This window comes from Tympanuchus pallidicinctus, unplaced genomic scaffold, assembly GCF_026119805.1.
Source record: "Tympanuchus pallidicinctus isolate F22 unplaced genomic scaffold, pur_lepc_1.0 scaffold2, whole genome shotgun sequence".
NCBI classification, from domain to species: Eukaryota; Metazoa; Chordata; class Aves; order Galliformes; family Phasianidae; genus Tympanuchus; species Tympanuchus pallidicinctus.
In genome coordinates this window covers 43,638,956-43,706,613 of record NW_026294721.1, presented here as the reverse complement: position 1 = coordinate 43,706,613, position 67,658 = coordinate 43,638,956, and the positions used below count along the sequence as shown (strand labels likewise).

The window sequence follows — 67,658 nt, the reverse complement described above, 5'->3', positions numbered from 1 at the left end:
TGGCAGGGGGGTGAAATTCGATGATCATTGTGGTCCTTTTCAACCCAGGCCTTTCTATGATGAAAAGCTACTTTGTGGCATGCTTGTATGGCTTAGCTATTGTCTTTGCCCCTTGCATCCTGCACCTTCACCAATAAAATCCACTCTGCAGGAAGGTAATTTTCACTTGTGCCACAACTAGCAATGTGAGGCCACTCTGCAGTGAAAAGTGGAATGCTTTCCTCCATGAATTTCCACAATACCTACAGAAAGCAGTTGTTGACAGGTAACAGACCACAGTATTGCAGGAGTTTTATAACCCACAAATATGTTTAGTACCTATGAGCTGCATGAACTTTCCTGCTAAAGAGTCACTTACATATAATGGGCCCTAAAACAGCAAGTTTCATATTAATTCCATTCTTCCCCTCTCAGATTGTTGACAGTATTACTGCTATGTTACTACCACTCACCTGCAAAGGCCAGCAATTACTTTTCCTAAGGACTAACTTGCCACAAGACTGGAGAATGCAGTCATTTGGATAACAAGATCCTATCTGCCTCCTTCATGGGCAGGTTCAATTTTCTTTTTTTTTCCTGTTATACATTAAAATTTGTAACCCTGTGCAAGCACAAGAACTTTACTATACTATTTTTCTGCTATAAAAACAACAGTGAATTAGAACTGTCAGATATCAAGAAATTATAGTATTGACATTTGCTACTGAAGGTAGTGAGGAGAAAACCGTAGATACATGATACTGAGGTAGATCTAACTGCAGCTGCTATCAGAAGCAGGAAGACATCACAGCTTAAGGTGAGGCAGAAATTATTAGAAACAGATTGAAAATGAGTGCTCTACAGCCTACGGACCACTGGAGGTCACTTCAAAAGAGAGGTCTGTAGAAGTTACTTATGAGAAGCAAGCTTTTGTCAAAAGATTTAAATTATTTTTACACAGGTATTTACAAGACGATTGTTTTTTGTGTACTTGATAAATTGCCAGAGGTTGAAAAGCACTCTGATTCCTTATCAAGAACATCCACGAACAGAAAGTAGAAACGAATCCATCTAACCTGATGTGCTAGGTGAGCACCTACAGCAGCCACTGCTGAGTAATAGGGGAAAGTCTGGTCACAGTTCATTCCTGCCACACACAAACCCGAGACCATTGCTGTGCTGAAGCCGCTGAGCCACTGTTTTGTATCTTCCTTGAATTTCAATGCTGTGGACTTAACACCAATAATGATGTCGTCCCTCTTATCCTAGAATGAAAGGGTCAATTAATAGAACATCTATAATCTAACTGTCACTTCATAAGAAAAGTAAAATGGGGAGCCTTTGTAAAGCCTCCAACTGTTGTTAATAGGAACCCTATTTAAGTGAATTTGTAGGTCCCCAAATTAAAATTCCAATTAAAAGGTAGGTCCTTAGAGCTGGGGTAGCAGCCAATAGCTAATACCAGCTGCACATTTATTTACGCAGTACAGACATGGGGGCATGAAAATCACTTTACACTTCCCACTTTTCATCTGCTATGTAAAACATTAGCAAAAAGCAATAAAAGGTCCAAGGGCTGGGCTTCCTTTGGTGGTCATCTGAGGGTGAAGAATCGCAGCAGGTTAGTATAACGACTTGAAACCAAGGCTGTATATTAAGCAAACAAACACACACACAGCTGTAAAGTTTATCACTGCTGCTCTACCTGGTGAGCATATATGGTGTCGTAGACCAGGGTCCACATGACTCCAGCAAAGTATAAGGGCAGGCACACAGACCAGTCGCAGGACCCCTGGATGGCAGACCAGCCAAGGAGGGCTCCCCAGTTAAACGTAAGTCCTAAAGAGAACCAAAGGAAAAAAAGTTAAAAAGGTGCCAGGAGCAGTCTGAATTACATATATACAATTCACTATCATTTGCTCAAGCATATGGTGTGTCTGCAGCTTTTTCTACAATACTGGTATCTCTATTTTCTAGCTCATAGCTTCAGTCAGGTTAAGTAATAGACATAATTTGAAATTAAATACTACGGAGATATAAGGAGAAATATGCACAGCTACATACTCTCCCCCCGTTTAAATTTGATTTTGTTATCCGAAGGAAGCATTTGCTCAAAATTATTCCACTGCACTGACATCAATGCACTTCAGTGTCTGTAAAATTGACTACAAAAGAGTTCACAGCAGCCAAGCATGGCACTTCCAGGCTGAAAAAGGCAATTCTGGCTGATAAAGCTGAGGGCAGCTGGAGTGAAGAGGCCAAGGTACACGGAGATGTGTTAGTGGCACACTCTGAAATGGAAGCGTCATCATCTTCAGTACAGGACTTGATGTAGAGGCTGAAGACTGAACAAATGTATTTTTAAGAAAGGTTTAAAGACAACCCTTAAAGTAGAGCTGTTTCTCAAGTGCAAAACATTCATTCTCTCTCTCAACACTACAACAGACAGGACTGTTCATGAATAAAAAAATGAGACAGAACACAGCTCCTGTATGTGTTATAAATTGCTTAAGAAGCTTCTGGAACAGCAGAATGTTGTCTGCAAGGTAATCTGATTTTAACACATAGTTGCATAAAACCAGATTGCTGAAGCTCAATTACTAACTAATTGGGGGAACTCCCCAAAAGCTAGATCAGAAGGAGGGAACTGAAACCGTTTCCAACTCACCCAGAACTAACTGGGGCCAATATGTTATTCTCTTCATCAGAGGGTAGGTGACCACAAGAGACAAGGAGGCTGCTCCCAGGATGATACTGTAAAAAGTACAAAGCAACTTTATTGCTTGCTGGTCTAAAGATCCCAAGACATTGCACGTGCTGAACTACTGAACTACAAGTACTGAACTACTTCCATGACTTCAACCCCTCTGACCCCAGCACATTTGCTGTTCACAATTTGCATCCTTAACAAGGACAAAGAAGGAAACTAAGCAACAGAAGATAACTTGTCTGCCACCTGTAGTAATTCAGACACAGGAGCACACAGAGAGCCAGGCTGAGCTGTCCACCAAGGAAAACAAAGGACTGAAAAGTGGAGATTTCTCCAGTTGACAGGGGTCTTCCTGCTGTCCTTGCAACCTAAACATGGAAAGAATCACGTTAATACACAACTCAACATATTCTGAAGCCAACTTCCTTCAGCATACTAAATAGGTATCATGTGTTTTGCACATGCCTTAACAATGTGAACTTAAATATGCCCCCTTAATTTGTTTTTCCTCTATTCCTAAATAACTTCTGCTAAAACTTCAAATACTGTTTTTGCAGTTTAAATACATGCTTTACACTGCTGTGACCAACACTATTGCACATCAAAACTAGGACATGACATGATCCATTTAAAGAAAAAAATAAAATACACATCTATCAAAAAATCACTAATATCAAAACCAAATCTCAAACCATGACTAGCAGCACAAACCAATCCTGCTACTGACTCAGCCTGCAGCACGTTTGTTCTGCAGGCTGCCTTTTGAAGTATATAAGAAAGACCTGCTATGGGAACATTTGAGCCTTTACATTTAACCACATCAAATTAATGCATAAATATACGAATTACGATATCAAGTCCAGCATACTGATTGCACACCCTGGGAAATCTTCTTGGCATATGGAGCTGTTAATAATCTCTGAACCCTAAACCAGCCAAAGATGCCCCAAAACCTTTATTGAGTCATTACTTCCCCAGTAGGATAGATAGAACAGTGCTGGAAGGAAAACCTCACAGTGGCCAATATTCAAAATCCCAGGGCAAACCTAGGATCAGAGAAGAAAATAAACCAATAGTGAGGTTTTACCAGGATACTCCCTTCCACCATGCATGTACATGTCAGCACCTGGCACTGCCTTTTGTTAATTTCTCTCTAGTGAACAAAAGGGAGGAAGAAACATATCATAGCAGAGAGGATAAGTTCATACTTGGGCATGATTCTCTCAGCAGTCATTCTCTAGAGGAAATTAACGATAATCAAATAAATACTTATATATTTTTAAAAGGATGGAATCATACAATCAGAGGTTTGTCGAATGGTTGGGTTGGAAGGAACCTTAAAGCCCACCCAATGCAAACTCCTGCTGTGGGCTGCTTGTTCTCCACCAGCTCAGGCTGCCAAGGGCCCCATCCAACCAGGCCTCGAGCACCTGCAAGGATGCAGCATCCACAGCCTCTCTGGGCAGCAGTGCCAGGGCCTCACCACCCTCTGAGTAGATTGCTGCAGTCCTATGCAGTAGCATTATACAAAACAAAATTATTTCCAGGACCCTAGGAAGAAACACAGACAAATGAATTGCATGCATGCTGGAAAAAGGGACGGGGGAGGAAAATCTCCACCTGTTTGTCATAGTCACGGTCCCACAGGTCATTGATGGTGCAGCCAGCCCCACGCATGAGGACCGCCCCGGCGCCAAACAGGGACAGCATGTGCCAGTCAGGTAGGCAGCCCGGCTCTGCCGCCAGCCCGATGCTCCAGGTGCACGGCAGGTACAGCAGCCACGTCCCTGCGGGCAGAACGAAGTCAGAACGGGCAAGGAGAGAAAGAGAGCATCACCGAGCAGGCTCACGCCTCAGCACGTCTCAGCGCCCTGGCAACAGCGTTTCCCGCCACCGCCGGGGATGCCACGCGAGTGGCCATGGTTACCGCATCCTTAGCATACCGCGCCCCCCGCGTCGCTACGCCCGCCGTGTTGCCATGGTGACGGCGCCCCCGCCCTCCATTGGCCACCGCGTCGCTGTGGCTACCACATGACGCAAGCCCCGCCTAGCGCACGTACCGGCGGGCTGATGCAGGCGCATCAAGTGTAGATAGGGCCGCAGCGGACGCGGTGCGGCCCGCACCAGCTCGGCCGCCGAGAAACTGAGGGTCCGCGGAGGATCCGGGGGGGCGGCCGGGCAGCGGAGCGGCAGGGCGGCGGTGGCGGCCAGGGTAGGACGCGCGGCGTGGAAGCGGTAGGAAGCCCGGCTGAATCTCGCCAATAGCGCCGCCATCTTTCCGTCGCCAGACGCGCTTCCGCGTCTTCCGGCGGGGCGATGTGGCACGGCACGCCGCATGCGCGGTGCCGTCTGTCCGCCGCGGGGCCGCCACAGTAGGGGTGGCGTATGGACGGTTGGCAGGTGTTACCGGCTTTTGGCAACTGTTACTGGCTCTTTTCGGTGACAGGAGTGACACCGAAAGCTGGCAATCAATAGGAGACGGCCAGCAGCCCTTGACTGTGTGGGGGCCTTCCCTGACACTGGCTCTGAGCAGCAGTTGCTCCGCCTGAAGGAGCCAAGTGACAACACGTTGTAGTCTCTCGACTACTATAGTGCAGCATCTCACTACAAGCCCGTCTGCTTTGGCTACAGAATTTGCCCGAAGTGTTTAATGCATGCAATTTCCTTCAGGTTACTAGCATGCAAAGACATAGGTACCCACGCAGCAGTGTATGTCTCGTTTTCCAGACCATAAACACGAAACATTCACAGTTTTGCAAAAGGCTTCCAGATCTGCAGCCTCATCTCCTTGGTTCTGTTACTTAATTGCAAATAAAGCATAAACTGGGGACGTGAGCTTTGGATAGAGCTGTAAAAGTTAATCTGGTGAGTGTGATGTGGGCAATAAAAACTTTCCTGAGCTACCATTGAGGGGTTCTTAGAAAACAGTTTCCCTATCATACTTCCTTCAGCGCTGTGAGCTGTTGCACGGATAAAAACCAAGAGAAACAGTTTTAGTTCCACAAATTGCTGACTGCCAGGAGGAAGTAGAAAACCATTGTAATAACGAAGTGACTTTCACATGTTTCCAGTCACCATTCTGATAAGTGGCACTCCACAGCTGTAAATCAATGTGCAAGGGATACCCCTGCTCTGGCTGAGTAAAACTCAGAAATTTTTATTTCTTTTTTTCCATTTTAGTCATGTTTCATGACAAGAACAGTCACCCCAGGCTTAATTCAGATCTAGGAAACCTCCAGGAAAGCTTCACTGCTGTTTATCTATGCTGGAGGAAACCATCCTGCATCCTGACCTGTACTGTCAGACACAGCTCACTGTCTTGTTAAGTTTTATTCCATTTGCTGTTACAATGACAGGGTTTCTGGTCATATCCTCTGAAATAAGCAATGAGCAAACTCCAGGGCTTCTGCAGGCTACATTTAAGAAGTTTGGGAAAACAAGCTAGAAAAGTTTTTTTTATCAGTGGATTTCTATTCCTTGTAAAGTACCCTAGCCCTTCATAAGCAATATCTAGGGAATGAAAGATTTCAGATGTTAAATAAATCATCTAATGTCTTTAACGTCCCACTGCCATCTTCCTCTCACAATTGCCAAATTGTTCCCCAATCTCAGAAGATTCCCCTTTCCCTGTTTTCATGTGACTGATATTACTCCACCTTCCATAAACTGATCTACAGTAAACCAAGTGTGAGCAATGCCATTTCCTGTGTCAGAAATGAAAACGAATGTAGGAATGCAGGTTGTGGTCAGAGATCAAGGTGTGGCATAATGTGCAGATGTGAGTCTCCAGCACAATGGTGGAGGCTGCAGAGCCAGCGCTGCTGCCTGCAGGTAATAACCACCCCCAACTGGGCAGAGTTTCTAGGAAAATTGCCAAAAGTTAATATAAATCACTTTTTTAAAGTCCAATATCGAAGTCACAAGCATCGAAACAAATCTGTTTAGAAAGGTTTAAAACTACCAGTCAACCTTCAGCTTTTATGTCTAAATTTTAGCTTATATTGTTATATTATTGTAATAACAATAATACACTAACAACTTTATATTGACAACTTTGCGCTTCCTATCTGTGTTTTGGATATGTATCACCTCCTGGTGTATAAGCCTTCACACAAGGCACATACGCTGCATGGGCAAACACTCCTTTCACACTCTGCATTAAAATATAAATTTTATTGTGCCTTTTTGATCACAGTTCCAAAGAACATCAACTTGCTTGCTGCTGTAAAGCCTTCATGCGAACTACAAGCCACTCCTCTGCCTTGAAACCACACTAAGCCAGTAGCATCATTTTAAAGCTCAAAGAAGGGAAGTACGATGCATGTTAGTTTTCTCCCTGCTGTGTTCTGAACATTGTAAGGCGCTGCTGGTGGTGTGAGTTGCATACTTCCAAGAGAACCAGCTGCACTGGTGGGAACTCACCTTATACAGGTGGAAAAAGCTGCTGTGAGGCAATTTTGTCCCAAATGGGCTGCTTCCCCAGAAGGAATGCAAGCCCCTCAAGTATTGCTCTTAGGATGCCGAAGCCTTTCTGGTGACCTGGCTTTCTCTAGCCTGTGACCACAATCTCCCTACTTGGCAAAAACAAGTGGCACCGCATGGTGAGCCCTGTTACTGTGCGTGCTCAAATGCAAGCAATAGCCTTAGCGTTCCTGATCACGTAGAAACCGTAAGAGAAGGCTGGCAGGCCGAGCACACTGCCAGGGGCAAGGGCCATCTCGTGCAGTGCGGGGAGTGTCTCATCGTCCACCATCCGCAGTAGGCGGCCATTCAGCTGCACCTCTCTGCCAAGGCATGATGGGATACTGCAGGCATCATCTCTGGCTCTGGGTGTGAGCAAGGGCACCCAGAGCAGCACGACAAACAGCCCCCAAATGAGCAAGGTTTCTGAGTCTGCCTACACGCTGCTCAGTCCTTGCTCCAAAAGGAAGAGGTATGGGCTCACCTGGACAGGATGCTGTCCTTGCCGTGAGGCAGCAGCAGGTACTGATCCACGCTCTTACTCCACAACTGCTTAGGCAGTTGCAAGCGCTGGGTCACGTTATAGAGGTTCAAGGCAAACAGTGTTACATCCCCTTCTCGGTATCTGGGGCTGTGTGAGAGAGATAATGAGTTTGGTAGAAACAACAGACACCCACACACTTCCTCTTTCCTCTGGCTGTAGTGTTGCCACCATGTGGGCAATTGCTGCTTACTGCTGGGGGTTGGTGCAGTGCAGGTAGACCCGCAGGCGCCGTGCATCCGCTTGCTCCACGCTGGCCTCCAGTACCCGGGTGCCCACCAGTTTCTTATATAGCAGTGACAGCCAATAGTCCTGGGGGAATGGGATTCATCTCCACCAAGCACTCATTTTTTTGAAGCAACTCCACTTTCTGTCCCCATAGCTTTTCATGTCACCTAGATTTTGGCAATGCTATGCTCCTTCTGCAGGGCACTGTGGAGCTGGCAGGGAACCCATAGGGGACGCACTACTCTCCATGCAGGAAAACCCCATGCCCGATTTATGGGCACGACATCAGGGTGAAATACCCAGGGATTTTGGCAGCCTGGTGACATGGTGTTTCCCAGCAGGTCATCTACGCACCGGCAAGGGCTTGAAGCTGCTGTCCACCAGGTGATAGCTGCCAGCACCAAAGAAGACCTGCCTCATCACCACGTCAATGCCACGTTGAGCTGCCAGCCCCAGCTTGTCCAGCCACCTGCCGGGAACCGGCCACAGGTCACACTGGGGCTCAGCATGAGAGCAGCTCCTGTGCTCCCAGTGCCACTCACATGAAGCCGGCCACATATGTGTTGGATAGCTGGGGGGCTCCCCCGCCATACGCTGAGCTGGTCTCACCCAGCCATACCTTCTTACCGGGAACTGTTGCTTCCACAATCTATGTGGAGAGGGAAAGGAAATAGGAGATAGGTCAAGCTTTGTCTGCTGAAGTTACTGCAACCACCTATGCCCATTGCACTTATTATTACTTTTGCTAAAATTAAGGATTTTTACACTGTCAGCAGCAGCTGAGTTTGAAGGATGCTTATTAATTGTTGCACAGCAGAGCAGTCTCTGTGCAAAGCCACATGGGGAGGATTAAAGAAGAGCAGGCACCTCCAGGACATTGCGTACGGCTGTGGCAAAGGAATCCAGCACATCAGGGCTCAGGAAATCCTCCCTTGTTGCACTTCGGCCATTCACGTAGTAGCTGGAAATGGAAAAAAAAAAACAAACAACAACAGCTGAAATGAAGGAAAAATATCAACATTGGTACCTGCTCTCACTCAAGCTCAGTCTAAATGTCCCTGCACCAGCTGGGAAGCTGCTGAGCATTTGTTCTAATGGACAGAGCCACTGCTTGTCTTTGCAACCATGCTGCATCCATCTGGTTTGTGCTGAGCCACATCCCTTCCCAGTCACATATCTTCCTGTGGCTGGAGGACTTGGTGCAAGCCCCAGTTGTGGGTGGAGATGTTCTGCAGGTGGACCAAGGATACTGTTGTTCCCCACCAAAGTATAGCATATGCCAAAAAGCTGCGCAGCTCTCCGTGCAAGAGGGAGAGATACAATGCAGCTCCTGCATTGCAAGTGAGAGCTGCTGTGCTCTCACTTCTCTGCACATCACTTCTCTTTTTATTGATAAAACATGTTTTGTAATCAAAATGACCTTGCACGCACCGCATTCCCTGCTGCTATGTCTATGCAACTCCTGGAATAGATTTTGGGTCTTCTTTGAATACTCTGCTATTTAGAGCAAAGCACAATACAGAGGCATTTGGGACCTGCCAACAGAGTTGTTTCACCTCTTCCTTTCCACTAGCATATGTGAATTGACATTTCTTAAAAAAGAAATAAGAGCCAATAAGCAGAGCAGCGATAGCAGCTGAGGGTACTCACTGGTGCCAGGTGACAGAGTCAATCGCCTTCCCTCCGGATTTCAGGAAGCTGCAGTCAAACAAGGGTTATAGCAGGTACTGGTGACATGCTGCAGCATCCACCCTACGTCCCTGCATGCCGTGGTTCCCAGATCACATCATTGCTACCCTCCCAATGGTGTCACACGGGCCCTGGACACCCTGTCTACCTTCTGAGCAGGTGCTGGGTGTGCTTGCGGGGCTGCCCCACGTCGGGGCCATACAGCTCAGCGTGTCGGTACAGGGGGTGCTGGCTCAGGAGCTGCCGCAGGTGGATGAAATCGCGTCCCAACTGGAAGCCATCGATGTAGATGCCTGACTTCTTCCTGAAGCTGTTGGGCTCTGGGGAAGAGGTGCCCATCAGTACCGCTCTGTGCACAGGGCTCATCCCCAGCCAAAGTGGGAATGCTTACCATTGCCCAGCTCCCAGGAGATGTTGTAGCTGCGCTGTGCGCAGTAGCCCAGCAGCTGCTTGGCGTTGGAGCTGTCCCACTGCAGGCCGGCCCTGCGCAGCAGTGCGTTCAGTCCAAACACCAGGCGGAAGCCTGAGCAGCTGGCAAATGTGTGGAGGATGTCCAGTGTGTTTCCTGCATGGAGCAGAAGATGGCTTCATCCTGATGTCTCAGCATGGAGCTGGGAACTGCGGACTGCAACCTGCTGGTTATAAACCCTACTGGGAAAATCCATCAAAAACTTACTTGTAATGGTGGTGTTTTTGTGCTTTTTCCAGGAATGTTCAGCGAGGAGCAGTTTCTCCTGGAGGGGCCACTGAGTGAGCAACAGCTCTGGAACCATAGCAGAGCTGGGCCATGATCTGCACACATCTGCAGGGCAGAAGAAGGGTGGGAGAAACCAAGCTGCCATCACCATATCAGGCAACACACAAAGGGTCATACTCATCACAAAGAAATGGGAGAGGTGTGTGTGGGGCTGAGCACTAGACATCCATTTCTGCGCAGCACAGGATCAAATCCCTCTTACCACTCTCGGCCTGAAGTTCTGATAGGACTTTCTCTTCCCAAGTTGAATCTTGTTTGGGATTGAAGATCAGGAAATCTGTACTAGTGCCTCCAAACCTCAGGAAGCCTGGGGAGAGCCCACTGGCCAGAGTGTGCAGCTTGGGGTGTCTGTGGAAGGTAAATTAAATGTCAGGGTAATCTGCCACATGGAAACAAAGCATCAGCAGCATTCAGAGACACCTTGCAGCAGAGGATCTGAGCCACCCAAGTGTGGGCTTCAAGCTGGCTTTACACCATTTCTCCCTTTTTCCATGGACAACCACCAAACGGATAGATTTTGTACCAAAACCAGAGCGTGTGTGGAACGAGTGTTCAAAGTAAAGCAGATGCAGTTCCAGTGCTATCTGGGATGGCAGCAGCCCTATCTCACTCTGTGGGGACACCCAGCAGATACGAGGCCACCAAGCACTTCCTGATGTCATCACAGCAGCCAGAGCTGCCTGCCTTCAGATAAAGCTGATGCTGCCTTACAGTTTCAGAGCAATGGGGCAGGGCTAGAATTTGGGATTGGGTGGGTGAAAAGGAAAGAAATTAAATGACTTTGGGAAAAACAAACAAACAAACCCACAAAAAGCTGAATCTAAAAGAGAAGAAAACAAAGAAATAGAGCTGAAAGAAGAGTCCAGGAGCCCATCGCCTGGAAGCCCTGAGCTGGGATTTGCTCACAATCAGAAAAGGCTTTGATTTTAGCAGCTACTTGTTCACCTCCACGCACATCAGAACTTCTCTGGCTCACAGCATCCAGAGTCTCACTAAGCATCCACAGAGCAGCACCAAGGCTCAGCCTGCTTCTGTCCCAGCCAGAAGCATCATCCACTGCCAGCATCACACACCAGGCATCCTCTCACCCGCTCACCCAGGAGTGGAGCAGCTGCAGGGCTCACCTGAGCAGGGCAACAAAGCGCGGGTCACGGGCCAAGCTGGCGTCCAGTGTAAGAGAGAGGAAGGCTGGGCTTACCGCCCCAATGGGTTCCCGCAGCCTCAGCTGCAGCTCTGCCGTCTGCCTCGGCGGCACAGCCAGCAGCAGCAGCAGCAGCAGCAGCACCAGCATCCTTCCTTCTTCTTCTCATTTTCCTCCTCCTCCGGGCCGCTCCGCCGCCCCAGCACCACCCCTGGAGGGCGGGCAGCCCCAGCACCGCCCCGCAGCCACCCGCTCCCAGTTTTCCTGATATGAAATCACCCTCCGCCAGAGCGAGACCAACCAGATCGCATCAGCGCTGCCGTTCGTAAACACACCCACGGTTCTGCCGGAGCGGAAGCATCAGCGACACTCCTCTTGGCATCACGATCAGCAGGATGCTTCCAATTTTGGGCTATGGCACGCATCTACCCTTTGCGGGGTGAGTTGCAGTAAGTCCTGCATCCATCCGTGGGTTTCGCAGCAGCCACCCAGCCCTGCGACTGGGATGTAGATCCGGTGATCCATGCTACATTTGGGATGCAATCCACAGAGAGCGGATCGTGGCAACGATGGGTCCGGTGCTTGCTGGCCCTTGGGGAGCCTGCTGCCCCTTGCAGCTGCAAAGTAACACTACAGGTGTTACACAACAATTAGCATTACTTGTTAGGGTGTTGTCCACATGGCATTAAGCACGTTTTAAAATCCTGCACAGAAAGGGAGATGAATACAGAAGTATTTGTCACTCATCGAAGTACAAGCAAAGTGCTTTACTGGGAGCTCCAGAGTGAGGGTGTAGGGGCCAGGACATGCCTAAAAATCCTTTCTTAGTGCTAATGCTCCATCCACACTGGCCCTGTCTCACTGTCACTATCCCTGCTGCGCTGGAGCCAGTGGTGCCAATGGCAGGCACACAGCAGGAGTTCATAGCAGTAACAGTGCTTTCTGGGAATGTGTGCAGCCCAACCATGGAAGTGCTGAGCTATCACCAACAGCAGCACTCCAGCTCTTCCTGAGCAAGAACCAGTTGACTTTTATGTGGGCAAAGGAAATGCAGAAGGGTAGAATAAACAGTACAAAAGGCAAATGTCTTTTGTGGCATCACCGCATTTGTGCAGATCAACATTACTGGCGGTGTCAGATTAGTCTTTCTATGTAAGAAACCTCACTGAAACAAAACTCAGTTGCAAAAGTAGACTATGTACTGAAAATTAGGTCTCTTAAATAATTAAAACCACAGGCTGTGCTTCTCAAAGGCCTCCCACATCATCCTCATGTCTCCTCATACTGTGTACCACAAATCTTTGATTTCAGAAGCCAGATAATTTATCTATAAACCTAAACAAAACCTTCACGTGCTTTGTATTCATTGCAACCTGCACCCCATGCCAGGCCCATGGAAGCGATGAATGAAGCTTTCGGTCACAGGATGAAACAAGAGCTGACACTGAGTCAGCTCTCACTGCAGCACCTTTCCAGAACAGAGACCACAGCAGTGAACCTGGCTGCAAGCCTCCTGCCAGCCCCTTCTGGACACAGCTTTCTGCAAGCCACACACAGAATGTGTGTGTCACACATCACATGAGGTGAGAGAGGGTTGCAAGGCTTGGCCAGCAGGTTAGCTACCTTCTGTAAGGATTTATTGTATTATTTGTAGAGGATTAATTCAGAAACGTTGGCGTGTTTTTATGCTTGTTTCCAAAATCCCTCAGTATGAGGTTCTAAGTAAGACCATTTCAAGTGGGAGTAACAGCTGAGCAAAGCAATAAGCCTTTAAAGCAACTGGCTAGGTGTTGGAAATAACTTACAGTTGAAGTTCTTGGCCTGGTTTAATATTCCAAGTATTCGATTCCATTTATCAAAATCCCAAAGCCACTAGGAAAGTAGGAGAATTAAACTTTTTAGGCATTTTTTCATCAAAAGAAGGCTAACAGATTATTTACTTGTTACTCAAGGTTTCTCTAATGAAACAAGCAAACCAGCAGTAAAATACTACTCATCATTTATTCACCACCACCTTTTGAAGCAGTGTTCTATAATGCAGACCCAACTATATTTGTTAACTCTTCATGTGAAGTGCTTTAACGTTATCATGTTTTACATAGCAGTTTGAAAAAGGAGCTCAACTGTGTCATGACTGAATATTTAAGACATTTTAAAGCTGCTTTTATGAAGCATAACTTCTTGCTAGAACTGCTCTCTTTTATATAGCTTTCAATACCCTTACTACTACAACTATCATTTGCCTTTGTAATCTCGGAAGTTGATATGGCTTCTGATATTGCCTTAATATTCAAAACCTTTCAATAAAATTTAAACCCTATTTGAAAGTCTTTTACAGAATCATCCTTAACAGTTCTCTCCCCAGGCATTAACAGAGACAGAATAGTCATTTGGTGTTCAAATCTGTTAAAAATAGTACTTAGAAGAGGCAGTATCTACAATTCCTTATGCAACTCTGGAATTTCTTCATTAGACCTACAACTCTATTTCTCATTCCATTAGCTTTCCCCAGCAGACAGGAACTCCTATCAGCAGAAGTTTCAAAGTAGTTTGCTCACACATGGGTGTCCTAAAGGATGCTTATGATGCTACCACGTCACTTTTTACTGTGCTTTTTAAGCCAGCTATGAGCCATAGTTCTATGTACATAAGTACACACCACCACCTAAGTCCAGCCCCCAAAGCATTCCTAGAGCTACGTATAAAGATGGGAGCTATTTAATAGCACATCTTTTGATTCTGGTCTGTGCAGAAGAGATTCATTATCAAAATTTTCAAATAAAGAAAAGTTTCCAAGAAATACTTTCAATTCAAAATTCACACAAATATGATGTATATAAAAGATAATAAATATTTATTATATTTACAGCATGTATACATAGGACAAAGTTAAAACCTAAGACATGCCCAAATACTTCAATTCATTATTATTTTTTTCATGACTGAGCCGGTCAGTAGGTTTATGGGATATCCGTAGGCACCTTTAGGAGTTCCTCTACTTCTTCTTGTAAAGCTTCAGCTTTTTCAGTCAGCAGCATCTGTAATAGCAATCAAACAATTAGAAAATTAAGACAATCATTTGCGATACTGTTAGGATTAAACATTAGTGTTCCTTTCCAGGTTTGTATCTGGTCTTGAAAAATGAATTGAAACAATGCTCACAGGACTGCAGCACTCCAAGATCTAATATCTTCTTATGTATTATGCCAAGACCTTGTACTGTTCACTGTTCCAGATAAGCTACCAGAACATTTCTGGTCTTTGTTTCTCTAATGAAGAGAACTCTTTACGACCCCCCCCACAGAAAAAGAATTGGTTTAAGTAGTTTCTATTTGCCAATCATTTAAGTGCATCATGGGCTGTAGTCGCTGAATTCACCCCCACTGTAATCATCTTAGATAAATAATGTGGTTAAGAAAATGAACTCACTAGATTAATACTGATTACTGTTGCCACTGCAAATATTCACAAATGCCTTTATTTCTAAACTGAATCTTCCACTTTCTTTTAATGTTATTCAAATATTCATTTTTGAAACTTTGAATTCCTCAAGTAGTTTCTTTTAACATACTTGCTTACCTTTGCAGATGAAACCATTTGTTTGGCTTGACGTCGTGACAAATGCTCGATCGTCTTCACCAGAGTTTCTGGGTTTGCATTAGCTAAGTGTGCTAAAGTTTTGTACCCTGCATTATAGAGCTGTTTAGCTCGTGCCTGTAAGACAGAAGTTGTGTCAGGTTATTTTAAGAGGCAATAAGAATCCTCAATCCACCTCAGACATTTATATATATTTTTTTAATAGTGATCCAGGTTCCCTTGGATTCACCTTTCCAAGAACAGCAAGCCTCATACGAACTGGCACTAGCAATTCAGAGGTACTGACTTAAACCTGAAAAACCTTACACAGTTCTAAGTAAACCAGGCATCATTACTTCCTCTGCACCTGCACAGTACTGTGTCTGCCACCCTCATTTCTCTTTTGTCACGTTTTCTGCATTTGCTGTCACTGACACAAATCACTGCCTTATCTTCTTTAGAAGATATAAATGAAATGAGAGCTTGTTGTGCCTGAAAAGTGTTGCCCCTATTTTTCTGCAACTTTTAATACCACCTCATGAGCTTCCATAGCACTCCAGATAAGACTGCACTTTGCAGCTTAGAGCTTATTAATATTTTTTTTGCTTTACTCAATTGTATCTTTTCCTCTAGTTTTACACCAAGTCATGGCTGTTAGCTCACAAGGACAGGAGAGATTCTCTGGAATTTGACAGCTGAAATCAGCATGGGAGTACGTGTGGCCTGCTTCTCTTTACGAGGCTTGGTCCTGTTGTGGTATAAGAATGCAATGCAGCCCAACAGTAATTACTGTATACAGTCTTTTTGGAGATGTTTCTTTTGCAAAACTTACAGTGATTGAACTTGTATACAAAGTTTAAGTCAAATGCATTTCTAGGCTGGTTTTTAAAGCATTTGGTAACGCCAAAGCTCTAACTGCCTGAGTAATAATTCCTATCAGATGGAAAAGTGGTACACTGCTGTATGGGAACTGCTGAACCACAGCCTGAACCTCTGACTGATCACCTGAGGCAAGCACTCAGTCAGCTGCCACAGCACAGGTGAAGGCAATTCAGCTGTGTGACCGGAAGGGGTGGCACCATTTAAGGGCTGCCTGCCACTGAGGAAGGATCTCTTCTGGAGGTTGCTCTCTGTGGAGTTTCTTGTGAGTCTACAATACTGGTGAGTACTTTTCACTTATCTCTAATTGTCTTTCCCATTGTGATAATCTTAACAGCTTAGCTTCTCTATATACTATATAACATCTGTATGCTTACTGATCATACAACTACCATCATGTATTTGGTCAATCACACTTTTTTTTCTCCTATTGTTAAGGCACCAAGGAATAGGAAATCTAATCTGATGGCATGTATACACATAGTACAAGTATCCAACAGAAAAGCTTACAAACAACACATGAGTACTTAGTGATGTGAAGTGTCATAATTCACAAAAAAAAAAAACCATTAAATGCCAGCAGACCTCTTCTGTACTGTTCTGTAGCTGTATGCACAATATGACTGATAGCTCAGATCCTGCCCTTGCTAATAACTAACAGAGAAATCATAGTTTGCTCTTTAGCAACTCAAAATTCTAAGGACGTTTTCTCTTCTACTATGGTAAGCCAAATATTGATTCTATCAGTTTCCTACACACAAAACTATGTAAATCGTGCCTGTTCAAGATGTCAGTATCTGCTAGAAGTACCAGCTGTCGGTATGATTTTAATGGTTTTAATTATTGTTTAAAAGCACCTTGATGAGAGCAATGTATTTCAAGAACAATCTGTAACTTCAGTAGAATCATGCTGTTCAGACTCTTCTTGCCCTTAAAGGCTACAAGCCATGGAATGAAGACCTTTCTTCTCCCTTTATACCAAATTCAGGCCATTTCATACAAAATGCATCAAGGTGTAAGTCTCCATAGCTTTAACTTTTCAGTGTAAAAACTCACTGCCACCTATCTGCTGACAACGTGATTTCTACAGTATGCTGGAATAGAAAAGACACATCCTTTTCAAAGGAGGTTCACTCACAATCCTGCACTCAGTTCCCACAGTATCTTAATGCTTGAATAGGAGCCCTCAGAAACTAGTCACATCTCTCATTTGAAATACATGCACCACCATTAGTGATACTAGAAGCTTATGTTCCCTGTTTAACTTCCCGTAGTTCTGTGATAATCTTCTAACTTAATCTCAAAATAAACTTGACCTGGGCTGTGTTTTACAGTTGAGCACAAAGCTCTAAATTGGTATGCAAATGCAGTGCCTTCACTATTGCTGCAGCAGCAACTGGAAGGAGAATATGACTGGCTCCAGCTCGCATTCCCCCAACAGTCCCTGACATAACAGACTGTTGCGAGGTATTCCTACGATGCCAGATTTGGAATAAAATCTAGCTTGGTCTTCCAGAGATACTTTAGTGATAATAACACTTAGCACAAAAGTTTGCCTTTGTCCAATTGTTGAAGATAGGTTTACTTACCTCTAGAACCCCTGCTACCTCCATCAGTGGAATGAGCTCTGTCTTAACACAGTATGTCAAGCGCTTGGTAAGTTCTGTCAGCAGGGCTTTATAAACCCAAAATTCCTCCAGTTCCTGCAGAGACAAGGACAATTAGAAGTCAAAGTAAAAGGCAGTAAAAAAGACAGTAGGAAAACTCTTCTTGCTATTCTTACAGCTTGTTGCAGAGTTGCATCTGGCGCTCCTCAACTAAATCTGGAATGGTTAAGAAACAACCAAGACAGCTCTTTTCTCACAGTGACATTCCATCACCAGAAGGCCTCATCTCACAAAGGTAAGCTCATAATTTTCCATCAACTGCACTTAATGATACTGATCAGTGACCTCTAAAGTAGGTATTCTTGTATTCTCTGTCCATCAAGCTTACTGTTAACACAAGAAATATGCTTTGTACTGGCATTCTTTTCTTGACAATGTATAGTTACGCACAGGAGAGGTGAAATGCAATGTATGCATTGAATTTAACATAACAGAAGAAGACTTCAAGTTTTGCAAAGCCAATCAAGAGAAGATACTAGGAGATATTTAGTACACTACCTCACAGAAATGCAGAACACAAGAAGCAAATGAGGCAGCAGATGTAAGGAGATTCTGCACGTAACCTCGGGACATGTTGAATTTCTCTGAGACGCTCCATATGTTGGTCTCTTTCAGTAGGGCATACAGGACAAATGACAGGTACAGCCTGTTCACAACAGCAGTGTCCACATTCTAGGAATAAAACAAGTTAGAACTCACTACCCCCTATGAAATTCACAATTTTCTGCTCATTCTTCAAGGATTAAGTCTTTACGTCCCTGTTCCTTCACATCTCTAATATAATCTAATATGTTAGACCCTAATACATTAAACATTATGAAAAACATAAGAAAGTTAATGAGTAAAAGAAGAGTAATAATTAAATACTTTCAGGAAAGTTATCCAGCATTTTTAAACAGTTGAATTACAAGACTACACTGTTGTCTTAGGTGTAAGAAATCTCCAGCCTACCTTTCTGATGGCTTGACCAGAAGCCTTTTTTGCAATAAAACTCTCAGGTACTCCTACCATATCTGCTACTTTTTGCTCTGCTGAACTCAGCTGGTTGAACTAAAGGAAGATTGATTACAGTCAAAATCATTTCTTCATTACAATTAATTAGAAATTAAATGTTACAAATCATAATAGCTCTAGACAATGTATATTTAACTCTAAAAAGTAATTCACATCACATTTGTTTAATACACACACCACCTGCAGGCAAATAGCTAATTTTGCTTTCCCTGCTCCTCCACAAATAAGAAACTAACATACTTTTTCACCTTTAACTCAACTGGTTTAAAGCCACATACACCAGAAGTTTAGCAGCTGAATACATCTGTATATGTGTAGAAAGGGTGTGTTTTTTTTTTAAATGCATACACAGCTTAATTATTAAGGTGCACACAGCATCACATTTCTCACCTTGTCTGGTAATGACAGTTATCTATATAAAATTCAAGATGAATTAATTAAAAACCACAAACTACCAGTAGCTTTTCTACGTGCTCTAGTATTTTCTTCCAAGTCTTGTTATTTACTTAAACACATCTGGAATTTAAGTTCTTCCCTGTCAGATAGTGATTAATGCTAGTATGGAGTTATATAAAAAACAGATCTGGTTCAGTTTCAGCAAATATTTCAAAAATAAGAAGCTCCATGACCAACAAACAATTTTTTTTTCCTGTACTCCATGCTTGAGCTTGCAGAACAACTCTTCAGGATAATTTCATACAAAATTCAGACAACTATTTCTTATGAAATATGTTGTTGAAACCAGAAGTCTGCTACTGAAAACTGTGCTTTTAAATATCTGTATCTAATATTTGAATACTAGGCTGACTTCTCTGCAGTCAGATCTGCAGCTTCTTTACCTGTCAAACTGTTGAGTACAAACCCGGTTATACAGACTTTAGTGCCGTTGTGCTGCTGTTTCTCAGTAAGAGGACAAAATATCAGTGCACAACACAAATTAAGTTCTTGAGGTAAAGAAAAGCACTTCTGCCCTATGATTGAAAACATTAACATCTTTACCTTTTCATCAAAGCATTATTGTACTAGTTATGTTCTGTATGTATAAACACACTCAATCCACTAAGCAGCATTAGTATATGCCCCAATCAAACATTGAAATGCAGATCTCACCTGCCTCAAGTATATCATCCAATCTGGGCTGCAGTTGGAAACCATGTCATATGGAGTAGCTAAATAGAGAAGATGAAGACTGCTCTCAAGAACCAGCCCTTCCAAGCCTTTCCTCAGTTCTTTGTAAAGAAGATCACAGTACGACACATCTATAGAGCCTAAAATAAGCAGACAATGCACAGCAATTTTAGGTAGGCATACAGAGTTTAGTGCAACAGATTCTCACATGAAGTCATCATTTTATTTTTTCCAGGAAAGTTTGTTGGTAGTGCAATCTTAATCCAAGAGGAAAGCGTAGCCCAAATAATCATTGTTATCTATCATTATTGGCAAAAAGGAACTGCAAAAAGTCTGCGAGCACTGGTTTCCACATGCATTTTGTGTGCTTCTGGAACGTTTGAATTATCTTCTTTTGAAGAAACTCTTGTATGAAACTGAGAGATGGCTTCAGCCTGTAAAATACAAGTGCTTTCCTTGTCCTACATCTTTATGCTATGAGATGAAAAAAAATTGTACTTTCTGGTTGTATGGGAACTTTTGATCATGGCCTGAACCTCTGCTTGACCACCTGAGACAAGCAATGAGTCAGCTGCAGGAGCACAGGTGAAGGCAATTCACTTGTGCTACCAGGAGGGGATGCAGCCTGGCTCCACCTCTCTTAGACCCCTCTTAAGGACTGACTGCTACTGAGGAAGGATGTGTCTGGAGGTCGCTCCTTGAGGAGTTTACTGTGAGCCTACAACACTGGTGAGCATTTTCATTTATTTTGATATCTTTCCACTGTGATAATCTTGCTAAGCCTGACATCTTATTGATGTTAGGCTTATACTTATTGATCCTACATCTTATCAAGCCTAACCTCTGTATACTTACTGACCATACACTGGTATACTTTTTACATTAGATTTGGACCACATGTAATATTACTTCCTTTCCCCATTAGTCTCTTAATAGGCATTGTGAGTAACATTATTTTTTAGCCTACTTGTAGAGATTGTGAATAATTTTCATTACAAACACCAAATTAAGTCATTAATTTTAATACAGTTCTATTTTGAGTCATCTTGTGATTCATGTTGTTAAGATTCATACCTGTGACGTTCAGTCACACAATGCTTACTCGTTCTTAATTTCAGTCCAACACATTATTTAGTAACTAAACTAGCACTGGGCAAGCTTTCTTTTTTTTAATTGCCTTTTCAAAGAGAAGCAAGCCACATTAAATGAAGGTAAGGCTGAGATGAAAGGGCTTGTTGAAGAATAAGATTAATCTTACCTTTATATGTAGCTTTACCCAACAGTGTGATTGTTAGTGTACTTTTGGAATTTTGATCCTTTTCCATTATTTTTCCTTTTAAGAGCCCCTTTTCTATTAGATTTTCTAGTTCATCTCTAACAATCTCTGAGAGGCTCTTCTCTTTCAACAGCAGCTGCTGCTGGACACCCAGCAATGTATGGCACATAAAACTGTACACTTCCTCTTGGGTAACTGCAATCTGCATAAGATTTGGAAGCAATTAGATGTTTAAATGTCATCACACAAAAAAGTGCATGCTATTCAAAACAGTTACTCAGACTATCATTTAAGTTGTTTATAGAGAGCTAAGTGACAAATAGAATAGACAGCTGATCACTGATCTGATGGGACAGCATGTCCATTTCTTTATTATCCTGGCTGTTCTATTATGTTCATTTGTTTAGACTGTTGCTAGTTTTTATTGGTAGAATCTAGCATCAGAAAATGAAGTACTAAGACACTGGAGAACGTAGACATAATTTTGGTCTTGTCCACGCTAGAAAAGCATCATGTTATGTCATTGCTTTTTAAGTGAGGAAAATATTATTCAGTTTTTCACTTCCTATTTGAAGGGAAGCTGTGCTGAACTTAGCTAAGTTCAACTGTTAAAAATATCTGGTTTTCCTACAGAATCAAGTAATACAGTATATTTGCATCCCCCAAACACTTTAACTGCTCATAATACTTAACTAATACCTTCAATCCAACCAATGATAGCAACAGGTACTGCATTCCCTTGGTGAACTCTGGCAGAAGATTGCTGTAACAATTCTCCAAAGGACTGGTTATTAAATCCCGAACCTAAAAGGTCCCAAGAAATATATTGGTACAGAAAAATATTTAGGGAATAGTTTTAAGCTGTTCTGAAGTACTGACACTTTGTTTCTAAGCAGAATCACAAGTATCTGTAAACATCAAGCATTTATAGCTAATGCCTGAAAACAATCCATGTATGACTAAAGCAATTAACTGGTATTTTGTAAGTCAGTTACCTCAAACAAATTCTACAGAGATCAGGCTAATGACCTCATCTACTCTTCTTTATCTCACCAACTTAATCCAATGACTCAAATCACCAACAGCTTCATAAAAGTTACCAAAGGTTTGTCTTTTTCCTGCACTATGAGAATACTTTCACCAGCACTGTCAATACCAGCTCGACCAGCTCTGCCAATCATTTGTTTATATTGATTCTTCTTCAGGAACTCACTAGCAACATAAGGGGCTCTTAAAATCACCCTGTAAAAAGAAATCATTGGTAAGTTGTGCTTAATATTAAAATTACTGTAGTTGCAATATCATAAAAATGCATTCTCTAGGTATGCTTCATGCTTTGCAACTTAGATAAGCAACATTGTACTTGTTTTGTTGAACACTTTTGGAAACATCTAACACCTTGAAGTCTAAATCATAATCCATTTTAATTGCTGCAGAGCCTTTGTATTAGTCAAACACAAACAATGTTGACACTAAGTCAGTAATGCTAAAAACAGACCACATTTCTCTGTTAGGAAAATAAAGTTCTCTCTCCTCAGATGTGTTACTCAAACACAGACACACAAAACTGGATTCTAAGCAAACAGTCTGGTCTTGAAGACTGGGGCAAACTGTACTATCAATACCTGTGTAATGAGTGCTAGCACATTATTCTGGTAAAATGTTTAAACATCTTCTCCTTATAAAACAATTTTTGGATTTAAACATTCTTGTAAAAGCATTTAAAAAGCATCATCGCTTGCTCGTTATTACTGAACACTGAAGAAATTTCTCAATATAGTAGAAATTCCTTCATCTGTTCAGGAAAATGTTCCTCAACTGTGCATTCTGAGAGACTTGTAACTGACATGTTTTTCCTAGAATTAAAACTGCAAAGTTATCATCTGTCCTAAGCTCACTGTGTTAAATTACTTCCTCCTGAAATTTCCAAGTAACAGCTGAAAGATATTTAGAGTTCTGATATTTCCATTTAAGGTTTATTATTATTTACAATGCAAGAATGAAACAATGTAATATTTTTGGTTAACTTACCTTCTTGCTGGCAGGTTAACACCAGCAGCTAATGTAGCTGTGCAAGCAAGAAGACACAGGACACCCTTAGAATATGCTTCTTCTATACTCTTTCTTTCATCATTTGTCAGGCCACTATGGTGATAGGCAACACCAAAAGGAATTGTTTGCCTCAGAACAGGACAGATGCTTCCATTTCCAATGTCCTTTAGGTTCTTAATTAGGTCCTGTTTCTCTTTCTCCCTGTGAGCTCTGAATTCTCTTTGAGAACAAAAAACATTTCTTCAGACTTTGATCAATTAATAATCACTTTAAAAAATTAAGGCAGACATCTTCTACATTTCTCTCCATTATCTGTTCCTGTAACTAAATATGTGATAAAGATTTGGATAAGGATTTGTTTCTGATAACTTCAAAACAGTAATACACAGGTAAAGACTGAAGTCACCCACAACTGATTATTTTTTTTTTTTTTGTTCTTGTTTGGAAGCATGGGTACAGAAGGCATCAGATATTGATTAGGTGTGTATCAGGCGCATTGAAGACAAGAGAGAAGGTCAATATCAGCTAATAGCAAAGTTTATAGACACTAAAATTGGTTCTGAGATTGGGAATTTGAACAATCAATGTAATTTCTTCCTACATGCTATTTAAACTAGACTATAATTATATTAAATCAGACTTTTATCCAGTCAAACAAATCTCAACTTCTTTTATATGTGAAGCCTAGTTTAGTGTTTACATCCTCTAAGGAGAGAATACTTGGTACTTCCATAGTCAACTAATGACATACATGACCAAATACAGGGCTATAGAGAAAATGCCTTAAGTAGCTTGTGGAAATAAGTGCCAATAAGATTAAGTGGTTTTTCTTTTTTTTTTTTTTTTTTTTGTATACCCTTCTCTTACTATGTTTTTTAAATTTATTTGTCCTCTATTTGTAAAATCTGCTGAAAAAAGCTTGTAAAACAGTTTACTAATAAGCCCTCAAAGGAGGGCGACAAAGCTGGTGAGGGGTCTGGAACACAGGGCTTATGAGGAGAGGCTGAAGGAGCTGGGAATGTTCAGCCTGGAGAAGAGGAGGCTCAGGGGAGACCTCATTGCTCTCTATAACTTCCTGAAGGGAGGCTGTAGTGAGCTGGGGGTCGGCCTCTTCTCTCGTGTCATTAGTGATAGGACCAGGGGGAATGGCTTCAAGCTACGGCAGGGGAGATTCAGGCTGGACATGAGGAAGTATTACTTTTCAGAAAGGGTGGTCAGGCACTGGAACGGACTGCCCAGGGAGGTGGTGGAGTCACCGACCCTGGGGGTGTTCAAGGAAAGACTGGATGTTGTATTGAGGGACATGGTTTAGTAGGAGCTATTGGGAATAGGTGAACGGTTGGACTGGATGATCTTTTAGGTCTTTTCCAACCTTGGTGATTCTATGATTCTATGATTCTAATTTTCTATAATACATCCAGTTAATAGCTTCATGTAATTCTGTATATTCAAAGTACACCTCATCACCCAGAAAAAGCCACTTCCAAACTAGTTAAGATAAACCCCGAGTTCTAGCCAATAATTTCATATATAATAAAAAAAACATGAGGTAAAACATACTTGTTCAGATACTTGCAAACCATTGTAGCCACGTTTTCACAGTTCTTTTTAGTGGGACAAAAGATTAGGCAGGAATATTTTGGAATAACTTCAGTAACCAGTGCAACGATGTGGTCGGGATCTGCTTTCTCCAGGCTACTGGAATACTATCAACAGATTGACAAACATTATTTTTCAAACATATAATTTAATTCTTAAACTCAGCAAGTACTCAGTACATGTTCTCTGCCTTCCCTAGGGCATTCTCCATTTGTTTTAAGGTGACTTAAACAAGAATTTGTAGGATGAACTTCTCCCAACCAAGCACTTTACAGTTTACCAAAAGATTCAGCTCAGAATATCCATATAAAAATCAACACTCTTCTTCCTCCTCCTTAATATCTTTACCTGTAGTGTTACAGTAGCAATGCTGCTTGTGCAAGTGGATGACGGTGTACTGCCACCAATCTTAACATTGAAGTGAATCCAAATAAGACTGTAATAAGCTTATAACAATGAACATATGTTCTGTTATTTAAAAGTGAGAACGTATGTTCTGTTACTTAAAAGTGATAAACAGCTGAGAAAATCTACCCAAAGACTTGCAGCAGTTAGTTCTATGGAATTTTCAAGCCCTTTACTACCCATGGGAGAATACTGAAAAGAAAACAGACCAACCCCACTTTCTACTAAGAGCAGTACAAATGTTAAAATAGAGTTAAATATCTGATATTTAAAGGACCTTTTTCCTCTTCTTAAGTTTGCTATTGTCTTTGTTATATGCATTACAAGTCAACTATGTTATTTCTTCTGTGAAAGCACTGCAGACATCAACAAATAATGATGTTTAATAATCATAGTTCAAAGAAACTTACATCTTACCTTAAAATTAAGGAGACGTGAAAAAGTAAAGCCATTTTCTGCTTTGCTGTCAACTTCATAAATTGTATCTCTTATCTTTATGTATTCCTTTAACTCTACCTAGATTGATTTAAGCCAGAAACAGAAATAATAGTCAAATTACCAAGATGAAGCCATTAATAATATGTAGCTGTTTTTTTAGTAACCATCATGCTTCCCTTAAATACATGCATGCAGTCTTTAAAAACAGATCTAATTATCTGCTCTGGCAAAATAAGTGCCTAATTAGCTAAGAATATGCATCACTGTTCATAAACAGTTCTCATGATTGAAGACCACCAGCTCAGATTCCACATGCATTACATAAACAATAATGATTTATCACTATTTCATATATGTAAGTATATGTACGTACACAATACACTGTGTGGCAAATCATGAAAGAAGTTTGTTAGTACCATTACAAGTCTTACCATGCATACTGCTTTGATTTTTAAAACATTGTGAAAGTAAACACGTGGCCCATGTTAAAAGTCTGAACAGGGCTGCTATAATTTTAAAGCCAGCAGCAATATTGACTGTTTTACAATATTTTGTGTACATACCGGTCTGAAATTTTTAGTATAGTACTCTGCTTGCAGGAACTTCTGCAGGTCTTCAACATTATTTAAAGTTGCACTCATTCCAACAATGTGTGTGTTTGCTGTAAAAACAAGTTTTACAGAATTTATTTCCACGGTCACCATTTTAAATGCTTTGCTCAATACTTAACTCAAAGGCCTGCTTATCCATTATTAGCATTTACTTTTAAGTGCCAAATCAGCAGTTTTCATGGGGATGTAGCTAAGAAATATTGCCTGAGATGTAAACATAAGAAAGGAAGTCTTCTCTGTGGAGATGTTTAATTGCAGTGGCTAAGGGGCTCCTATGAAGAAATGAAAGATGTTTGACAATGCACAGAATTGCTCAGAAAAATATCAAGAAATCTTCAAGAACACTCAGCCCATCCTTATGAGGTTAAACAACCCAAGCAATCAACACATTTTCCAAAAGCAGCCAAGGCAGCACAGATCTAGAAAGCAAAAAGGTGATCTCTCTCTACAGGAGATCATAGAACGATAATTTAGAGACTGACTTACTACTAGCATGAAGTATTTTTGCAAGAGTCATTTCTAGTGTTGCTCCACGACTTCCCTCACCAATCATATGCAACTGCAGACCAGAAGAGAAAGCAACCAAGAGTTACTACTGGGTTACAAATGTTCCCAGAAATACAACCGTTTATTTCTAAGTAATTCTGAGTTGAGTGTCTGTCAAGACTCTGTCTAGAGATCTACTTGGTAAACTGACGTGCTAAGCTTCTTCTCTAAGTATTGACTTAATTAATATGTATTTAAGAACTGCAGGACAAAAGATCTAAGAGTACAAGCAGCTAAAATTTGCATTGCATTTAATTAGATCACAAGTGTCATGGAAATAGGATCTCTTGCAAGTACAGAATTAGCATGGAGATGAAGCAACCTAAACTTACCCTGTTCAACTTATTTTTAAGAAACACTTGTTAGGGATCCTAAACAAATCTTTCCTTAGCAGGCAGGTGCTACCAGAAAAAGCCCAACTTATTTATTAAGCCTCTTCACATTTAGAGAAGTTGTGTTTAACTAAGGCCAGCCTGGAGCATTCCAGGAGTTGAACATGTGATTTCACATATTACACATGTGATTCAATCCCACAGTGAACCTTTAGCAGTACAACTCAGTCACATTATTAAAAAGCAGAGTAACAGGTAATTCTCAGTGAAATGTGACTTCATTTTCCCTGCAGTATACCAGCATTCAGATGCCAGGATACCAAATTCAGGCACGCAACATGCATATGCAAAAACATGTTCTATGCAACTCAGTATCACTTTTTAATTTTTGTTACTTTGTAGAGCCAAGCTAAGAAACAGTTAATTTACAATTAACCACTAACACAATAGATCTGTTAACGCAGTCTCTGTGACAAAGAATACTTCAGTTGATGAATAAAAATAACATTAATCATAACAGGCATTGGTTACAGATCAGTTTCCTGATCCCAAAGTACCAATGAAGTAATGAAGTTATACTACTTGTGACATGGTAAGCCTTGGAAACTAAACCAATGAAATAAACTAAAGCTATTTATGGGAAAATCTGGTGACCTACCTCATCTACTACAACTAAACCGAGGTCACTGATTCTATCTGTTTCAATTAAAGAATTCACAAGAGCATGTCCTTTTTCTATGGTAGCGATATAAAGTGACTTTTTTATTCTTCTCTTGATGGGTGGAAATCTTCCCTTACTTCCTGCGTATTCTTCAACCAGGAAACCTAATTCTATCCCAAAGCTTGATAAACCCCAAACCTGTTAAAAAAAAAAAAAAAAAAAAAAAGCAATGTCAGCTGGAAAACAAACTTGTGCTCATTCTGAATTTCAGACCTGTCTCAATTACTCAATCACGCATGTAACCTACCCGTATCTAAATCAATTGCATAATGAATACGTTCCCCAGTTGAAAAGCAAAAGCATTCACAAACTTTATCAAACTGTTCTCTAACTTTATTTGGATTTAGTCAGAGTAGCATATGTTTTTATTACATTGGTACTTTGCCAGAAGGGATGACAGCAAAAGGCACTGATATAAGAACAAAAATACGGGTGACGCTGCAGAAGGCTGTCATTTCAAGAATTTCTTATAACTCAGCATATTGAAGTGATAACCACAATATTTTACTAGAATAAAATTGAATCTTAGAGCAGCGCTGAAAGGCAAAGCAACTCATTTCCCAAAATGTTTTTATGAAAAACACAGTTACCTAATGCTACTGCTAAACCCAGTCATGTAACAAGGCACATTGCAGAAGATGCACAATACCAGGAACTTTCCAGACCTTTTCTTGGACAATGGCAACATAGGGCAGGATCATCAGAACATCCTTCTGCCTGCAGAGTAATTCTTGGAGAATTAAAATTTCAGCAACAAGTGTTTTTCCACCACTGGTTGGTAACGAGTAAATCAAATTCTTCCTCTGCTGTAGAGATTTTAATGTTAAGCAATCATGCTGCCATTCTGCAAAATTAAAAAAGAATTATTGCCAATCCTTTTAAGGATATGCTCGTCCCCCACAAGACTCTTTGCCTATGCTGTATAAAACTCATCAATTCAGCATTCAAGAGTTTTCTTCAGTTAAGTGCTACAAGTCTTACCATTTTCTCAGATCTCACAGAAGAAAGTATTCCTGTAAGCCACATCCTCCTCCTCCACACTGCTGAAAAACAATTCTCTTCTGATATAGCTTATTATTATTACCTTAACTTTCTTATGCTTCCTCCTCTGGAGATCCAACACGACTTAGGCTTTTCCCTTAAATGCAACAAGTAGTATTACATTATCCTACTTTTAGATTTGAAAATATTTTAATTTCAATATTTAATTTGCGTAATGGACAGTAATTCAACCATAAACAAGTAACTTTATACCATAATGGATTAAACAGAAAATACTTATACTACAATTGTTTGCTTTGAAGAACCCATAAGTTCTATTACCATAAAGTGTTTCAATGCCCCGAAATTGCCTGAGGAGATGTTTAACTTTACTGGGTAATCCATAAAACGGGCCTATATCAAAAGACGATGATTCAATAGTTTCCCTAGCAACAGAAATCTCTTCAGATAAAATAGCTTCTTTAAGCTGCTTGGTCTTTGAGACCACTGGAGTCTGGGCTTTGGCATTTCCAGTCATAGCATTTTTCAGATGATCTTTAAGACTCACGCTTTTACATGAATCAGACCTAGAGCCTGTGGAAGGTTTTGTGCTTCTGTTCTTGTGTCCAGAGTCAGGACATGGCGATGATGGACTCCGGATTTTGTCCAAGGAGGAATTCTTCCACTCATCCATCTTCTCTGTAGATTTTTGGGATTTCCCTGCAGATTTTTGGGAATGAGAAGAAAGCTCACCCATTTTCTCCAAATACAAAAGTTGTGATGAAGGCAATTCATCGAAAACAGAATCACTGAGGTCTTCATTGGTGTCTCCAGCATCATTTTCATTCATTTGGAAGCCGTAACGTTCATCCACTTGATGCATACTACTATCTTCTGTAGCATGCAAATTACATTGCTTGCTTTGGTTCATTTCTGACTGAAGATTCCCATGTGCAAACTCCCTGGCTGCTTTCATGTCCACACCTTTTTCCTGGGGGTGCTGGTGCTCTGCATCAAGAACTTGAGCCAATAAAGAATCACTTTCATGGAAGCTGTCATAGTCGCCAAACATATCCTCTTCACTATCGTTGTTACACTGTGAAAACAGAACAGTAAGGGAATTAACACTGCAAAGTAACAAGCTGGAAAAACCTCGGCAACCGAAGCATAAAGTGTAATTCATTTAACTGCTCTGCAATTTATCAAGCAATTAATCTGCCTTTTCACTTTGTCAGTTCAACTTTTAATGGAAGGTATATTCGCAAATGAGTGAAATGCGGCACAGAGTCAACGAGCAGCTTTTTCTGAGGTTTCTGATCTCGAACACACCCCCTGCTCAAGTGCTCCCCGCCACCACAGCCTCACTCCGGCCCGCTTCCCCCGTCCCAGCCACCACCTCCGTACCGGGGGCTCGGCCGGGGACCCCTCACCCCCAGCACTGTGTCTCTTGCGAGCCAGCGGCGAGCAGGCGGCCCCGGGCCGTGCAGGGGGGTGGCTCCGTTTGCGAGCGGAGCTGATGCGGCTCCTCCTCCGCACGGCGAGAGCGGGCTCGGCCATGAGGAGGGAGTCGGGACGCGTCAAAGCGGCACCGGGGCTGCGTACATGACGGCCGGCAACGCCACGAGGCACCCAGCCCCAACCGCCGCTTCCGGCACAAGAGCAAAACAAACTGTATCACATGTAAGACGCGCAGCCAATCGCCTGCCCCCACCAGTGCAGGCCGCAGCCCCATTGGCCAGCGGATCGTATTTCCGCTTGGCGGAGCGGCGCGGGGGAAGTTGCGCGCAGAGGGAGGTGGGAGAGGTGAAGATGGCGGCGCTGGCGGTGCGGGGCGGCAGGCTGTGCTGCGGATGGGTGCCTGGTGAGCGGGCTGCGCGTTGCCCTTTGCCGTGCGTCTCTGCGGTGTCTTTAGGCTGCCCTATCGAGCTGCCGCTGATGCTGTTGTCTCTTTGTTGCGCAGCCTTGATGCGGGAGAGGCCTTGTCGTCTTCAGCACCAGCAAGCGGCGGTCGGGTCTGACTTGGTAAGGGTTCCTCACCTGACTGCCAGGTGTGCCATGGCCGCTTCCTGGCAGCTGTACGTGGAGTCCAGTGTCAGTGGGTGAGCTGGTCAAACAACAAAAATGAAAACGAAGATAGCATCTTGTGCTGTGCCTGCTGCTCTCGTGATTGAGAGCTACGTTGCTGTATAGGTTACTGTGTTTATCGCTTCTCACTGTTCCTGAAATCAGCTACTAAGTGTTAATGAGTGCCTATATAAGGTATAGCCTACTACCATGAACGTAACTCTTCCATGCTGTTTCAATAGCTCACACCTTAAAGAAATACTGGTTTGTTTTTTTTTTTTTTTTTTCTGAACTGCAGAATAGTTTCAATTGGAAGGGGCCTCACAGCCTACCCAGCCCCAACCCTTTGCCGTGGGCAGGGTTACTCCCCACCAGCTTAGGCTACCTAGGATCCCATCTGATCTGGTCCTGACTACCTCCAGAGATAAGACATCATGGCCCTGTGCCAGGGCCCTACTGCTCTCTTGAGTAAAGAGCTTCTGTATTATAGCTAATCTAAATCTCCCCTACTTTAGTTTTACATCACTTTACTTGTCCTACTTCTCTCAGCTCATATAAAAAATCAGTCTCCTTGTTTGTATGCAACTATCAAGTGCTGGAAGGCTGTAGTGAGTCTCCCTAGAACCTTCTCCATGCTAAAGAAGCCTAACTTCCTTAACCTGCCTTTGTAAGGAAGGGGCTCCTTTTGGTTTGAAGGCATTCTTTTTCCTGAAGATCTATGTGAAATCAAGCGCAAGGTGACTATTTTCTTGCAAACTTACAAAACATTTTAGCTGTTGTCTAATTACAGCCTATAGAAATGGAGAATCCGTATAAAGAGCCTCCTAAAAAATGTATCTTATGTGGAATAAATGTGGACTACAAGAATGTGCAGGTGAGTGCCTTGAAAATGTAAGTTTATATAAAGCATGTAACGGCTTGGGAACAGAAGTCTGAAGTGAATGATTAATACCAATGTTTAGAGGATCTAAAAACTGAAGTAGTATCAGTGTTTACTGATAAATCTAGTAATGTAACCAGTTACTTCAAATCTGTAGGCCTATTAAATAAAATGTTCAGTTCTAGTTCTACTGTAGTGTGGCTTAAATGATAGGGTATGTGGAAAGTTCTGTAAGAAACTAGTCAAAATATGAAGAAGTTAAAGCTGCTTTTACAAAGCAACCCTTACACTCTTGTCTTTGCTTTCTAATAGCTTCTGTCCCAGTTTGTTTCTCCATACTCTGGCCGCATTTATGGCAGGCATATAACAGGTATGTGGAATGCTACTTAGTGTTTAATGTTGGTGTATTCTACAGTCTAGTTCACTTTAAACAGATATGTTTACAGAACTGGATATTACTGGTTGTGCACATCTCGAAGTGTTCATGTTAATTAGTAGCCTTCATCAAGAAATGAAAATATCTTTTAAGTAATCACTTAATCTTAACCATAAAAAGGTATGTAAGTGTGCATGCCTTTTTGTAAGAAGGCTTTGACAAAGCCAGAACAATTTGTCATTAATAAGACTTCCTCCTTAAACTGATCAGTGAATTACAATTGAAACCAGGAAGCTAAAAATAACTTATTTGTTTAGGCTTGTGTGATAAGAAGCAGAAAGAAATTTCAAAAGCCATAAAAAGAGCTCATATACTTGGTAAGTATTGTTATACTTCATAGTATTTGGTGAGTCACACTCATCCTTTATTTAAAAAGACCCTCCATTTTATTTTCTTACAGGATTTATGCCAGTTATGTTTAAGAACCCATCATTTCTTACAGACCCCAAGATTTGTAATGTTAAGTATTGAGAATAACATACTGTAAAGAAATAAAAATAAAACAAAATCACGCTTAATATTCTCTACTGGTATGATTAGCTGGAATGGTTTTTTGGCTCAAAGCTTGTTCAGTGGCATTTATCTGAGATGTAACCTGTTGAGTAAGCTTTCATGGTTACCATGATCACAGTGATAAGAGAAATACTGGTGGGTGATCAGGAGAAATCTTTTTCAGCTGTTGCTCTTCCTGGGCATTCAATCTGATTTGTGGGGATCCTCACTGAGGAGAGGACCACCATGCAGTCAGTGTGCATACCTAGCAGTCCACTGTGTGACAGCTGTGTGTTCAACTGCTGATTACCAATGGGAGGGGGGTGTGCTATGGATGTGCTGTTGCCCTGATGAACAAAACTTAAGTACCCCCTGAAGGAAGCTCTAAACCACACAAGTGGCCCTTGACAACCAGCTGCTGCCCTGGCAGCCAAAATTCTGCTGTGAAGAGGCTAAAAACCCAAAGAGCTCTGAGGTAGAATGGGTACCCTCTCTGCCAAATTGCAGGTGTGCAGGTCAATGAGATGTCACTGACCAACTTGCTGCCACCCTATGGACCAACATGTGTTATTCTCTGAGAATACGAGTGCATCCCTTAGGGTAGATACTGAGTTGAGAGGATTATCATTCTAGACTGTTTACCCTTGGGGAGTGTAAGGAGTGAACTGATTTATTGTTAATGTTCTTCCCCCTAGACATACAGACCACTAAACTTATCCAGAGGTCTTGCTGAAGATCACTTTTCCCTTCCATTTCAGAAAGAGACAATTAAGTACCAGATAGCTAAGGATAAGTAAAAATATTAAGAACTTTGTTATATATAAACAGCTATTTCTAAGACACATCCGATTTGATGTTCTGCACATCTGCTGAGGAGATGCTCATTGTTGGAGTGGTCCTGAAATCTTCAGTAGGAGCTTGAAGTTCTATCACTGAGGCATCAAGTGAGATTATTGGAATGCTAGCATAGTTTTAAAACCCTGAGATAGAGTATACAGACTTGACTCTGCAAGGCAAAATTAAGGAATGTCATTTAGACTCTGCTTGACTTGGGCCAAACAGGATTTGAGTATTTAAAAATACATCCTTGTAACTTTACAAAAACTCAGTAAGCTCTTTCCATCCCTCTAGTGCAGTAATTTATGTCACTTTAATACGCTGGCAATTGCTTTTTGTACAAATACATCTGGGCAAATCATTAAGTGATCAGAAAGTGGGGGAGTATGAATATTCATTTGTATCTTTGGGATTTTCCAATGCTTCCTCGTCTGTTTCAGTGCTACTCAGTGCAAGCTTTGTTTCTTGGTTGCTGTTGTCTTCATCTTGGTGTAATTCTTGGTCAAGTTGCTGCGATCTTAATTTCTTAAATGATTTTGGTCCTGTTGTGGTGTCTTTGACTTTACGCTTGTTTACTGGTTTTGTTTCAGCTTCAGTGAAGTCCCCTTCCTCTACCATGAGAGTCAATTTGTCCATGATGTTAATATTATGGTCAATCTTACAACAGTTCTTAGAGATCCTTCCTTCGAAGGAAATAATACATGTCTGAAGTCCAGAATTGGGGAAAAATGTTTTCAGTGCCTGACAAAGCAAAACATTCTCCTTTGGTTCTTCTAGGTGATCTTTGTTCCCTCCTGAAAAACAATGGTTACAGACCCTCTTGTGTACTTCCACCAATACTGCTCTGGGTTCCTCAAGTTCACAAGTGTTCTTTTTCCAACAGTGAAATAACTTTGCTGTCTTACCAGTGCTACCATTGGACATAACTTACCTGAAGAGATCTTGTGTTGCTTTTTTCTGTTGATTTCTTCTTTTAAGTGGCTCACCTCTGTTAGGAGTTTCTCTACAGATCGTTCACTGACTTCTACATCAGAGCATATTTTCTGGAAAGAAAAATATCACTTGAGATCAGCTGCATTAACAGAAGTAGATTTTAGTTTTGGCAAAGCCTGTAAAGCTACTGACTTTCTGATATTGGTAACAGTATTAGAAAGCTGAAGTAATGAGGTTGGTTTTTGGAGATGAGAACTTCAGCCTTGTATTGAGTGAGGTTCAATGTCTTTTACTTGTCCTCACCTGCCCAAAAGAGCTAGAGATGATAATTTCCAGAAATAATCCTCTTTAAAGAATTTCTCAGTATGCTTGGATTGATCTTTAAAGTTTAAAGATAAACTTGTATTTGCAGCTGTTATGTAGAGCAAAGAACTTTCTGATCTTGCACTGTACCTCCAACTTGCTGCAGGATTCTAAATGCTTTGCTTGACTGTTTGGTACTGCTGAAAATATCTATGCTGTGGGTATACTCAACTGACCTTCAGCTCCTCCTGCAAGGTGGCATACATCTCATTTATCTTGTGAACCTCCTGTAAGGATCCATCTTCATAAAAGAATTCTGACCTGTGGGGAAAAACTAAATGGTCTAACTGAAAATTGATTCCGGTGGATAGCGATGCTCATTTGAAAGGAACTTCATGAAATAAAGAAGCATTCTAGGTTTTCACTGCTTTGTTTTAGGATTAGCTATTCTTAAGTCAGATCTTCTAAAGCTTATTTTATGTAACTTCAAGAGACCCCTTTAGTGAAGATGGTACTGACTACTGGCTGATGCATAAAATTGTAAGGGGGAAAAAAAAATGACCTGGACCTTTAGTTTGAAGTAAGAAATCTATATGAATTGCTCTTGTTAGGCTACTGTTCTGGACTATTTTTTAATTCTAGCAATAGCATTGTGTATCTCTTGTCACCAAGACTTAAGTTTTGTTTCCAGCTGTGATTACCTTATGTAGGCTGGTGCAGTGCTAGGTGCCTATTTTGACTGTTCTCACTGCCAATACTTGGATGAACTAATTCTGAAGTGCTTTGTGAAGGGCAAAAAAACTATAGGGGCAAGTCAAGAAGTGAGCAGAGTGTAGCTGTACCACTACTTTACTTTGAGTACTTAAAAAGAAAAAAATCTTAATTTGAAGAAAGCAGCTATGCTAACCTTACTGGAAAGCTTCATATACCAGTATGTAAGGTTTACATTGTACCTGTGTTGTCTTACTGCTCTCACAAAGCGAGAAGATGCACAGGAACCAGACACTGTTCTGTAACCTTGCTGCTCTGCCATACCCAAGTTGGTAACGACTAGAGGAACTTTCTGAAAGAGACTTGAAGAGCATAAGTGTGAGAAAGTGCCACATTAACATTTAAGCTTCAGTATTTCAATGTCCCTCTCACTGGGCACCACAACCAGAGGTGCACAGTATAATTCTTGCTGGATATCACACGCAGGTGACTAGACTTTGAGCAATAGTTCTGTATGTGGTTTAAAACTGCTTTTGTATGTCAGGCATGCTCTAATGCAGTTATTTCCTTGTTAAACCCAGCCACTTAGCAGCTTGTCTCAGTAGCTTCATGAAGCCTACTAAAAGCTGTAATTAAAATAAATGAGTCCTAATAGTAACTCAATTACACCCATAAAAATAAAAAGCGAGTCAAATCAGGTTATTTAACAGCTTTGTTAAAATTAGAAAACAAACTGATTACCCTTCTTGTGGCCGGTGTAAGGCATGTTCTAGCCTATAAGTTGAACAGCTTTCTGTCATCACACTAGAAGTTAAGAGAAGGAATACAAGGCCTTGGTTTGATAGGTGTGACTGCAAATTCTTATGTAGAAGTCTTTCCCGGAATGTCATGACCTGGTCTGTGTTGCGTCTGAATTTGTACCATCCTATTACACTCTGCAAACAGAACAAAGTTTGTCAGTACTGCCCTTAAATTACAATGTCAATATATTCCATAATGGAGCAAAGTGGGAAGTTCAGTACAAAGGCATTGATCTAAATGGTTCTGTGTATGTATTTAAGCAAATACTTAATTGTAAACGCCTGGAATGCCTAAGACTATGTTCTACTATGACAACATCTCTTGTTCTGGAATCCACTGAAACAGTTCTCTGAGGCTATACTCAACCTGGAAGTTTGCAAAGGTAATTTAGCTACTTAGCCACTTGCTGCTCTTCAGTTTATACTTTCCCCTTGAAAAATGTTCTTCTGCAGAGAAGACAGTACATGAACTTGCTTCTGCTTAACTAAGGGAGTGAACTGAAAATTGACCTGCCCAGGGAGGTGGTGGAGTCACCAACCCTGGGGGTGTTCAAGGAAAGGCTGGATGTTGTGTTGAGGGACATGGTTTAGTAGGAGCTATTGGGAATAGGTGAACGGTTGGACTGGGTGATCTTTTAGGTCTTTTCCAACCTTGGTGATTCTATGATTCTATGACCTCAATTGGTCTCAATCTAGGAGTCAGCGTAATTGATTTTGGATGTTGAAAAAGTTCACTTAGGAAAAACAAAAGAATGTAGTTAGAATCATAGATTCATGGAATTGCTCATGTTGGAAAAGATCTTAAAGATCATCAGGTTCAACCACAAACTAGCCATACTACTCTAACTCTTAACAACCCTCTGCTAAATCATGTCCCTGAGCACCATACCCAAACAGTTTTTAAACACCTTCAGAGACGGTGACTCAACCACCTCCCTGGGGAGCCTATTCCACTGCTGTGGCAAACCTTAGTCAAAGATGACCTAAATTAATACTATTCTTTAAGGGAGCTGTCTTGACAAGCAGTATATTGGAGTAGATGGAGGGGGGGAAAAAAAATAAAAAAATCAAACAGAACAACCCCCAAAAGCTGGGAGGATGTCCTTTGGCATGTATTAGATTTGAAAATACCTTCTTACAGCCTGACAGTATTTTCCTCAGGGCTGGTTCATTCAGTTCTCCTGCAGAATTATAAAAGCTAGAAGAAAATTATGACAATTAGGACTTTTGTTGTGAAGTGCCTCTCTGGCAATGTTTGTATTTATTAATTTGCAGAAAGATTGCAGAGGGAAATCATGCTGTGATTTTCCTGTCATCAGAATGTAAATCTGCATGGCTGTGTTCCTATTTACAACAGAACTTGATAAATCAGTCCGTGAAATGACTCCTGATTTACAACTATCAGGTGTTTTTTCTGCCCCACTCAGGACCCTGTGTTTCTATTTTCTGATTGGGTGAAGGGTCAAGATATGCTATTTTAGAAAAGCAGTGGTGTTTTTTTGCAGCAGACTGACATCATTCTTGTAGTTTAGTTCCACAGCTCACTAGGGTGTGGTGTATCACATCTCTACATAAAGAGATACAAGCACAAGCAATATGCATAGAATTAATATAGGAATAATGAGACTTTTAGTATCTGTAATTCTACAGAGATGATATCATATCTATTGTATCCTGGTGATTTTCTCAGACATATTATAAGTTAAACCTAATTTTGACTCAACAAATGTTAAATATTAACTTTTTCTGCATCTTAAAATTTTCTTACCTGAACAGCTGGTAGCATGGAATATGCTTCTGTATATCTGAAATGAGAAAGCAATGTTACTTGGTCTGTCAGCTCAAGATGTACATTTTTGTGTGTTGTCATGGCAATTGTTATAAGGAAGAGGAAGAACTTTAATGCTACAGCTTTGTATTAAACTAGTGTCTACTTAAAGGAAATCTTTAAGCAAGTCTAACCTAGATTTCTTTCCAAGCATAAATAGGAACTACTTCTATAAGTTATGTAGTTTTTATACATTTTTGTCAAGTGGAAAATCAAATTTGTCACTTAGTTTTTCCCTCCCTTGAGTACAGAATTAGAAAACAATACAGTATCACAGAATGGTAACTTTATTTATGTTGCAGCAGCATCTGCTTTGCTAGGCAGGGGAATAAAGCTGGAGAACAGGGTGTGTGAGAAAAATGGGGTAACTTTCTACCACTGAAAAGAGGATAAGGGATAGCATTCAGAATCCTCTTCTTTACCTGTTGTCTCCACAACTTTTGTTGTTACAAGTTTTCTAAAATAAAGCAAATAAAGCAATTAAAGCAACCAAAAAGAACCCCACAAAGTTTAGAGCAACTAATGATGGCCAAGAATTTGGGTAGTGTGATCAATGGCACCACAATTTCCTCAGACTTCAGGTTCAGTAGTGAGATTCAGTGGAGGAAAGTTAAATCAAGGTAAAAATGAAAAATGAGATGTGACTTCTCTGTTGTCAGTAAGGTTGGAAAGAAGGCATGCATTACTTTTTTTTTTTTTTAATTGACTGTGTTCTGAAGGAATGAAGTTAAATTTATGTATGCATATATTCTTCCTTAGGGCTACTAGAATATACATATCTGCTCCCACTGCAGTGTAGATTTTACAGAAAAATGCTGCCATCTGCTCAGTGAAGTACATAATTTGCAACATCCACAGTATTTTATAAGTTTCAAGTTCTGTATTAAGCCTGAATGCATTAAAGTTCACATGGCTGTAGGCACTAAAGTTCACTTTCTGCCAGGCAACTGCACTTCAGGCAAAGTAGCAATGCTCAGGGAGCTAGGAACTTGTGCTTGTTAAAATTTATCCTTTTCAGATTAGGATTACCAATTTTTTAGCAATTAAATGTTGTAAAATAAGCTGTGTGTGCCCAGTTGGACGTGAATGGGCAGCCCAGGACCTAGCAGTTGCGTGCAGTCACAGGTGTCCTGGCAGCAAGCTTGCTCTGAGAAATGAGGATGCACTGACCGATTGTATAAACCACTTCCACATCGTCCATCTGTGAGTCGGTGATGCTGTTCTTGGCCTCACCTTTCACATCTCCAAGGAGAAAGCCTTCCTTTTTCGGGAGAGAACAAAAGGTCACGTTAACTGACATGTAACAGGAGTTCGGTCTTAACTGTAAGTGAACACCTTGGGGGGGTGAAAAGTGCACAGATCAACAGAGCGGGTTCTCTTTCGTTTTTAAATGTATGCAAACACTTGGAGCAGAAAGTTGGGCTGCGTTCTCAGGCGTTTATGAGAAAGGGCGCCACGTGCGGCTGTCCGTGTGCTGCCTCTTCGGCGCCCACAACTTCTATCGGCCTCCCGCAGAAGCGCTATGGCTGCCGCGGCACCGCACCGCCTCTCGCCGCTTCCTCCTAGCTTTAGATAGGAAATAAAAAGCAACTTTCCGGCGTCGTTAGTGGCGAAAGCAGCCGGAATAGCAGCGGGAACCCTGCCGAACGGCCCCGCGTTGGGGCACGGCCGTCAGCAGTTGGCGCATCGCCGTCAGCGGGGATCCCCGCCGGCAGGGACGCGCTGCCCGCCGCTCTGCCCGTCGCGGCAGCGGCAGCCCCGGGCACGGGCAGGCCGGCGGCTGCGGGGCTGCGACATGGCGGCCGAGCGCTGCCCGCGTGCGTGCATAGCGGCCGCCCCGCCCCGCCCGGCCGCCTCTCGCCGCCCGCCCTCGTCCCGCCCGCGGCACGCACCGTGTCCGAGTCGGTGCTGAGGTGCTGGAAGGCGAGGGCGCCGAAGACGAAGCCCGAGAGCAGAGCTGACGTGCTCTCGCCCTCCATGCCCCCGACAATGGCGGGCCGCGCCGCGGCGGCGGGAGCCCCCAGCGGTCGCCGGCGGCAGGGCAGGGCTCGGCGCGACCCGTCCGTCCTGTGCCGTGCCTTGCTTTACCTGCGGCCTGTGGTCCGTCGGCGTGACCCTCTGTGAGATCAGTGCCGACCTTGGCGCGTTCCTGCAGCCCGTCCCTTCGCCTGGATGAGGGACGCCTGTTCCTTGCAGGGGAGTTGGACTAGATGGCCTTTAGGGGTCCCTTCCAACTCAAATGATTCTACGGTTCTATGAAATCAAGTAGTTCCCAAGTGTGAATACCTCCCTTAAAGGAGAAACAATACGATTACTGAGCAAGGCAGTTTAGCAGCTGGGTCCTGGGAGCAAACCGAGATGTCCTGGCTGGACTGGACTTTAAGCTAAAGCATCAAAACAGCAGTGAAACAGAACTGCTTGGGTCATCCTGCTGGGAGCTCGGGTGGAGCAGACTGTATTTCTGACTGAAGAGTAGGAAGCTTGTGTCAATCCACCTCAAAATGTGTCCTGGCACAGAGCTGGCAGAGCTGGCAGAGCTGGCATCTGCAGAAGGGAAACAGGGTATGCTGCTGTGAATGTGTCTGGAGACATGGTGGGAATCTTCTGAGCTAATAACCTCAGAAATTCTGGGAAGGAGACAGCGAATAACATAGAGCAGCTATCTGACAAAAGCACATTGCGCCTCTCCTCATGGTATGAATGGAGTCTCTGCAGTTTCTATTTTGACTTGTTTTAATAGTCATATTCCCTTTAATATTTGCAGTAATGTTATCTTTTCCACCACATTCTTAGCAGGTGTTCCTGATCAGAATGCAGCTCTACAAACCTCCTGAAGAAGGGAGAGGTGGAAGTTACAGCATTCTTAGAAATGAGGTAGGAATCTGTTTTAAAGGCCACCGGGGTTTCTTCATTTCAGGAAAGGAAATGCTTAATTTTGTCTTTCATCAGGACTACACATAAGCTTATTATTTGCTTTTTGTATAAGTAAAAAATGAGTTTTTGCGTAATATTTATGCACCTGTAGTCTCTCAAGGGGTGTTTCCATTGACTAGGGGGTGTCACGTGTGTTTTTATATATTCTTATCTTTCATTAGAAATGAATGTTTTCAGTGCATTTTCTTTTCCTTTTAAACCTGTCAGCAAAACTTAGAAGAAGAATGGCTATTTCTGTAATACTTATTTTTAAATAAAGTTAAGTATATTTAAATGCATGCAAATGGTACTAATACTCAGAAGAGGAGAACTGTTGCACTTCTTACCTATTCTCCCAGTGAAGAGAAGAATTGGCTAAGTGGTTTGTTGTTGTTTTTTTTTTTTTTTTTTTCCCTACCTCAACAAGCTTATAAATGAACAGGGGATGACAAATTCTTCAGGTGATGCAAAATGACTGCAAAGACGAATGGGAAATAGCTATCAGGCATTTCTTGCAATCCTGGCTACAGGGCATTAGATGAATGTGTAATAAATACTATGCAGCTGAAGAGATGTATTGGAGTAAACAGTGACATGGATTATGTTGCCTTGGTGAAAGGCAGCAAGAGTATAAGGAGCTTACATAGCTGTTTGTGGAGAAAATGGTGAAAATGAACGTGAATTCTGGCATCTTTCAGAAATTGCCCCCAGATTCCCTGTACTGTGATTGCAGCCACTTCTATACCAGAGCAGTGGGGGTACTTTATGCATTTAATCAGTGTGAGAAATGCTGGGCATTGACAAATTATTCTTCAGTATTCATTGCATCCAAAGAAAGGCAGGATCTGGAGCACAAGTCCTACAAGGAGCGGATGAGGGAGCTAGGATTGTTCAGTTTGGAGGAGAGGAGGCTCCAGGGAGACCTCACTGCTCTCTGTAACTCCCTGAAAGATGGTTGTAATGAGGTGGGATTTGGCCTCTTTTCCCAGGTAACAGTGATAGAATGAGGGGTAATTGCTTTAAGTTGCACCAGGAGAAAATATTTGGAAAGAGCAGTGAGGCATTGGCACAGGCTGCCCAGGGAGGTGGTGGAGTCAGCATTCCCTGGAGGTGTTCAACAACTATGGAGAGGTGGCACTGGGGGTCATGGTTACTGGGTATGGTGGGGTGGTTGGGTGTGTGTTTGGATTAGGTGACCTGAGAGGTCTTTCCCAGCCTTAATAATTCCATGATTCTTTGATTAATGGTATGCAAATCATATACAAGATATGTATTGACAAATGTGCATTATTGAAAGCCATGCGATGCCTAATCATCTGATCTGTACACTGTTGAGTTAAACAAATGTAGGCAGATCTCTAGTGGACTCCCAGATTTTGTGATATAAAGATGTATCCTGATATGGTGATTAAGGTTTTGTAATGACTGAATTTATCTTCTGAGGAAACCATAATGCTAGTGTGGTCAGAGCTAAACATGTTACAATCATCCTAATGAGTAATACACTGCTTAAACATACTTCTTCAATGTCATAATTCAACTGCTGACAGGCAGAGATAACCTATAAGTAGCACAACTCCTCTGTGGTCAGATGCAGACACAGACCTATTTTGTGACACAGATGAGATCTCTGCTGACCTAAAGAACAGCAGAGATAGGTCAGTTAGAGTATGGATGCAGAGGTGTGGATATTTGCATTTCGTTGCATGAGAACAGTGTGATTTCCATATATGAATATTCAGACTGAAATTGCTCACCATAGAAGGGGTGATCTTTAAAGTAATTCTGGTGACATGGAGCTCTCTCACAAGTGAAGTACAAACCTCAGTGTTTATAAAAAGCAGACCCAAGGTACCAGAGATTATTTCACTCCTGTTTAGCAACCAGGTGAAAAGTCTGCACAATGTGAGGTTGAAACATCAGGAAAGTTTTATCAAAACCAAGAGGGCCTTAATATTACTGTTATTGTTAAAATTGGTAATAGTGCTATGTTTGCTTCTCCACACCATGGAAAAATGAATGGGTCATAGTTCCAGTTCCCTAAGACAACCAAAAAGCATGGCCTAATAGTAACAAATGAGTAGAATGACCTCAAGAACTGAGAGCCAAGAGTGAGCAGTTGACACTGTTACGGCAGAATAACCATTTCTCACAGAATACAAATGTCTCCCAGCTTTATTGGGCGGCCAAAAGTCATCTGTCTGGATTAAAAGCAGCTAATAAGCGTGTGAGTCATGTCAGAATAAGCTGATAGTAGCAAGAAGAAGGTTCAGAAAAACTGCTTTCTGTCATAAGTAACCTGTCAGACTGTTAAGTCACAATGGAGGTATTTGTTCCATGGCCACAAAAAGGATATGCTTACCTGTGCAGTTGGACAAAAAGTTGGAATTTTCTGTTGCTACGGCAAATGTGACGTGCTGGATGAAGAGCAATAGACTGTCAACATCCCAGCTCCCTCCACCCCCCTGTACTTTTTTTGTTCCCCCTCTCTACTCAGTAGTACCTCTTAGCAGGCATAACTTTGCTACACGTTCTGCATTTTTGGGGATTACCTGTAGAAGCTGTCATGGCAGCCCCGAGGAAGCCTCAGAGGTCTTGGGCTGAATGGTTTGCCAGGAAAATCACAGCTAACAGAGGGCTGAAGTCCTGTCACTCAGCAGTGTGGATGGGCGAGCCTGGGGAGGGGTTTGGGTGCTCTGTCTTTTTAGAAGGTGAAAGGGAAGAACTACGCTGTCTGTTCGCATTATTATTCTGATTTGTGGGAATATGACTTGATAAAGGTTAGGGAGGAAGTGCAGATGATAATTTCTCACAGGATGGAAAACAAATCTCCCTCACTCAGGAGAGGAAAATTCTACTTCCTCTGTGCAGGGTAAGGAAATCTGTCTCCTTTTAAGAAAGGATCCCTCTTACCTATACCTAGGCTTATTGCCAGTTAAGGCTGTTGCTACACCTCACTGTTATGTCCTGACGGGCTATTGATACTTAATTTGGCCTACCTTTCCTGACTCAAGTCAGGTCCCAGAAACTACCTCCACCCTCCCGCCCACAGGTTTTAGCACCCAGCTGGCGTGCATGCCAGTCACCTGAGCTGAAGCTGAAGGCAGCTCTCAGATGTGCTGCATTGTGCCTCAGGATCAGCATCTTACCATCTACAACCCCCTGCCTTGTGTGACCATGTGCTAGCGGGGCAGGCAGCTATAGGAAGAGGCCAGAAATGAGAATGTAGGGGGTGGCAGCTAACGAGGGATGAGCAAACAGAACTGTTTTTATAATAAATAAGTACTGTTTCTAGAGAAGCCTAGAAGAACCTATAACTTGGTGAGATGGGTTGGGAATGGTGGGTAATGGTGCATGGCGCAGGACTGGTTGCATGGTAGAGTCAGGGGCTTGTAGTTGCCATTGAGAAAAAGAGTGATGGGAAAGCAGAAACCATAACAATATAACTGTTTTTTTTCCAGAAGATGTAATATGCTCAGAAATAGATTATCAGAGGCAGATAAATAATGAGGGGAAGACAATAAAAATTAGATTATGGAAGAAGGTGCAGTGGTGTTATAAGGACCTGAGGTCTGATATCCAGCAGTAAATCTGAGGACACAAGAGATTACTTGACTCATGTGGCACATAAAGGATGTGATGGTATCGTGAGCTTGTAACAAGAAGCCTGTTTGTTGGTCCCTGGGTGTATGGTACGAACTAGAGGACTTAGTGTTGGGCAGTGCACCCTGATTCTTGTGTTTCTGTTCATGACTGGAGCATATGGGTCATGTTTTCTAGAGCACTTCTGCTTTAATTCCTGAAGAATCCAGTGTGGAGTGAGGCTGCTCCACCACGCAAACCAGACCATGGTTTGTGGGGATGGGAAGTTTCAAATGTACAGCCCCTGCAGTTATGCAAGCTTGTAAATGTGACCACCTGCAAAGGAAAGATCCTTCATGGATTCACACGTAACTGCTTTGGAAGTCCCAGAGCAGTCATTTCATCAATGTCAATTGATTTATTCTGTGGTAAGGTTTTAAGTGGTGTCTGTGGGCTCTCCATAGCTTCTAGGGATACAGTTACTTCTATTCTTCCTCTGATGCATATAGAAGGACAGGCTAGGGGCTGGAATTAGGGGCTGTACTGAATCTTTCCTAAAAATACAATACTAATTATTGCTGTTTCATAGGATAGAAGGTGAAACCTCCCTATCTAATGTGTTTGGATTCATAGAATCACAGAATGGCCAGAGTTGGAAGGGACCTCAAGGGTCATGTATCACCAACCCCCTGCCACATGCAGGGCCACCAACCTCCCCATTTAATACTAGACCAGGCTGCCCAGGGCCTCATCCAATCTGGCATTGAACACCTCCAGGGATGGAAGATCCACAACCTCTCTGGGCAGCCTGTTCCAGTACCTCACCACTGCAAAGATGTGTGACTTGTTGCGTCACCACAGTGCATTTTGTAACCCTGTGATACAATTTGGCTAATTTCTTGTAGAACAAGAGGGAGCAGGTTTTATTTGCTTCTGATGTTGATTCCTGCCTGCTGCAATTTGCATCTACATCTCAGAGGTATTAAAACAAACAAACAACAAGTAGCTGACTTAAACCTAAAGCTTCAGTTTGGTTCTTGTGGTGAAATACTGAAACGAGGCAGTCATTTCAATGTGAGGTAGAAAGTCTGACCAAGGAAGATAGTAATTTGACTAGACTTCATTTGGAGAAGTTCTTTCTCTGCATTGTGTTTTTGTTTTTTTTAGAAAAGAACATTTTAGATTATTTGAAAACCACACCTACTTGATTTTGTATTATAATTTATTGGCAGGACACCTTGGGTAAACTATTTGACATATTGACAAGTCCTCATTTGACAGCACCTTATTACCAGACACATATTCTTCTACCCTGTGTTATATCTGGTGAGTAATTGCTTATCAATTATATGGAAGTGGGTGGAGCTAGGGCGGGAGAAGGGGTAAAAATTTTGCTATCATTGAGAGCATCTCTGGTGGCACGTTTAGAGTGCAGCAGCTCTCTCCTAGGAATAGCTTTGGCTTTTAGGATGTGTAATTTTTGTTTGTCTCTTGAAGCTTGCCTGATTCTCAGCAGATGAGCAAATATTCTAAGAAAGTTATCAGGTTGATGTTTTGAAGGAGCAAGCATGGAAGAAAATAGACAGGGCTACAGCCTTGTGGAGGGCAAAACTTTGTTAATCTGGCTGACTTCATTTGTAGTGCTAGTTCTGTTGCCTTCGATGTTTAGAGTGTCACTGGGGATTTCTCATGTCTATGTGAAAATTGTAATAAAAACATTGGAGGTAAGTTGAGAATTACATTAAAAGGTATGTGTTTTCTACAGGACGTTTTGAATTTTGAAAATACCTGTTCATTTGAATTAGATGCCATTAAAGCCACCAGGAATGTTTCCATTAATTCTGAGACTTTTGGATATAGGGTGTTGGGTTTTTTTGGGGGGACAGGTGTGCTTTGTTTCTTTGATTGTCTTTTGGTGGGATTTGTTCCCCACTTTTGACTTACGTGATGGTTCCTTTGAATGATACCTTTAATGACGTTTAGTTAAGTGTTGGGTTATAGTGCAGTATCAGGTTGAGGTTTTCTCATGTTAAAGTAGAGATTCCACGATATTTTGCTAATAGTTCAAGCTGGTTACAATACTTCATGCTATATTTTGGGGAAATCAAATATAATTAAAATGTAATTAATTATGAGAAGTTGTAAATGGCAAAAAAAAATGTGTTTGACAAGTACGTAAGTTTAATGGATTTGGTTTGGTTGTTTCAGTTACATTACAGGAATTAGTACTGTTCTAGGTAAGAGTACAGACTGCACTTGTTTCAATCCCATTTATAATTCTGTGTGATCCAGCAGTCACAACTTCTGCTCTGCAAGAAATGCAGAGCCACCCTCTGGAAGTGCACTTCTCTAGAAGTGAACAAGTCATGGCTAAGGTCCTGATTCTGCTGATAATTGTGAAAGTTTCTTTTGGGTTTTAATAAGCCAGGATTTCATGTTGTTTTTCAGGTCTGATCTTTTTATGCTCACTAATGGCCAAAAGCAGGTGCTGTCAGTTTGTCATATTAAACAAGTCATGTGGCAATGTGATACAATTAATACTGCATCTCTCCTGCCCTGCCAATTCTCTATAGTTTCTGTCTTATTAGAACTCCTCTGTCTCTTTTTTTTACTAGTGATTAAGAACTCTTTGGCAGGGACTGTGTTCAGCTGTTTAAGCATCATTTAACATAGTGGAAATGGCTGCAACCTGGAGATGTTACCAGTTGTTTTCAAATATTGATATCAGTGGGATATGACCGACTACCATGGCACTATGTAATACTGCTTTTATGTGTGATATTTTATCAGCCAGTGGTATGGTGATGAAACTCTTACTGATATCTGAGTAAGAGGCTTGTAAGAGCCTCGAGTTCTTTTGTCAGCTTTACTGCTGCAGTTGACAGATATTTAAATATTTGTTGTGGATTTGTTGTTGTTGTTATTTTTTATTTTTATTTTTTTCCTCCCTACCGCCCTCCTTTCTCTATGCTTTTCCCAGTTTCAAAGGAAATTTGACCCATTGTGGACCTGCTTTCTGTAGGAAGACTTTCTCTTTGGAATGTACATTAATATATATATATATATATATTTTAGTTGTATGAAGTTTATGAGCATGCTAATCTTGCCTTCAAAATATATAGGATTGTTTTATCAGAAAAAAAAGTAGTAAGTCAACAGCTCTGTGATCTGATCTCTCTAATGTATAGTTTCCCAATTCTGCAGCAGCTAATAACAGCACAACAAGAAGTACTGCAGTTCAGGCTGATTCTATGTAGACATTTTTTGGTTTTGTCATTCAGTTGAAAGTTGATCCCTGGCTGTCTTGAAAGCAAAAAAATTTTTAATCTGTCCTTATATTCTGATTAATTTTAGCTGTTTTTAGGCTGAGATATTATGCAAAAAGCTCTTCGTGCCACAAGAGTAGGAAAGATGCATCTTGGTGGGAAATGGGAGAGAGGATGGAGGGTAATTTAGGTGCCCTTTACTTGTGCTACGACTCACTTTGCCCTCAGGAAGTGTGAGCAGTATTGGGAAATGCTGGGCTAAGGCCTATGCTTACACTTTCTGGGCCTCTTCTGAAAGTGCTGGGAATAGTACCAAGTAGCACTATGGAAACTGCTACTTGGCATGCAGTAAGCTTTAAGGCAGACTTGCACACAGTTCAAGACATGAGCAACTTGGCACTGATAACCTAGTGAAATGTCAACCTGTTTCTGGCTGTGACAATGTTTGTTTGAGCTCTTGCTAACAAGGTGATGCAGAAGGATTATTCTCTGTTGTTGTTGCTAACTTGAGTGGGGAAATAGGATGCCTTGTCCAGTAGGTACTCCAAAAATCCTCAGAGTTGTGTACCAGCATGATAGCAATGGTATTCCAGCAATATCTGCTCTTTAGGCAGTATGTAACAACTGATCGATATTTTACAAGAAATGCAGCCTTGGATGCTGACTGGATTATCTGTTGTTATGCATTTCATTTAGTCTGTTATGTAGTCCTGCAAAATAAATAGAAAATTTATAAGAGCAGTCTATATTTGCTTTGTACAACTTTAAATGAATGCACAAATATGTAGGAAAAAAAAGAAAAAGAAAAATGTAATTTACTTTCCTCCAAGTTTTCTGAACTTGGGAAAAATAAGAGTAGATGTGAAAATTGGGTTTTAAGTCCAAATACTATTTTTTTTCAGTGTTGAATTTGCAAAGAAAGGATATCTACAGCCCTTACTGAATTTGCTTGGAGGTCAGGTTTGCAAAATTTGTTCATAAGCAATGGTTAACACTGGCATTTGATGAAGTGCCTCTTTCTGATTTCCATTTTTACTGAAGTGTTTTAGTAATGAGAACAGTGACTGATATAAATGAGCAAGGTGGAATTTATGTACAGAAATACTTGAATTTGTCCTTTGCTTCTTTTCCAGCAAGGAATCTAGATATTTGTTTGTTTGAAACAGAGTAAATCTTCTTCCTCTTCAAAAACAAGAAGAGGAAAAATGAGGCTAGATAGGATAGCTTGATGAAAAAACATAAGTGCTTGATCATAGATGGTGATTTTAGCTGGAGCTGAAACCCATTGGCCTTGTGGTTATTACCTCAGAAAACTTTATATGGAGTAATTTCACCAAGGGAAACGCTGTGCCTTTGTCACTCATGAGAACAAAGTTAAGAAGAGGATTGAAAAACCCAGTTTGGTCAGCAATTAGTAGAAGCTTTTGAGAGGTCATAGGGAAAGAGAGATAGTAAAACATGGAAATGGAAGGATAAAGAGATAAAAATGAATTACACCATACAGAAAAAAAAGAATACTGAACAACACACTGACCTCTACTTGAAAAAGAAGAAGAACAACAGAAGAAATGAGATTAAAAAAGTTAGTGTTTGGTATCATGTTGCTTATAATGTTATGTACTGTGAAGAGAGTAATTAGTATAATACAGTATTATGGATGCTCATTTTGTTCAGAAGGTAATTACAGGGCACCTGGCATGGGCTGTTGGAGCTGAGGAGTCGAATCTTCAGCAGTTCAGGTGGGATCACCTGAGGGATGTTTGGGCTTTTTGTGTCCTCATCACTTGAGAAGTGGGTGGGAGGAAAGCACGGTATCTGAGTTGTCATTCACTCAGCAAACTTAGGAATGAAGTTAGTCCATTCAGCTCTTCAATTCTGTGTTAGTTACAACATCTGTGGTTTTGTAAGCTATTTAGAACAGCCTCTCATTACAGTTTTGCAACGAAGACCAGACAGACAGTTCTGTCTCAATACTGTACAAAACAAAGGCAATCAAAAAGCCTTATTTCATATTTCAGAAACAAATTAAGCATACAGATGTCACAGAATGCTGGAGAAGACGGTAACTAAGCTGCTGTATCGGTCCAAAAGATGGACCTAGTCCTGGCTTTAGCAGGAGACAGCTTATGTGCTTGATGAAAAGCCTAAGAGCCGCGTGAACGTACAGCTGTATTGCTAAGAATACTCTCCCTGCTACCCACTGCTTCAGCCTCTTGTGCTGATTCATAAGTTAGGAGAGGTGACTTTGTGTTGTGTATCCCATGATGATTTTTGCCTGTGCCTTGATGTTCCTTGAACCCATTTCAGTTGATCTCTAGCAATATGTTCTTGACAATGAACTCTACAACTTAGCTGTCAGTTCTATGCAAAGGTGTCACCTTTCTGCTGCTTATATCCATTGCCCAGTGCTTTCATAGGATGCTTCCCAGTTGTTGTATTAGAAGACAAAATATGTAATTGTATCTTATGTGCCTGCTCTGCACCAGCTGAAATTTTGTAGATGCTGTTTTCCAGGCTAACGTGTAACCATTCCTCTACTGAGAGCTCTTTCTCATCTGCTTTGTCCTCTGCCTTTGTTGCCTTAGTTGCCTCCTTAATTACAGAGCATTGCTTTTGTCCCACTTTTTCTCTATGCTATGAGACAGGATATTGTGCTTTATGATATCAATTTCTTCAATGTCTGGTTGGTTTTGACTTATCTTGCTCACTGAATTAGTTAATATATTTTTGTGAGTCACTTGGTGATTGTACCCTTTTTCTACTTGGGAATCAAAAGGTAGACTTCTTGAGGTATTCAGAAGACAGTAAGGGCAAACTGATTTCTAGAGTTGCTTGCCAACTGGCAGGCTGTTCATGTAGGTGCATGACGGGCGAGATAAGGGTGACAGACAAAATATGAGAAAGAAGAAAGTAAGAGAAGGGTCTTTATTTGCTGAACTTTGGTGATTTTTTTTTTTTTTTCCATCTTTTTTCTTCTCATCCCTCATACCTTTGGATACTGGGTAAGGGATGAGGACCAGCAGCAGAATGTGTCTACCTTGATTTTTTTTTTCTTTTTTTTTTTTTCCCCGGAATGCTCTTTTTCACATGAAGTATCTTCTTTCTTTTCTCAGTGTGTGGGTTGTAGTTTTTTGATATCTCCTAGATTCCCACTCCTGAATGACTCACTGTGTGTTATCACAGCTTGAGACAGTTGATGTACCAGTTCCGCTTTCTTAGGGAGTAAGGGGTTCTGGAACAGCTATTGCATTTAAAATTTACACTGTATTTTAATTTTCTAGCATAGATAAGGCAAAGGTCTGTACCTCCCTCCTTCCACCCCCCGCCGGTCTTATGTAAGATGGATTTAATGGAGTTTAATGTATTGCATCGCTGTGTCTTTTTATCTTTGTTGTTTTCCTTTGGGTGTTTTTGCTCCCTCCTCCTCCCCCCAAGATGCAGGTAGCAAAAGTCAACCAAAGGCAACTACAACATCCTGATTCTGCCATGATAAACCGTCTCTGTCTTGTCATCGAGTTTAACTTCAGTGGCTAAGAAAGGAGCTGTTAGGAACCATGCAAAACTTAAGCATAGCAAAAATCTAGTCAGTCAATGGCACGTGCAGATTTATAGGTCTGCAATGCAATGAAAACCCTTCGTGGTCAATCTATGTGTTGCTTAAATGGTTATGCATGTCAGTAAGATGAGAAGCAAGAACTGTTTGCTAAGAGCTGGAATAGAAGCATGGACTCTTGTCCGTCGCAGGTGGAAGCATTAATGTCAGGTGAGGACATTTGCTGAGTGGATCACTGATTCCTTAAAAGGCAATCAGAACCTGAAGTTCTTTATTAAGACACATATACTGATGCAAACTGAGGAAGATCTAGTACTGAGGGCTACTGTTTATATGCCCATATATGTATCATGAAAACATTTTGTACCAACGTAAAACTTTAGAAGTAGGCATATTGGTATGGTTGATCTTGAGTTTAGTCTGCACAAGTAGAAGAAATTTTGCTTTTTTTCAAGAAGACTGGGAAGGATGAAAACTCATTACCCACAGCTACTACTTTGGAAATGCTGTGAATATGAAATAGTCCCTCTCTTGTATTCTGTTAAGACAAATTTCATGAATGCTGTGAGACTGATGTCATTTCTTTTATTCTTAAAAATCCGTTTTTTAAGTCTTTGTTTTCCCAGAATGTTTTTGTGTCAGTAATATTAGTTTGCATCATTCTGTTGCCTGAAGCTGACTGGGTAAGACAGAATTTGGGACTCTTGGTCCTCAGAGTCTCATAGATAGCTCAGTAATATGGGTAAAGAAAAATAAAAACTCCTGAAAATGACTTTGAGCCAAATAATCCTTCATTATAATGACTACAAGTAATCAATGTAACTAACAAAATAGGAGATGTTCAAGACAGCCTTCAGAATTTGAAAACTGCAAATCTGAGTCCTGGCTTCAATAAAGGAGGCTCAGACAATTCATGTAAAGATGTTACAGAGTACCTGGAAATGACAAAATGAAAACCATCACCGTCTACTTTTCTTGTTTTGAGAACAGTGGGCCACCCTGCAGATTGAGAAGGGAATAAAAATGCAGAAGGTGCTGGCGCTTGAAAATTTAATCGCCAACGGTAAGATCTCTGAACAAAAGTGACACAGCACTGTTCATCTGGTATAAAGGCAGCTACTGTGGTATCTTACCCAGGAAAGAGTGAACAGATATATAAATTTAATCTCATGTTAAGTAGGAAAACTAGGATAGTAAATAAAGAGTTAATGAGCAAATAGTTGCTGATGTTGTAAACCAACAAATGAGGCCTTATGTGTGTAATAAGAAATGTATCTGAACGATTGAGCCTTCTGAATAAAAGGCATTAAAGGAAACCAGTTTGGGTAAAGAAAGGAACTGCTGATAGCCAGGAGGGAAGCTGTCTCTCTTTTTATGTCTGTTTTGTATTTCTGACTCCAGCAGTCCTCCCTATTTACAAGATTAGGAGTGACTGATGTCCAGTTGCTGTGGACATTTTTTGCTGTGGTCATTTTTTGTTTTCTCTTGCTTTTTGCAACTCCTAGCGTACAAAAGCCTGAGTCTCAAGTAAAGCATCTATGCTACCCCGTGGATCACAGACGCATCTTGCACTTACTCTAGATATAGGGAAAGAATTAGAGTAAATTTTTTTCACATCTGTTTTTCCTTTCTCCTTTCCCACAAAGGAACTGGCTAGTGCCATCCTTAGTCATTAGTCACATGGACTGGTTCATTAACTAATGACCTTCAAGTCTGGTGATTTCCTGGACGCTGTAAGTTTGACCAAAGTGCAGCTGAGGAAGTTAGTCTGATTCTGATCAGTTAATAGTATGCTGATTAAACATCTCAAAATGAGCCTTATTTAAAAATTAAAAAAAAAAAAAAAAAAAAAAAAAAAGAACAACCCCCCCCCCCAAATATTAGCTGATATGGTTCAGTGAAATCCTACTTATTGTAACCAGCCAGAATCTGGTCTCTGAGTGACCTCAGCAAACATTGGTATGGTCACAGGTGTAGTTGTCCTGTGAGGCATTAATTTTACAGATATGAAATATGAATTATTTTTTATTCTTTCTCTACTGTGCATTTATCTTATGGTGTGTATAACTCAGAGAAAAATCTAAAGCTTTAGTGTTTGTTGATAGTGAGGTGACTCTTGTAGGAGAGAGGATGGGGGCTGAGAAACAATGCCAGAGGCAGGTGTTTGTTCCACAGTATTTTCCCAGCTGTAAAAAGTAGAACTAAACAACAGCAGCAAAATCAAGAACAATATAAACAACACCTAGCCTTGAGTCAAGGCAAGAGGAGAGATCTGTAGTCTAAGCAGTACAGGCAACATTTGGAGCTGTGTGTACTTACATTGTTTGATAAATGACAGTGAAGTAGATGTTGTGCTCAGAGTTCTATTTGCAGCTTATTCTGAATGCTTGTCTCCTCCAATAATTTAGTGGTGTGATATGGCATAGGATTAGAGAAGTAACTTATGGAGTTAAGTGCTAGTATATACCCAAAATATACCAATTCAATTACAGTGCATAGAAAGAAGGAATGATATTTCTAAGAAGTACAGTTATTTCACTTTTTTTGGACTCTATGTTGTCCATTTTACCAAGTGGGAGGGAAGGCTCATTTCCTCATGCTTTTGGCTTGTTTTTTGTCTTTATTTTTCTACTTGTTTCTTGAAACAAAGGGATCATCCAGAGAGAGGAAACCTCCATGGAAAAGGAGATTGCTGGCCAGCACAGAGGATACTTCAGCCTTGCAGATGTTATGTACTTTGCCAAGAAGGGGTGTGAGACAGTTGCAGAAGATGAAGTCACACAGCGGTTCACCTCTGAGGAGCTGTTGTCCTGGAATCTCCTCAGCAGAACCAATGCCAACTTTCACCGTGTCAGCTGGCAACTGACCACTGCGTGGATCATTGGGATCTTAATCCGGTACTGTCTCCTGGTGCCCTTTCGGTGAGCCAAGGGTAATTTGTTGGGATTTTGTTTTTGGATTGCTTTTAATAGAAGGTATGATGTTATATGTTATTGACTAGTGCAGAATTGAGAAAGAATGTGACTTGACTTTGCTTTCCAGGTTGCCACCAAAGATCTCCAGAGGGGAAAAAAGGAAAGCTCAAGATATGTTTCTTATGTTCTGTATATTTTGTTAGTATGCAAATACATCTGTTCATCTAATTTGTTTTTTAAATCATAGCAACGATCTGGAGATCCTTTCATTATGTAAAATAAAAGCTGTTTCAGCTGAGAGTTGGGCTTTACCTGTGTGAGGAAGAGAGAGACTGTATGCTGAACCCTTGGGATGTGAAGCAAAGCCTGCGTTCTGTCAGTGCAGGGCTGGATGGAAGAAAGAGATAGCCCACAGTGTGTTTCTTTACAGAAATTTCCGTGTTCTTTTACATGAAAACAGCCTTTATCACATTGACAAGGCACATACAACCATAAATACATTCTAGCAAGGAGCAGAACCTTGTAAAATGTCTTACTCTTTTTGAATATGTTGAAGGATTTCATAACAGTTAAGCACATAGCAGAGCACAAGTGCCTGTGTGTCTACTTAAATATATAGAACCACTTAAGTAGAGGACACCATTTAAGTAGGGATAACTTCAATGTTTGTTTTGCTAAGCCATTAGTGTCCAACAGTACCTAATTTTCATGGTTCTAGAGTAACTTCTTGGAATAGAAATAGCTACTGAAATTTCTGAGTAGATTTTTAAAAGCTTGATGGTAGTTCTCTATTGTGCTACTCAGAAATTTCACCTGTGTTAACAAATCTCATAATCATTACTTGCCATCTATTTTGAAGACAATGAATTATTCTCCACTTGATGCCTTGAGACCAAGTTGTGGCTCTTTTTGTAAAATAGGCTTCAAGAAGCACAGTTTTCTACTGGAGGATTAATCGAATGAAAACCTGTACTCATATCTCATTGGCTTTGACTGCTTTGTGATGATAGTTTGATGCTATTTATGGTGGATAGAAGCATCCTGGAAAAGAATTAAAGGATTAAAAGATTTTCTTTCAGCTTCCTCTTCCAAATTTCATTCTTACCAATTAATGAAGATTATTTTACTTTTTAGCATCTTCTTGGCTTTCTTCAGCATCCTCTTGCTGGTCTCAGCAACTACGGTAGTAGGACAGTTTCCAAATGGCAGGTGGGTGTTTTCTGAGGGCTCTTTCCACTTCTCTTGGATTTCTTTGAGGAGCTGAATTAGGGTATTGGAACTGAATATGCTTGAATTTGGAGAGTCGATGTGCACAATTGTGGGGTGACTTTTCTCTTCCAGGGTTAAATGCTGGCTGAGTAACCAAGTTCAGCTGACATGTGCTGCGTTAGGTGTCCGATGTCTGAGTGGTCTTGTTCAATTTCACAACAGGTGAGTGGTGCAACCCTGCTCTTGTCTATTATTCATGTCACACACTGCTGAATCTCAAGTTTCAGAGAGGGTTTTAATTCCATTAATACACTGATACTCATATTGAATTGCAGCCTTGGTAGAACTTGTGTAGGTCATGTAGACTCTGTCTGTCTTTCAAGATGTTTTTGTGCTCTGCTGTGTTGTCTCTTGGGTATTTGCAGAGAGTGCAGTGTTGGAGTAGTGCTGTATTCTTCATTAAATACAGACTTAAACATTTTCCCTTATGTTTGCTATTAACATGTTTCTGTGGTGATGTTTTTCTAGGCAATTAAAACATCAACTGCTCTATTAGCCAACTTGATAACCTAAGTCTTCATATTCACCTTTCTAGTATGTTATGGATGATGTTTCAGTAACTACTTCTAATATCTTGCTTGCTTAGTTGTGAAGGTTTATGTAATGGAGGCCCTCAAAGTAATTTTTGTTGATAATTTAGGAAGGAAAGAAAGCCATGCTTATTAGTATCTATAAGTTCAAGTTTAGTGCTTGAGTAGTCTTTGATATATGCCTCTGAGAATGGTAATGAATGCTGTGGAAATGCTTTCTCCAGTGATGTTGCTTATTCTGAGCTGTAAGGAAAATGGTTTTGACCAAAACTACTGAAATCTGAAGGAATTCTCAAATGCATGGGGAAAGATGGCTTCTGTAATGTACTGCCAGAAGTTTAAACATACCTTAGAGTTGTATTTTAAATTGTCTTGTGTTCTTGTGCTTCTGTTATCTGTACATACAGATAATGTATGTCCATTATATATTTTTGTCACCAAGGATCTTTGTTGTGGGTGTACACTCGCTAGAGAGATGACCTGGTGGGGCCTGCAGTCTGAAGAATAAATGTGAAGTAATCACTCTCATGGCTGTTACAGGGAAAACAGACCGCAGAAAGGAGGCATCTGTGTAGCCAACCACACATCTCCACTAGATGTTCTAATCCTGGCTAGTGATGGATGCTACTCCTTGGTATGAGCAAGACAGCTGGTAAATATTGGTAATATTGAGGCACTCACAGATACGGTGTTGGGCAGGAGGATAAAGTTATTGGTAGAGAGAGTGGAATTTTCAAGCATTTAAATTCTCCTACTCGGAACTTCTGTTCAGACAGGTAAGTGAATGCACACTTTTGACCAAAACAATTGGTATAATTCATGGAACAAGTTCAGAAGTTGATGCATCTTTAGTTAGATTTTAGTCAATTAAATAATTATGTGTATTTTTGCCATATAAATATTTCAGTTTTTGGCTTACAGGTTGGCCAGGTACATGGAGGGCTTCTGGGACTTATTCAGAAATCTTGTATGCAAACCAGTCAGCATGTTTTGTTTGAACGTTCAGAAATGAAAGATCGACATCTGGTGAGAAAAAGGTAGGACAGTGAGATCTTTGCTTACTTTTCTCATCAGGTCTTGCAATTGTGAGGTCCCATTGTGAGCTGAGTGAGCTGTGACCCTGAATCTCTTCTTGGCAGGCAGCTGTAGGTGTTTGTAAGATTTGGAACTACTCTGATGATGATGATGCAGGCTGTAGCACTGCTCTTTAGAGCTTCTGGTTGTTTGTCCTATAACCTCTGTGAATTTCCACATTGGCACAATCAGGCTGCTTGCCACAGGCAGATGCCTGCTCATTCATTTTCAAAGTTTATGATTCTGGATGTCAGGACCAACATCAGAGTTCTTGTCAGCATATCATTTTCCTAGATCATACCTTACCTCTGCATGTTTTCCCAAAAGCTCTGAGCATCAGAAATCTGGTTATGTCTGTTGTAAGTACAGGAGAAAGGAAAGCTGACAATAGCAAACATTAACATCGGGCTTACCTATTTTCTTGTGGAGATTGGTAGACTATCTGAGGAAGCGAGTTGCAGCTCATTAGAAACACCCACAGTACTCAGCTGTCTTGCACTCAAAATCTGCAAAAGGAATTAAACAAGTTCATAGGCGGTACCCCCTAGCTGCTAGAAGCTGGAAGAGCATCTTGGAGAAGTGTCAGTACCTGATGCCTGCACTGCTCCAAAGCCCTGCACTACTGTTCCTGGCAGAGAAGGTGTATTAGACTTTTAAGGACATGAAAATGATAGACTTGTTGTGCCATTTGTTGGTGCCTTAGGTCCTCTTAGTCATCTGAAATGTTAATGAAATAGAGTGCAATGCAGCTAACATGAAACAAGCATTTATGGCAATTAGTCCTTAGGAAAGGGAAAAGGTGCCCCTTTACTGGACAGATCTGTTTTTGGGTTTTTTTGGTATTTGATGGTTTGTTTATCCTCTTTTACATGGAGTTCAGAGGAACTGTAGGCTCTTGATTCATAGGGAAGACAGATAGGTGTCTTGAAAACGGATACATTTTGTGTGTCAGTAATCTGCTTATAGTGGTTTATTTGCTTAAAAGCAGTTGTTTTTAAGTAATAAAGAAAATGCAGTAAAATAGCTTCGTTTCTCACATATAGGTGTGGAAAACATTAGGTATGTGTGTGTATATATATATGCATCAGCACAAAGCTTTAAAATATAGACTATTGTTTATTAAAAAAGCAAAACAGTGGTCAACAAAAATTCAACATTATTCATTACGAGAACCTGTCAAAGATTTTTTTGGTGGAAAATCTATTTACATATTTAGCAAGAGAAAACCCTCAAGGCCTGAAACTAGTGCACATCCTTGCTGAGACCACTGTCTGTCTAAGAACTACTAGGCAAGAGCTTTTCCTGTTCTATGTAAGAGAGAATCCGTACTTAGATTCCCAACCACATAGAAATATGAGTCTTCTGCAGTAATGAAGTGTACATTGAAATTTTATTTTCTCTCCACAGAATCAGAGAACACATTGCAGACAAGGCCAAATTACCCATTCTAATTTTTCCAGAAGGTAGGAACCAACTCTATATTGCTTTGCTCACTTTACACTGAGTGCATTTTATCATGTCTAATCTTTAGAGGTGTTTGTTGTAGAATTAATGAGCTCTTGTGAGATATTAAAAGTGAGATTCTACTATGTAACACAATTTTATGGCAGTTTATTTTGTTTAGTCTGTTGCAACCTGACTCTGAGCTACTCTGAGTAATGTGTGGAGATCACAGAGTTCAAGAATCATTTGGAGTAAATTAAGGTGAAATGACACCGAATGATCAGTTAAATGTTCATTTGTATCCCACTATGATATTTTGATTTAAGTATCTATCATAGCTTATTGTCAATAAGATATAGTATGGCTTGCTTTATGTTGTAATGTGACTTGGGGAGAGAGAGAGACAGACAGGCAGACAGACAGAGAGAGGAAAGAATGAAACAAAGAAATGAGCTATCTCCACCCTGGGATCTCGCAGGGTAGACACGGTTGCTCTTCCTGTGGTGGGTGCATACCTGAACTGGCGGTATTCTGCCTTTCACATGCTTGTGCCCTGCCCCCCAAGAAGTGGTTCAGTCAGCAGTTGTAAATAAGTCTGGGGTCTCAGGTGGCTGTCAGGCCCCCTGTAATGTTGTGATCAAGGCAGGGCCTTACCCCTGCCCAAGTACAACTTGATATTTGAGATCTAGGCTATTCGGGGAGTGAGTAAGAGGGGCTTCAGGAAGTCTCACTCTCCCTCTGCCCAGATGACTACTAGTTGACCCTCTTTGGTGTAAAGGTGTAGTTTGTCAGATCTCTCCTTTTCCTACTAAATTTTCCTGTTGTAATTCAATTTTTCTATTGTAATTCAACAGATATTCATATTATCACAAACTGACTCTCCTCCTTCACAAGATCCTCCTCCTCTGATCACTCTTTATCTTACTCCTTATCTGGTTCAGTGCTGATTTTACACTTCTACCAAGTGTTTGAGACATTAACCCTTTTGCTTCTTAGTCTCTTACCTAAGAGCATAATATAATGGAATTATGTTTCTGAATGAAAGATTTTTTTTTTTTCTCTTCTAGCAACTTCATTCTGTTTAAGGCAATATAATATGCATTTGCTGATGTTTTTTTGCAGAATGGACTGAACTTTTCACTCATTTTCATTCTGGCTAGGTACCTGCATAAACAACACGTCAGTTATGATGTTTAAGAAGGGAAGCTTTGAAGTAGGAGGGATCATCCATCCGGTAGCTATCAAGGTAAGTATGGAAAATGCTGAATGGCTTAGGAACAACTTGTAAAGTACGATGCTGTGTGTTTAGTTCTACCTGGTCTTTCCATTCTGGTGTTCCTGGCTCATGATGGATAAAGGCACTAGTAATTGAATTATTCCCTTGGCACTTGCAAGTCTCTCTAATAAGCTTTAGCCAAGTCATTCTGGCTGTAGATACATGACTTCCTTTTCCTGAAGCTATAACATTGCATAACCTTATGGAAATTGTTACAAGTAGTGTGAACATTATCAAGTAAACCTTTCAAGTCAGCACATCTGTAGAAGATAAATCTTTACATGTTGAGTAGCTCTATCTGATTATAGTTAAGATTTGTTTGGGTCTGTCCTAGTTTGGGGTCTTGTATTACGTGTAGAGGTTCTTAGAATTACGGAATATCCTGAGTTGGAGGTGACCCACAAGGATCATAGTGCCAGGGGCTGAGCTCAACTCAGGACCGTCCCACATTAAAACCCAATGTCTGAGAGCAGGGTCCAAATGCTCCTTGAACTCTGGCAGCTTGGTGCCATGATCACTGCCCTGGGGAGCTTGCTGCAGGCAATCCCTTCCCTCAACCATCAGCGCTGTGTCTGTTTCACCACTGGGTACTGTTGGCCCTTTTCTTCTGCCAGGATATACAGGTTAACTTGTATTAACTTGCAACAAATGCTAAAACATGGAGCTTTGAACTATAATTACTTCCAGGAAGTGATTTGTCCCTCATGTAACAAGCCATTATATTATGGCAAAAAAAACCCAAAACAAAACAAAGGAAAAGCCCTGCCTATATGATCCGAACTAAGCACAGCTGCACTTGTATATAGACAAGGATGTGCTCTTATTCTGCATGTACTGGGTGTTCTGCACCTTTGGGTTGTCTTTCTTCAGAACTGACATCATACAACTTCTGCCATTGTATCTTTTTGTGCTCTTCGACTGTATCATCATCGTAGTGCTTCTTTTATCTCTGGATCATCTCTGATTGCTGTTACCTCTGCCCTTGTCGTTCTGTGTATGCTGTACAACTTACCGTACCGCCTACAGAGCAGTCTGAGCCCTTCAGCTCGTTCTTGTCTTCCAGTATGACCCTCGATTTGGAGATGCGTTCTGGAACAGCACCAAGTATTCCATGATGACCTATGGTTTTAATGTGTTGACCAGCTGGGCTATTGTCTGCAATGTGTGGTACCTGCCACCGATGGTCAAAGAGGTACTTATGCTTTTGCCTGTGTTTTAGAAATGCTCACAAATTGTTTCTAAGAGGAAACCTGCATTACTGTTGTCATGATGTCAGCAAGTCTTTATTGACAGTGTAATGGAAAAAGTAGGAAGTGACACTGTACTCCTAAAATTAAGTAGAGATTGTAAATCAGGATGTGTAGCCTATTAGGATAATGAGAGCAAGGTGAGGGCTGCTCTGAAAGTAATTTCATTTTATTATGTTGGTTTTGTTATTTCCATCTCTAAGGTTCATGGTGCACTCTTTACATAAATCAAGCTAATTTCTGTGAAGGTTGTAAACTTCCTGTACCATAGTCACTTAGCTATGCATGGATATCTCAGAGTCCTTGTAACTGCACACTTGAAGTATGGTCACCATTCATACATGCCTGCTGCAAGAGAAACTGCACACTTAACAAAACAAAGCTGCAAAATTTTGAAAGATGGATTTGCATCCTCACTCTAGCATGCTTCTTGCTGAAATTCTTGGCTAACCTGGTATACAAAACATTTATAACACATAGGTTTATATGCCATCCATCTATTTAGAAATTTTAAAAAAAATGTCCTTTAATTGTAATAGATTTGAGAATGTGTAACAGTAGCTGTAGGAAGGGGTAGATGGATCTTAGGTCCAGAAGGTTATCTTTTACTGGTCTTTATTTTTTTTATTTTTTTTTACTAGAGAACACAGCACTTTTCCTTACCTAGTGAGCAAGTTCCAGAAAGTGAATAGTCTTATAAAATTCTTTCTAGAGTTTTCATTTGGCTAGTTTCTATCTGCTTCAGAATCACAATTTACTAGCTCCCTGCAAGTCAGACCAATTTAAGTAATTTAATACTTTATAGTCATTTCTCTGTGTGGTTATTTTCTTTCTGGCATAAAGAGATTGTGTTGGATACTGGAAACAGCCAGTTGAGTGTCTTCTGCAGTGGAGCAAACAGACCCTTGCTGGCCCATGAAAATTCACTGGTACTGTGGTATCTGGCACCAGCTCTGTTCAAGGCACCTCACATCCTCCAAGGTGATCCTTTGAGTGTGTTCCCAGCTTCCTGGGGTTAGATTGGTACCAAGGTACTGGGTGCACATACATTCCCATGCTCTGTTCAGACCTGTGACCTTGTTCTACAAGTTACTTTGAAATGCCATGGAAGGGATAGAGCCTCACACTTTGCTCTCTTGGCATTGGATGATGGCAAATTCAGCATGCTGTCTAGCCAGTTAGCATTCCTGAGGAGCAGCTGAAGTATATCTGATGCCTATTTTCTGACGCAAGGTGTCTCTTCAAGTGAGACATAGAGAAAACATTTCAACTGTACAGCAAGTCACTGGTGTCTTTTACAGGAAGAAGAAGATGCTGTTCACTTTGCCAACAGAGTCAAGGCTGTCATTGCTGCTCGGGGAGGAATGTCTGTACTTCCATGGTAAGAGGGAACGTCTTCGAAACTGAGCTGAAAGCGTATTTAGGTGTTTTGTAATCTAAAACTTATTGCTGGATTCCTTTTAAAACTTCTTCCTTGTTTTCTTTGCTTGGCTGTAGTCCGTCACCCTTACAGACTCTGAGTGAGGCACTATTTCCTTATTTTGTGAACAGCTTTACTAGTATAGGTAGACTAATAAAGTATAAAAAGATAAACAGAGTTGACAGGTAGCAACCAGAAAATGGAATTTGGTGAGAATAAACACTTTGTTTGTTAAACATCAGATTAAAGGGTGGCACTTGTTTATAGCGTGATAGATCTTGGCAGAACAAATCATTGAGTGTAGCATTGCAAAAGCCAGCATCTAGGGTGAAAGTTGCTCTTATTAAGCAATGTAATTATTGTAACGTTTTTCTACCTTTACTCTGACATGAACTGAAGGCCATTTCCTTATCTGTATTTTTCAGGGATGGAGGACTGAAAAGAAAAAAAGTCAAAGAGTCTTTCAAGGAAGAGCAACAGAAAAAATATTGCCAGCTAGTGACAGAAAATGGGTTTGTGGGAAATGGAAATGTTTACTAAATGTTATTTATTTTATCTCCTGTTTTTTTGACTGGACTTATCCTCGTGGAAAATGGGCTTTTTTTATATTAAAATTCCTTCCTGCTGTCCCTGTCAGATATTTTGCTTATGACACAGTAGAGAAGCCATGAACAAACAGTATTTTATTTCAAATAAGGATATTGGTTTAAAAATAGGAACATTTATGAGATTCTTGTGAAATTCTCTTCAATGATGAATGTGAAGAATCTGCAGTAAAATTACCTAGGTTAGTTAGAACATGTGTTTTAAAGAAATCTTTAAGTTACTTAGAGTCTTAACTGGTAATTTCTTAACTACTAATAAAACATATGTCTTCACAACCTGTATCAGCACCTTGTTTAGCTGTTTTCCTGTGAGCTGCAGGCACTGTGTTGTTGTAGAGATACGCTTCCCTGTGAGAAGACATGGAACAGTTCACCATAATGTTTTCAGAATTCCAAGATGCAGATGAAGTGTTGGATGTCAGAAGGGGAAAAAAGCACTTGCTGACTTTACTCTCCATGTCACAAGACAAGTGATTGCCAGGTAAGATATTTCCCACTGTACCACTGACCAACAGCAGCACAGCAGCCATGGCAACGTGTTCCAGGTGCCTGCTTGTGTGACATGAGGATCATTTGGTGAAAGCCAAGGACAGTGGTGTGGAAAAATATATTTTAAAATTTATATTTTGTCTTCTGATTTTCCTGTATTTCTTTCTGTGTCTGTCTGAATGCATTGCACAAATTAAGGAAAACCTATGTCATGGCTTCCACTATGTTCTGTTGTAATTATTGCTTCTTAAATCTTAAATAATACTACTTAAATCTCTTCAGTGTGCCAAAGTTTAAAACAGAAAATATTTTTTTCTGTGTGGCAGATGTCTTTAAGGCACTAACAGAAATTGTAGTTCTATGTAGAGGGTTAAAATACATATTGGGCCTATGACTTTTGCTTTACCATGTCGCTTCATCTTGCTCAGAGTTGGAAGGGGAGACAGAATAGGCAAAAAGAAAGGGCAGAGAAGGAAAGAGATGGCGAGATCAGAATTGTTGTAACACAAATTTTCTCATTTGGACTATGTTTTTAGAAGACAATAGGAGATGATGTCTCTACCTGTCATGCAATGCTTCCCCAGCTCACTGAAAGGAGGAGAGCTGTTGGATGTGTGATCCTTGTTACAGTTATAACTCATCTTGCATGTTTGAATCTGCAAGTATCACACATCACTTGTTCAGCTGTGGAAGGAGTGGGCACAGGGTGTGCGTGTGTCTTTCTGTCTGTTTTCTTTGCCATCTTTTGACTATCTTGACAAGAAAAAGCTAAGCACTTTGTCAAAGAGGTACTTTTTTATGCAGTGACATTTAAAGCAAATGTTGAACCCAACAACTTCTCAGTGATAGCTGAGGTGTGAATGCTAGCCTGACTTCAAATGGAGACTACTTTTTTACCATGCTTAGAAGAATTGTTTCTTGTTTTTATAGTTGCTTTTTAACCTACCCTCCATCTCTCCCTCTCCTTTCCCTCGATATTCTATGCATGTTCTGTGTTCCACTTGTAGTTGTCAGCAGTGGCCTTTGGCAGACACTTTTAACCATAACTGTTTACTGCACTCAGAGCGCTAGCATTATGGAGGAGTTGCTTGGCTATGATCTTTTGGAAAACAACCATGTCCTCCTCCTCCTCCAGCAGGAGGATGTGATGGCAGTAAAAAGATCATGTTCTCGTGATAACTTCTGAGTGGGAAGTTGGGAAACTGCAACTTATTTCTTATGTAATTTTTTTTTTCTTCCAGTGGATCAAGCACTCAAAAAATGTCCTTCCTCAGGTATACTTCCAACACTGGAACTTGTAAAGAAGTCACTTGAAAGCAGCTTTTAAGATGCTCGTGTTACTGCTGCCTATGTTTTCCTTGGGGGGGAGTAGAACTTGTGGTAAAAGCGTAAACCGTCTTTACGTTTATTATAGGTGCAGAACGAAATGACTTTAGGGCCTGGTTTTTATTTCTGGGTTTTAACCTCTGGAGTAAGAAGAGTTATTTGGATATAATCAATTCTCATGTTTCAAGTATATTGTGCTGCTCTGCTAATAGCATAAAGTAACTTGAAGCTTTTTAACTTTCCAGTGAATTTATGTGTAATTGACTGTCATTGCCCTAATTTACCATTTTTTTAGACAGCTTCTCTAAATTCCCTGGCCCTCCAAGAACACTTATGTTATCAAAGATCAGAGAGGACCAGAAGTCTTGAGGTGTGACTTTGTTTTCTATAATGTTTGGCAATACTGTGTAAGGGATGCCTAAATGCCCTGCTGTTCATTAAGACAGTGCCTAGCTCAGACATGAGAAATCTTACTTATATCAAGAGAAACATTACAGATGATTAGAAGACATAGTGATAAGTAACTTCGTGACCTTTTGGAGAATTTAGTCAGAGTTTGGTAAAACCACTCATCATCCTTTAATGCATTTGCATGTGAAGACTGACTGCTGTGACTACAGAGTTCTTAATCCTCTGTTGTCCAAATGTCTCTTCTGCAGCTGCATTATCCTTAGGAACATCTGCAGTGCTCTTCTCTCTGACTTCAGCTAACCTGCTGATCCTCTCTCTTTCCTAACTACCTGATTAAGTCCATTTTGCATCTGTTTTCAGGGACTCTCTCTATGTAAGAAATGTGCATTAAAAGTAATGTGAATAGTGCCATCTAGTTGGCACTAAAAGACTCTTTTCTGTACATCCTTCTTAACATTTCGTTATAATGCAGAGAGGTTTGTTTCATTTGTACTTAGAAATTCGATGTAATGCTGAAGGCACTGTAATACAGAAGATGTTCTGGTCTTGTTTCTGCCACCTATTTCTTGGAGCAGCAGTCAAAACAGCAGGGCAGCCTGTGCAGCTTTCCAGGGCTGTGTGATTTGAGGCCTGATTTCAAGTAGGCCAGTGAAGTTAGGTCCCAGATGCATTGCAGACAGAACCTCTGAATTTTATACTCTAAGGATGATTTGCTTTTGGAAATGCTTGTGGTGGAAAAACTCGTTTGTTTGTGTGATTTTGAACATGTTCCCCAGCTTTGAAACAGATTATAGAGATGAACTGTGGGGGTTTCTTAGGATCATCTACTTTTGGAGAAGTACTCTCAGGAACTAGTATAGGGACAGAGGTTTTCTTTGCTCTTTTTATTGTTTCTCTCTATTGTTTCTCTTAGCTTTGTATCCATTTCTCCTCCCCCCTTTCTCCTTCTTGATTATCTATTCTATTTAATGATGGCTTCTCAATTAGTGTACCAGACTCCTTTGTGAGAAGGGTTCATTCTGATCAATTGTCATCAAGGCTAGCATTCAGTACATCCAATCAATGCTGTTCTATATAATGGCCGTGCTATTGACTGATTTCTAATTTTACAGTATGTTGAGCCCTGTTGAACTCTTTTAATATGATAATTGCTTTACTAATCAGTAATCATGATTTGTGTGCAATTGAGGATTATTGACATCAATTGATATCCCTTGGCATTTGTATTTTGCTTTAAGGAAGATGCATGTGGCAGAACACTTTACGTACCAATAGATATTAAATGGAATAATAGTGAGAAAAATACTATATGCATGTATACCCACTTTTTTTACAAACAAAATTTAGAAAGGTCATTTCTTAAAATATAAGAATGGTTACTAAATACTACTTTTTAACATCATATAGGCAGCTGTTAAACAACATTCTGTAAGAACACCACAAGCATTCATTAGTCTGTGTTAAATACTAGCTATTAGTGTACACATTAAATATTGCCTATCGATTATATAACGTGTATTTTAAATGTGCATCATATACGGCTAGAGTCAGTCTCCTTTACCCATAAGTGTATAACTTTACAAGAGATTTAAGTATGCACACGTATTTGATAAAACTGTGTATTCTGTTTCAAATAACCACTCAGTTTGTCAGCTTTTTTCATTTTATTCCATGAAATGCACCTACGATTGATTAGAAAACTATACATATATATATATATACATACATACACACACACACATACATATGATATATATATCATATATTTATTAAAGTCCTCTAAAACATCCACCGTGCCTTTATGAAATGTTTGATTTAAGCTGAAGCTGACTTCTATCCAGCTGCTCTTTCACCCACCTGGGACCAGCTGCTATCGCTGTGGGACCAGGAGGCGGCAGCACTGCACGCATCTTTCATGCGGCAGGAAGGCACAGACCCGTATTCGTGTGTCATCTGGGAAGCACGAGCAGTAATAGCACTTAAGTAAAAAAGATGAAAGGGGAAGTTAATTGACTGGATAGCAGCACGTTTTGTCCTTCCTTACAGTACTATTATGAATAGAGAAGAACAGTAGAATTTCAAGTTGTAATTTTACTTCATTAGGCCCTGAGATAGCAAGAGATAGCAAAGTGCTTGGAGCTGTGTGTGCATACATACATGCATTTGAAAAAGAAGCAGGGAAAAAAAGGCAGGCTGCCAGGCCTCAGGTCATGGTGGCCAGTGGTGGGAGGTGCCGCCCTCACAGTGTGTTCCTTTGGTTCGTACTGCAGATTCTCTTGTCTCTGCTGGCTTGTCTTTTTTTAGCATTTTCATTCTCTCCAGGT

At 41.0% G+C, this 67,658-nt stretch overlaps 6 protein-coding genes and 2 long non-coding RNA genes across 18 annotated transcripts in view; 4 read left to right on the top strand and 4 right to left on the bottom strand.

Moving 5' to 3' along the window:
• Window positions 1–5,041, bottom strand: part of COQ2 (coenzyme Q2, polyprenyltransferase) — a 7,171-nt gene extending 2,130 nt beyond the window's left edge. The window contains exons 1-6 of the mRNA XM_052682875.1: window positions 4,750–5,041; window positions 4,310–4,476; window positions 2,936–3,057; window positions 2,648–2,733; window positions 1,685–1,818; window positions 1,056–1,244 (exon numbers count right to left, since the gene is read on the bottom strand). Coding sequence (XP_052538835.1) covers window positions 1,056–1,244; window positions 1,685–1,818; window positions 2,648–2,733; window positions 2,936–3,057; window positions 4,310–4,476; window positions 4,750–5,026 — 975 coding nt within the window. The 5' untranslated portion in view covers window positions 5,027–5,041. The remainder of the gene's footprint in view (window positions 1–1,055; window positions 1,245–1,684; window positions 1,819–2,647; window positions 2,734–2,935; window positions 3,058–4,309; window positions 4,477–4,749) is intronic.
• On the top strand, window positions 4,869–5,353 carry LOC128080540 (uncharacterized). Its single transcript, XR_008206726.1, has 2 exons — window positions 4,869–4,924; window positions 5,136–5,353. It is a non-coding gene; the product is annotated as an uncharacterized LOC128080540 (long non-coding RNA).
• Window positions 5,354–6,843: 1,490 nt separating this feature from the next.
• On the bottom strand, window positions 6,844–11,752 carry HPSE (heparanase). Of its 2 annotated transcripts, XM_052682861.1 has the most exons (13): window positions 11,490–11,752; window positions 10,568–10,713; window positions 10,285–10,410; window positions 10,000–10,173; window positions 9,757–9,928; window positions 9,570–9,617; window positions 8,787–8,880; window positions 8,462–8,568; window positions 8,274–8,388; window positions 7,885–8,003; window positions 7,635–7,781; window positions 7,265–7,473; window positions 6,844–7,111 (listed from the first exon to the last, which is right to left on the bottom strand). In XM_052682861.1, exons 1-12 carry the CDS (start codon window positions 11,654–11,656, stop codon window positions 7,314–7,316), a joined length of 1,575 nt encoding a protein of 524 aa, XP_052538821.1. In that variant the 5' UTR covers window positions 11,657–11,752; the 3' UTR covers window positions 6,844–7,111; window positions 7,265–7,313. The 2 variants fall into 2 exon arrangements, with proteins under 2 accessions (XP_052538821.1, XP_052538820.1); XM_052682860.1 differs by having other exon boundaries at window positions 6,844–7,473.
• Window positions 11,753–14,350: 2,598 nt separating this feature from the next.
• HELQ (helicase, POLQ like) lies at window positions 14,351–30,288 on the bottom strand. Of its 3 annotated transcripts, XM_052682857.1 has the most exons (18): window positions 30,136–30,288; window positions 29,074–29,827; window positions 28,416–28,594; window positions 27,688–27,888; window positions 26,638–26,710; window positions 26,104–26,201; window positions 25,520–25,618; window positions 24,659–24,804; window positions 23,078–23,317; window positions 22,147–22,288; window positions 21,746–21,850; window positions 21,029–21,248; window positions 19,753–19,910; window positions 18,580–18,678; window positions 18,127–18,300; window positions 17,551–17,664; window positions 15,086–15,220; window positions 14,351–14,544 (listed from the first exon to the last, which is right to left on the bottom strand). In XM_052682857.1, the coding sequence occupies exons 1-18, from the start codon at window positions 30,286–30,288 to the stop codon at window positions 14,467–14,469; spliced, it is 3,168 nt and encodes a 1,055-aa protein (XP_052538817.1). In that variant the 3' UTR covers window positions 14,351–14,466. The 3 variants fall into 3 exon arrangements, with proteins under 3 accessions (XP_052538817.1, XP_052538818.1, XP_052538819.1); XM_052682858.1 differs by lacking the exons at window positions 29,074–29,827; window positions 30,136–30,288 and adding an exon at window positions 28,835–28,964; XM_052682859.1 differs by lacking the exons at window positions 27,688–27,888; window positions 28,416–28,594; window positions 29,074–29,827; window positions 30,136–30,288 and adding an exon at window positions 27,030–27,640.
• LOC128080538 (uncharacterized) lies at window positions 15,132–29,548 on the top strand. 2 transcript variants are annotated; one of them, XR_008206724.1, is made up of 4 exons: window positions 15,132–16,243; window positions 17,747–17,863; window positions 20,006–20,499; window positions 22,252–23,137. It is a non-coding gene; the product is annotated as an uncharacterized LOC128080538 (long non-coding RNA). The 2 variants fall into 2 exon arrangements; XR_008206725.1 differs by lacking the exon at window positions 15,132–16,243 and adding an exon at window positions 29,458–29,548 and having other exon boundaries at window positions 17,660–17,863; window positions 22,252–22,307.
• A 30-nt stretch (window positions 30,289–30,318) lies between the features above and the next one.
• On the top strand, window positions 30,319–32,629 carry MRPS18C (mitochondrial ribosomal protein S18C). The gene is made up of 6 exons (XM_052682889.1): window positions 30,319–30,592; window positions 30,692–30,753; window positions 31,586–31,669; window positions 31,988–32,045; window positions 32,369–32,428; window positions 32,512–32,629. The coding sequence occupies exons 1-6, from the start codon at window positions 30,334–30,336 to the stop codon at window positions 32,580–32,582; spliced, it is 594 nt and encodes a 197-aa protein (XP_052538849.1). The 5' UTR covers window positions 30,319–30,333; the 3' UTR covers window positions 32,583–32,629.
• Window positions 32,630–33,719: 1,090 nt separating this feature from the next.
• Window positions 33,720–40,041, bottom strand: ABRAXAS1 (abraxas 1, BRCA1 A complex subunit). Of its 2 annotated transcripts, XM_052682869.1 has the most exons (9): window positions 39,908–40,041; window positions 39,186–39,276; window positions 37,956–37,992; window positions 37,319–37,385; window positions 36,129–36,322; window positions 35,630–35,749; window positions 34,913–34,997; window positions 34,372–34,483; window positions 33,720–34,234 (listed from the first exon to the last, which is right to left on the bottom strand). In XM_052682869.1, the coding sequence occupies exons 1-9, from the start codon at window positions 39,992–39,994 to the stop codon at window positions 33,810–33,812; spliced, it is 1,218 nt and encodes a 405-aa protein (XP_052538829.1). In that variant the 5' UTR covers window positions 39,995–40,041; the 3' UTR covers window positions 33,720–33,809. The 2 variants fall into 2 exon arrangements, with proteins under 2 accessions (XP_052538829.1, XP_052538830.1); XM_052682870.1 differs by lacking the exons at window positions 39,186–39,276; window positions 39,908–40,041 and having other exon boundaries at window positions 37,327–37,385; window positions 37,956–37,998.
• Window positions 39,249–63,388, top strand: LOC128080526 (glycerol-3-phosphate acyltransferase 3-like). 6 transcript variants are annotated; one of them, XM_052682864.1, is made up of 14 exons: window positions 39,249–39,338; window positions 40,809–40,889; window positions 45,743–45,836; window positions 52,315–52,392; window positions 53,980–54,250; window positions 55,379–55,453; window positions 55,586–55,675; window positions 56,584–56,677; window positions 56,965–57,080; window positions 58,525–58,580; window positions 59,721–59,806; window positions 60,900–61,028; window positions 62,385–62,464; window positions 62,929–63,388. In XM_052682864.1, exons 2-14 carry the CDS (start codon window positions 40,827–40,829, stop codon window positions 63,041–63,043), a joined length of 1,347 nt encoding a protein of 448 aa, XP_052538824.1. In that variant the 5' UTR covers window positions 39,249–39,338; window positions 40,809–40,826; the 3' UTR covers window positions 63,044–63,388. The 6 variants fall into 6 exon arrangements, with proteins under 6 accessions (XP_052538824.1, XP_052538825.1, XP_052538822.1 ...); XM_052682865.1 differs by lacking the exon at window positions 39,249–39,338 and adding an exon at window positions 40,131–40,709 and having other exon boundaries at window positions 53,980–54,226; XM_052682862.1 differs by lacking the exon at window positions 39,249–39,338 and adding an exon at window positions 40,131–40,709.
• Window positions 63,389–67,658: the final 4,270 nt, after the last annotated feature.

What these genes read in the sequence shown, in the direction of transcription:
- HELQ (XM_052682857.1), bottom strand. Translation starts at nt 30,288, where the DNA reads ATGGCCGAGCCCGCTCTCGCCGTGCGGAGGAGGAGCCGCATCAGCTCC. An exon ending in GGTCCCCGGCCGAGCCCCCG is followed by an intron (nt 29,828 to 30,135) that starts GTACGGAGGTGG and finishes CTGTTTTCACAG; the next exon opens with TGTAACAACGATAGTGAAGA. An exon ending in CACGTCTCCTTAATTTTAAG is followed by an intron (nt 24,805 to 25,519) that starts GTAAGATGTAAG and finishes ATCTGTTGATAG; the next exon opens with TATTCCAGTAGCCTGGAGAA.
- ABRAXAS1 (XM_052682869.1), bottom strand. Translation starts at nt 39,994, where the DNA reads ATGGAGGGCGAGAGCACGTCAGCTCTGCTCTCGGGCTTCGTCTTCGGC. An exon ending in TTACACCGGCCACAAGAAGG is followed by an intron (nt 35,750 to 36,128) that starts GTAATCAGTTTG and finishes ATGCTCTTCAAG; the next exon opens with TCTCTTTCAGAAAGTTCCTC. An exon ending in CCTTGCAGGAGGAGCTGAAG is followed by an intron (nt 34,484 to 34,912) that starts GTCAGTTGAGTA and finishes TTTTCTTTCCAG; the next exon opens with AAAATATGCTCTGATGTAGA.
- MRPS18C (XM_052682889.1), top strand. Translation starts at nt 30,334, where the DNA reads ATGACGGCCGGCAACGCCACGAGGCACCCAGCCCCAACCGCCGCTTCC. An exon ending in GTGCTGCGGATGGGTGCCTG is followed by an intron (nt 30,593 to 30,691) that starts GTGAGCGGGCTG and finishes TTTGTTGCGCAG; the next exon opens with CCTTGATGCGGGAGAGGCCT. An exon ending in TTATGGCAGGCATATAACAG is followed by an intron (nt 32,046 to 32,368) that starts GTATGTGGAATG and finishes TTATTTGTTTAG; the next exon opens with GCTTGTGTGATAAGAAGCAG.
- LOC128080526 (XM_052682862.1), top strand. An exon ending in TGAAAATTTAATCGCCAACG is followed by an intron (nt 52,393 to 53,979) that starts GTAAGATCTCTG and finishes CTTGAAACAAAG; the next exon opens with GGATCATCCAGAGAGAGGAA. An exon ending in TGTCTCCTGGTGCCCTTTCG is followed by an intron (nt 54,251 to 55,378) that starts GTGAGCCAAGGG and finishes TTTACTTTTTAG; the next exon opens with CATCTTCTTGGCTTTCTTCA.
- HPSE (XM_052682860.1), bottom strand. Translation starts at nt 11,656, where the DNA reads ATGCTGGTGCTGCTGCTGCTGCTGCTGCTGCTGGCTGTGCCGCCGAGG. An exon ending in CGCTTTGTTGCCCTGCTCAG is followed by an intron (nt 10,714 to 11,489) that starts GTGAGCCCTGCA and finishes TACCTTCCACAG; the next exon opens with ACACCCCAAGCTGCACACTC. An exon ending in CTCCTGGGAGCTGGGCAATG is followed by an intron (nt 9,929 to 9,999) that starts GTAAGCATTCCC and finishes CCTCTTCCCCAG; the next exon opens with AGCCCAACAGCTTCAGGAAG.